Source organism: Panicum virgatum, chromosome 3N, assembly GCF_016808335.1.
Source record: "Panicum virgatum strain AP13 chromosome 3N, P.virgatum_v5, whole genome shotgun sequence".
Taxonomy (NCBI): Eukaryota; Viridiplantae; Streptophyta; class Magnoliopsida; order Poales; family Poaceae; genus Panicum; species Panicum virgatum.
Genome location: NC_053147.1, coordinates 26,645,060 through 26,714,712, shown reverse-complemented (window position 1 = coordinate 26,714,712; position 69,653 = coordinate 26,645,060). Strand labels below are relative to the sequence as shown.

The following is a 69,653-nucleotide window of genomic DNA, read 5'->3' as shown; positions in this document are numbered from 1 at the left end:
AGTAACTCATGAAAAAGACAAGTCATTGGTATTCACGGGGTTTAGGCATGGCAACATTTACTTGGTGGATTTCTCTTCAAAGCAAACAAGTACCATGACATGCCTCTTCACCAAGTCTTCTCTTGGGTGGCTTTGGCATAGAAGAATTGCTCATATTGGCATGAGCAACCTCAAGAAAGCCCACAAGAGAGGGATGATCACCGGCTTGAAGGACGTCACCTTTGACAAGAACAAGCTATGTAAAGCATGTCAAGCCGGGAAGCAAGTTGCAACACATCATCCCATCAAGACGATGTTGTCTACCTCCAAGCCGCTCGAGCTACTACACATGGATCTCTTTGGTCCAACTACATACAAGAGCATTGGTGGTAACCTCTATTGCCTAGTAATCGTTGATGATTTTTCACGTTACACTTGGGTTATGTTTCTAAGTGATAAGGGTGAAACTCCGGAACTCTTCAAGACATTTGCAAGAAGAGCTCAAAGGGAGTACAACTCCCCAATTGTGAAGATCCGGAGTGACAACGGCACCGAGTTCAAGAACATGAAGATTGAAGAATGGTGCGATGAAGAGGGCATCAAGCATGAGTTTTCCGCCACCTACACGCCTCAACAAAATGGAGTGGTGGAAAGAAAGAACAAGACACTCATCACCCTAGCTAGAGCAATGTTGGATGATTATGGCACGTCCGAGAAGTTTTGGGCGGAAGCAATCAACACGGCGTGTCATGCATCCAACCGAGTATATCCTCACCGACTCCTCAAGAAAACTCCATATGAGCTCATCACCGGGAAGAAACCAAATATATCATACTTTCGAGTCTTTGGTTGTAAATGCTTCATCTATAAGAAGAAAAGGCTCGGTAAGTTTGAAAGTAGATGTGATGAAGGTTTCTTTCTTGGTTATGCATCAAACTCCAAAGCATATAGAGTATTCAATCAAACCTCCGGGTTAGTTGAAGAAACATGTGATGTGGAGTTTGATGAATCTAATGGCTCCCAAGAGGAGGTTGTTGGCTATGAGAATGTAGGTGATGAGGAGATTGATGAAGCTTTGAAAAATATGTCCATTGGGGATATCAAGCCGGAAGAGGTGCATGAAGACAATGATCAAGGGGGAGGACCTTCCTCATCTACACCAAGCACCTCCACGGCGCCCCAAGTGGATAAAGATCAAGAAAAGGATGATACACAACCTCAAGAAGATGTGCCAACACCAACAACCCAAGTTCAAGAACAAGAAGAGCAAAGTGTTCCACCACAAGCACAAGTCACTCATGAAACACCCCAACAAGCATCAACGCAAGTACCGCTAGTGAAGCATGGTCGCATCTCCAAGGATCATCCAATTGGTCAAATCATTGGTAGTCCTTCCAAGGGAGTAAGAACTCGCTCTAAACATGCTTCATTTTGCGAACATCACTCGTTTGTTTCTTGTATTGAACCCACTAGCATAGAGGAAGCGCTTGAGGACTCGGATTGGGTGATGGCCATGCAAGATGAGTTGAACAACTTCACCCGCAATGAAGTTTGGGTCCTCGAAGCTCCTCCAAAAGACAAGAACATCATCGGCACCAAGTGGGTCTTCCGGAACAAGCAAGATGAACATGGGGTGGTGGTACGCAACAAAGCAAGACTTGTGGCAAAAGGGTTTTCTCAAGTCGAAGGTTTGGATTTTGGTGAAACTTTTGCTCCGGTCGCAAGACTTGAAGCTATCCGTATCCTTCTTGCTTACTCTTCACATCATAACATTAAGTTGTATCAAATGGATGTGAAAAGTGCATTCTTAAATGGCGTTATTAACGAACTTGTTTATGTTGAGCAACCTCCCGGGTTTGAAGATCCGAGGAATCCTAACCATGTTTATAGGTTGCACAAGGCACTCTATGGGCTCAAACAAGCTCCAAGGGCTTGGTATGAGAGGCTTCGTGACTTCCTAATCATGCAAGGCTTCAAGATCGGGAGGGTGGACACCACGTTGTTCACAAAAGACGTCAACGGGGATCTTTTTATTTGTCAAATTTATGTTGACGATATTATCTTTGGCTCAACTAATGATTTGCTAAGCCATGAGTTTGCTACCATGATGTCTAGGGAATTCGAGATGTCCATGATTGGCGAATTGACCTTCTTCCTTGGTTTTCAAGTCAAACAAATGAAGGAAGGGACATTCATCCATCAAGAAAAGTATACCAAAGATATCTTGAAGAAGTTCAAGATGGATGAGTGCAAGCCAATCAAGACACCCATGGCAACAAATGGGCATCTCGACTTGGATGTGGACGGTAAACCAATTGATCAATCCCTCTATCGTTCCATGATAGGGTCTTTGCTTTACCTTACCGCATCTAGGCCCGATATAATGTTTAGTGTGTGCTTGTGTGCCCGCTTTCAAGCTAACCCAAAGGAGTCACACCTTTCGGCTGTGAATAGGATCCTTCGGTATCTCAAGCACACTCCTAGCATAGGCTTGTGGTACCCCAAAGGCGCTAGTTTAGATCTCTTGGGATACTCGGATTCGGATTTTGCCGGAAGCCGTGTGGATCGCAAGAGTACCTCCGGGGGTTGCCACTTGCTTGGGCGTTCTCTAGTTTCTTGGTCAAGTAAGAAGCAAAATTCCGTGGCTTTGTCCACCGCGGAAGCGGAATATATAGCGGCCGGTGCATGTTGTGCCCAAATCCTATATATGAAGCAAACCCTTTTGGACTTTGGTGTGAAACTAGATAGGATCCCACTCCTTTGTGACAATGAAAGTGCCGTAAAAATTGCCAAGAATCCAGTTCAACACTCTCGCACAAAGCACATTGATATTCGCCATCACTTCTTGCGTGATCACGAAGCCAAGGGGGACATTTCCCTTCAAGGTGTGAGATCCGAGGAGCAATTGGCGGATATATTCACAAAACCTTTAGACGAGAGTACCTTTGTTAGGCTAAGGAATGAGCTTAATGTGTTAGATGCGGCAAACGTCATGTAAGTTGCCATGTCATATAGAAAAATGCATACATATAGGACACTTGTCTAACCATGGTAAGATAGTGATGAGCAAGGGTTTAGCTAGAGGTGGTGGTCCACTTGTTTTCCTCTAGGCTTGTAGAAAGGCTCATCATGAAGAAGCTTCCCGTGGGTTCAAACTTGACAAGTAGATCTTAATTTCTTGTTATGCATTTCTTGTCATATAGATGTGCACTTCATGTTTACTTTACTTTCGCATGTGGTTGTAGTTTGCATCATCATTGCATGCGTAAGGGTCACAAAGGAGATCACTTGATGAAAATGAGACTTGTTTTCATATACAAGATCTTAATTCATGAAAAGTGAAAAGAGCAAAGTGTTAGGTGCGTTATTGCCTAGTGAGCAATGTCATGATGAGTTTGAAGCTTTCTATCTTCAATATTCCTATGACATGGCTCATACATTTTATTTGGCGCTTTGTCTCTCTTGCGGCTTTTCCTTGTGTTTGAAAAAATTTATTTAAGCAAGTGTGCTATCCTAGTTATTTTGAGGGGTAAAGTCGCCTATGCAAGTCCATTGACTTGAGTTTATTTGAATCTTATAAGTTTATTGGACTTAGCATAGAAGAGTGAGCTGAGAGTGGGGTTTTTGCCTTCACCGGTTAAACCGACGTTCAAAGGATTTTTACCCATCGGATTAACCGGCGTTACTAAGTTTCAGCCTCAGCTCAGTCAAACCAGGCGTTCAACCGGCGTATACAATTTTCCGAGCATCGGATCAACCGGTGAACGTAACACAGATCTAACCTATCAATCAACCGGTGTTACCAGCGTTCAACCGGCGAGTTCAATTTACATATCGTCGGATCAACCGGCGTTCAGAAGGATTTTGTGCTGAGTGTCGGGTGAACTGCACCGATGAAATCGACCGGTGTTCTAAACCTAGTCATCGGATTAACCGGTGTTAAGGAAATTCGTGGGGCCCGTCTGTCATATATGAGTCTTGCTCGAGCCGCCGCCTCTCTTCCTTCTCTGTTTCACCCGCGTCCCTCCATCTCGAACCGCCGCCGCGCCCTAACACGATCCCGCGCCGCTGCTCGCCTGCAAGACCACCGTCGCCGCTCCGCCACAGCCCACGCGCCGCCGTGCGCCATCCGCGCCGCCGCTCTGCGTTCGCCCACAGCCGCTGCGCGCAGCCTGCAACTGCTCGCGCTCCACCCGCGCGCAACCGTGCCGCTCGTGCGCCTCCGCCAACGCCGTCAGCGCTGTCCGCGCCGCCCGTGAGCCGCCACCACTACTACTCCGCAACGCCGCCGCTCCTCACCCGCGCCCGCGTCGCCATCACGCCATCACGCCTTGCCAAGCGCCGCCGTGCTCCACGCCTCCACGCCGCAGCCGCAGCCCCACGCCGCAGCCGCAGTCCCACGCCGCAGCAGCACCCGATCAGCGCTCACCAGGTGCTCGACAATTTGCTTGTTCGAGATGGGTCGCGAAAAGAGAAAGGGAAAAGAAGTTGTGGTTGAGAAGCCCGCTCGCAAGCAGACTCGTGCAGAGAAGGAGGCCGAGAGGGCCGAGATGGTAGCCAAGGCCGTCGAGGAGCAGGCATCAGGCCGCGCTCGTCCGTTCCAGATCAGGGAGGACCCCAGAGGCAGAGGCAGAGGCAGAGGCAGGGGCATGGGTAGAATCAGAGGTGCCAGGGCCACCAGAGCCGCGACGGCAGCAGCAGCAGAGTCAGATCAGTCAGATACAGCTGCAGATTCAGATACAGAGGCAGAGCAGTCCGAGCAGTCTCAGGGGCGGAGCACACAGGAGTCACCGACTCTACGACGGTCTGGCCGCACTCGGCAGACATCCCCAGCAGCAGAGACTTCACCAGCGACCGAGCGTCGCACTGGACCGAGGACGCGAGGAGGTCACCAGCCACAGGAGCCCCGCAGGTCAGCAGCAGCAGCAGCAGCTCACAGAGCCGAGGCCCTAGAGGCCGAGCGCGCAGTGTTCCGTATGGACACTGTTGTGCGTCTGGAGCCAGGTGTGATGCTCCAGAACTTGACCCGAGCCAATGCGGCCAAGGTCAAGAGGCTCAGGTGGAGTGTTGACGAGGAGGTCTGGTTCCCAGTGACCCGAGACAGCAGAGTCGACAGGAGGTTCTGGACTTTGCTACAGGCCAGCTTCTACGAGACTTTCCAGCGGAGGGGCCACCGGATCTTTCAGCACAGGGTGCTTGACTGGGTCTCACTGAGGACAGCCGCAGGGGGAGCAGATGTGAGAGCACACTTTGCTCACTTCAGAGGTCTGCCCAGACTACTAGAGATGGAGCAGAACCGTTATATCGAGGACTGGGTCAGAGTGTTCTATGCTACAGCTTGGATAGCCCCCGAGCGCAGAGCCGTGCACTTCATGTTTGGAGGGCAGGACTTTGGTTTATCGAGGGCGACCATTGCTGGTATACTTGGAGTTGACCTGGTCGACGTCTCGCTGCACGAGAGGGTTTACGGGGACTCAGATCCACCCCGCAGGGCGATGGTTGGCGGGATTGCTCCTTCTCACGAGGCGATCACTCAGTGCTTCCGCCAGCCGTTCCCAGCCTCTTACGCCAGAGTGCCGAGCTTGCTGACCCCAGAGGCTTACGCAGTACACATGGCCCTCCGGAGGACTTTGCTACCGAGGAGTGGCTACCCAGAGGGGTTCACAGGTTTGCAGCAGCTCTTGCTCCTACACATCCTCACTCATGAGCCATTTGATATAGTTGACTTTATTTTGGCTGAGATCGAGGATGTGATCACTGATGGGATGGGTGTGGTGCGACAGTTTCCCTATGCGCACTGGATCAGTTACATATGCTCTATGATAGTGCCAGCAGAGTCACCCATCAGTGCCCCTTACCGTCACGACGAGGCTCCCAGGTTCCCTGTCTACCGACCCACAGCCCCACAGGACAGGAGAAGGGGCAGACACGCAGATAGAGCAGCGATGGCTCGACTGTCACCGGAGGTTCAGGCACGAGTGGCAGAGGAGGATGAGGCACTCCTGACAGCAGAGGCACAGCTTCCCGGGGGAGATGATGAGATTCACTGGTCTGAGCTTGAGTCAGACTCCTCCGACGACGTTGAGTACTTTCCTTCAGCTGCCCCAGCCAGTCACGATCACGAGGCAGGAGGTTCAGGACAGCCAGCACCTCCGACTTCAGCAGCTGCTACAGTCTCTGAGTCTCAGGTGACTCAGCCGTCCGAGCTCACTTCACTGCTACAGCAGCTCGTGACCCAGCAGAGAGAGGACAGGCTTGCTCAGGAGGAGGCCAGGAGAGCCCATGAGGCCCAGATTGCTGCTATACAGAGAGAGGCCGCCCGAGAGCGGGCTGCGACCGAGGAGCGTTTTGTCGGCCTCATTGACAGAGTTTCACAGAGGACAGACGCTCAGTTCCAGCAGATGCAGCAGGGCATGATGGCGATGTTCGGGATGATCTCACAGCTTTACTCTCACACCGGACTCGCCCCGCAGCAGCCAGGACAGCCAGGCCTTCAGGGTGTTGGAGCACCTCAGCTTGCCGTTACACCAGCTCCAGCCCCTACTGCAGCTCCAGCTACCTCAGCGACACCGGAGACCACATTCTCGATGTCCGCATTACTTAGGTCTGCTGGTCGTCCACTGTTCTCTCCACTGCCAGCGACCACACTCTTTCAGGACTCACCGTCAGCGGTTCAGTCGGTCGCCCTCCCTTCCTCACTTCAGGCAGCACCTTCAGGGGGAGGAGCAGTAGAGGAGTCCCTGCTTCCACAGTCGACGCAGCCGGCAGCCTCAGCAGTCACCTCTTCAGATATTGGTACTTCTTCTGCTGACCCGGTTACGACTTCTACGGATCATCTACCAGGCAGTGCCAGCACGAGAGCCTCCACGACAGTTACTCCCCCAGTGAGCTCAGACCCAGACCAGCAGCTTCCGTCTGTCACCGAGGGTGAGAGTTCTCCGTCCGATGACGACGACCCGGACCGCTTCGTCGCCGTACCACGACAGCACGACCCGTAGCTCGCCTTTTGGTGCTTTGATGCCAAAGGGGGAGAGGTGTTAGGGTGAGCACCAGAGTTAGGGGGAGGGTAGAGCTAGAGAGAGCTCGTAGTTATCAGGACTTTGATTCTTTGTATCTCTTTTGGTGTTAGTTCATGGATATGTACATTTGTCGCTTGAGTATGCCGTGCTTTGAGACATATCTATGAATTTCGTTTGAGCCGTTGAGCTCTTTGGTCCTTCTTTTCGAGTTTGCTTGTGTTTATCCTGCTTTATCTTTCTCGCTCTCTCGTTATTTATGTTTGTGTTGTCATCAATCACCAAAAAGGGGGAGATTGTAAGCATCTAGGCCCTCAAGGTATGTTTTGGTGATTAATGACAACCATTATTGTGACTAATGAGTTTGTGCAGCTTAATAGATCATTATCGCTCATTTGGTCATATGTCAAAAGAGAGACCCCTCAATTTCGGTTATTCTAAAAGGCGATCTCGGTTTTCAACTTATATATGTCAAGGCTAAGGATCTTTCTAGTCCTAAGTGTCACAAGGTTGAGAAGGACACTTAGGTTAGTATAGGTTTTATAGTTTTGTAGTGATCGCACTATTAAGAGGGGCTAAGGCTTAGTAACTTGAGCATGGACATGGTCATTTGAAAATGGATGCACACTATGGTCACTCAGGTTTCTAGAAGTTCAAATAAGTGGTTCTCAAACTATATCTCAAGAATATTTGGATTTCATTCAAGACTCAAAACAGAAAAGACAAAATCAGAAAAAGTCTATACACCGGTTTAACCGACGCTCTCAATTTTCTATACGTCGGTTAAACGAAGTCAGCAGAGTCTGGACAAATTCAATACACCGGTTAAACCGACGTGTTTGAAGTTAACGTCGGTGTATTGGTCCAGAGTTGGTTTTTCCAGGGAAATTCAAGTTCTATTCACCGGATTAACCGACGCTGTTTGAATCAAGACGTCGGTGCAATTGACCAGTGAGATGGTTTTTTCAAAGGAATTTAAAAGTTGTACTCACCGGTTAAACCGACGATAGGTTTGAGTTAACGTCGGTGCAGTTGTCCAGAGACTTGGTTTTTCAGTGGTTCAGTGGACAACTACACTCACCGGTTAAACCGATGCTACGTCGGTTAATCTGCCCCAGTTGTAACGGCTAGTTTTCAGAAGAGGCAGTTTACATTCACCGGTTAAACCGACGATGACAATGGGGGATACGTCGGATTAACCGGCGCTACGCAGTTTTCTGGCAGCTTTTCTCCAACGGCTCTATTTGTGTGAGCTGCCTATATATACCCCTCCAATGGGTCATTTCGACTACTCTTGACACCAGGCAACATCCCAACACTCATACCATAGTCAAGAGCCACCTTGAGCTTCATCATTCACATACTTGTGCATTCAATCAATCAAGAAGCAAGATTAAGGACTTGAGTAGAGAGAAGCTAGTGTGCATCCGTTCTTGGTGATCGGTTCTTGCTCAAGTGAAGGCCTTAGCTTGTTACTCTTGGTGATTGGCATCACCTAGGCGATCTTGGTGATCGAGGTGTTTCTCGCGGAGCTTGCCAAGGATTGTGGGAGCCCGGAGAAGAAGATTGTACGTGGCTTGATCTCCACCACGCCGGGATGGTGAACGGAGACTCTTAGTGAGCGCCCTCGTCTCGGTGACTTGGGAGGTGACAATACTCTTTGTGAGTGTCACAACGTGGATTAGGGGTGTGTGCCAACACATCGATACCACGAAAAAAAATCCGGTTGTCTCTTGTCCATTCCTTTTATTCAAGCATTTTCTTTCATGCAATTTACTCATGTGCTTGACTTAGAGATCATAACTTAGCTCTACCTTGCTAGGCTTTACTTTGTTTTAGCTCTCTCAGCTTGTGTTAGAGCTTAGTTATCCGGTTGGTGAATTGGTGCCCTACTAGCATTGCATAGGTTAAGGTTGCTTTACTTTGTTTTAGAATTTGAAAAAGGCCCAATTCACCCCCCCCCCTCTTGGTCCATCGATCCTTACATACGCAGGACGCGATCATCTGCGACTTTGTCTGCGTATTCGTCGTGTTTTCTTCTTATTCCGGGTATGGGTGCCTGCAATCCAAGAATCACCAAAACTTGTGGAATTGGTTAGAGTTAAGTCCTACAGCTACGTTTGGTGGTTGAATATTATGAAAAGATGCAGGAGATGATAGTCTTATTTCTGACTTAAGGACCATCAACAGCAGGCTGTCCCGCAGGTGCTCGATTTCGACCGAGGCGGCCGAGAAGCGACCGCGCGCCAGGTCGCACTCCCGCTGCAGAGCCAGTATGTCCGGGTTGACTTCCCCAAAACTAGACTCCGAGGAGGCAGCGGACATAGCTGGCGAACCCGGTGCAGGCACGCCTGGCGCGAGCAAACCCGGCGCTCCAACGGCCGCGACCGACGGCGCCGCAACGATCGGCGGCGGCGGCGCGACGGAGGACGACACCGAGCCACCGGCGGCAGCAACAGACATTCTAGTGCCACCCCGCGCCAGAAGCCCACCGGACAAATAGGACTCGGATGCGTCGGGGCCGCCCGACGGCCCAACGCCCCCCTGACCGGCAATCCATGCTCCGGGACCCGACGACGGCACCCTAACCATCGCACAGGTATCACCATGAATGCAGCAAGACAAAATGCAGGGACAGAAGAATGAGGACGATGCCAAAAGATACCTCCCCCGAAAGAGCTCGCGGCATACCCGCGGCAAACCACGCGGCTCGGCGCTGGACTCCTCGTCGCGGGGACGCTTGCCATCGGCCATCGGAGGAAGATCAACGACGACGACGAACGTGGTTAGCGCTCCTCCTTCTTCTCCTTCTCCTTGCGTCTTCGCCTCGCCTTCCTCTCTGTGTCCTTTCTCAAAGAAAATGGCAGGGAGCAACGTCGACAAAGACGAGACGACGGGAGCCAGAGGGTTAAATAGGCGATCATCGTCATCACTCCGCAGCGGTTCCCAAGTGAAGCGACGCCTCAAGATGCGAGCCGCCATAGGCGGGCCTCTCCACAACAACTGGCACAATGCATCGACTCCAGGGGGTGCGTATTCCACAGTTCCAATTAAATCCCCGTCGTCAATTCATTTCCAATTGCAGGGAAGACGACGAACCGTTTCCATGTCTCAAACGATTCACAACCGCACGATTCGATCTCAAGGTTCGAAGGCTAGTCCGCTAAGGGCCCCGCGCTGCCTTGACTCAAAGAGCCAGAGAAGAAAAACCGAGACGAGCAACAAGCGGCCCAAGACCGACCTGCCCCGGCAGCAGTCGGGTCGTCTCAAATTTTCTTGTCCGATCCGGCCTCTAGCGTTCCACGAAATCCCCTCCAGGGGGGAGGCCAACTAGGCCCCCCGAGCTGGCTGATGGCTCGGGTATCTGACTGGGATGCGGTCTGTAGAGCAGTGGAGTGCTCCCAATGGGGCTCCGTTGACCCGGTCGTCCGCGGCAGGGTCCGGATTGTCCTTAAATGGGCGTACCCACTATCGAGCTCACCGAACCCGCCATTCCAGGCCATCTAGGTCAAGTGGTAGGGTTCACCTCCTCCGATCGCCACAGATCGCAGTGGAGCCATTCATCGTTGAGGCATGAAAATGAAAAAACAGTGCGGAAAACAAACAGAAGAAAATGCCCCAAGGCAAAACTTTATTTCATCAATCATCTCCTTACAACAATCGACTGAAAGCCGTTACATCAAGCAAAAGCTAGCTGTCCTCGACTCGGGGAAACGGCAGATACAATGGATCAAATCCATTTACTCCCACCAAGGGAGCAACAAAAAGGGGCTAAGGCAACGGCTGCTACCTGGCAAGCTGGAGGACATGGCCAAAGAACGTCGCAAGACTTCTTGTAGCACCTCGCAAGCCTTCTCCTAGCATCAGCCGTGCCGAAAAATCCCTGGCGGAGGTGGAGGCAGACGACATCGACGAGGGGAGTTTAATGGGGTTGAGGTTAGCCCAAAACTCCCCACCGGTGCCTGCTTCTAGGTATTTCCTCGGGCGCTGGAAGACGGGCCATGATCTCCTTCTGTTGGCCACGACATCTTCCAGGCACACCACTCTAATCGCCCACCTCCGGAGAGAGGCGCGGAGACCCATCCTAGCTGCAGGACCACCCTGCATGATAAGCAAGAAGCCCGTGACCGTCCCCTACTACCGCAAAGCACAGCACTGAGCTGTGCAACCTTCCAGCTATAGCTGGAAGGTGAAGCAGCGGACCCGCGGCTCCGCGTCAATGACGCGTGAGGTGCCCACCCGAGATCTCGGGGGTGCGGCAGCCGCAAGAACGACGCAGAGGGGCAACCCCCATGGCAGGGAGGGTCCACACCAACACCAAGTCTCCGAGCCAGCGCCGAGAGGAGTCCAAGGAGGCCACCAGAAGCCAAGAGCCCCCCTTGCCAATTGGCAAGGGAGCCGGCAGACCACTGGCCTGGCTTGCCTAACTCCAGCGGCAAGCCCTCGAACTCCTCGGCGTCGGGCAGCGGTCGGCGGCATGAGCTCGTTGGCGAGTTCATGCCTGAGGAAGATCCCCCGCCGTTCGCAAGCATTCTTCTAGCACCAGAAAAACAAGCCACGCCCACTCTCATCTGGAGGACGGGTGTGGGGTGTGAGGAAGAGAACTACCAAAGGGATTTTCATGATCCGTTTACTTGTGTGGAACCATGTACCCACAATACCCCTATTTATAGGCAAACGTGGGCACTAACGGTCCCAGCAGTCAGTGGGCCGGTCAAACGGGGCACACCAAAGGCCCTTACCTAACCGAACCCCCTCTTAAATGCCGACGGAATGGCGCCAGCACGCCGAGCAACCGCCGCGCCACTCAGGGCACGATCGTTGCATGACCCACCAATGGGAGGCGACCCCGAGCGGGAGAAAATGAGGCGTCCGCAGCCCAGCGATAAGACGCGACGACCGGCCTCGAGATTCCACGACCCATCAGCCGGCCATCAAGACGAGCCAGATCCCGTCACGCTACCACTGGCGCACGCCGAAAGCTGAGGGCGCGGGCAGTTGGATGGGACACCCCGGTCATGGGTCATCAAGACCAAGTCTAGCGGCTCCACGATTATTTAAAATCGCAGAGCCGCTCGGGGGCCTCTGACGGGGATACAAACCCAGGACCCCTAACGGGCCCGACTCATGTAAAAGAAGGCCCAGCAAACCTATTGGGCCAAGAACAAGATGGCCCGCTAACTCGCGCGGGGAGCTGCCTTCGCTGCTAAGCCAACGGGTCCGAGAGCCTCCTCGTGCGCCCGCGGCTTCATGTGTGCCTACCTTGTCTTCGGCAACCTCGACATAGCTACGTCGACCACGGCTACTCTACATACGGCATCATCGACCATGGCTACTCGTCCTCACCTCGGCTACCTCCACATCGGCACAAAGGGCTATCATCTGCTTGAGCAACCTTGTGGTTTTCCACTCCAGCCACAGCCTCTGCGGCGCACTGACCGTTGTGACTGCGGGGGGATGTTAGTTTATCGACTTCTCTCCAGTCTCACCGTCTGCGACGCTCCTGCTGTGACTGTGGGGGGATGTTAGAGTATATTAGGGATATCTCTATATTAGGTAGATTAGGATTGTATCCGTATCCTACCAGATCTGTAGGAGAGGCTTCTTGCCCTCCAAGTCATGTACCCCTATATATTCAGCCCCAAGGCTCAGGCTAATACAATCCACCAATTCTATTCTCCTACAGAGTAGTTTTGTAGTCACCCATTTCCCGCAGCGACAAGTATTGTACCACCACTCAGCAAGTGACAGCCAGTAGTACCATTTCTTCGGTGTAGTAAAACACATACATCTCATATAGTTTTCTAGGCATTGATTGACTCTTTCTGTTTGCCCATCTGTCTCTGGGTGATAAGCAGTACTAAAATGTAAATTGACTCCCACTGATTTGAATAAGGATTGCCATAACATGCTTGTGAAGATCCTGTCTCTATCAGAGACAATGACAGAAGGAATTCCATGCAATTTGAATATGTTGTCCTAGAAGAGAGTGATAACATCTTGAACAGTGAATGGGTGACTTAATGGAAGGAAATGGGCATACTTTGTGAATCTATCAACAATAACCAGAATGACATCCTTGTTGTTGGATTTAGGGAGGCCCTCCACAAAATCCATAGATATATGAGTCCAAGCCATTTCAGGAACTGGGAGTTGTTCTAGTAAGCCAGGATAGGGATTATGTTCAGATTTGTTTTTCTGGCAAACAGGGCTCACTTTCACATATTCTTTGACTTGCTTGTGCATTTGTGGCCAATAAAAGAGGGATTTCAATCTTTGATAGGTGGCTTTCTCACCTGAATGTCCTCCCAGTGCTGATTTATGAAAATTGTCTAACAGTTGCAATTTAAGCTGGCCTGTTGTGCCTATGACTATTCTGCCTTTATATCTGAGAATTCCACTTTGTAACGTGAAGGACTGAACTGAAGTCTTGTCAATGCTGAGCTTAACAATTAATTCCTGACATTTTGAATCATCAGTGTAAGATGTTATCACTTGTTCAATCCACACTGGAACTACACATGACAAAGCAAGTGATACAGCATGAGCAGCTCTGGATAGAGCATCTGTAGCTCTATTTTCCTTGCCTTTCTTGTATTCCACCACATAACTGAATCCCAATAACTTGATCAGGAGTTTATGTTGTATTCCATCCACAAGTCGTTGTTCATGAATGTACTTAAGGCTCTGTTGATCAGTCCTGATAACGATAGAAGAGCTGGCAAAATAATGCTTCCATTTCTTCAGTGCTTCCAAAATGGCAATTGCTTCTTTGTCATAGGTAGAGAAAGTTGTTGCTTTTGGGCCTAAAGTTTTGCTAAAGAAAGCTATTGGCCGACCTTGCTGCATCAGAACAGCCCCAATGCCATGACCACTGGCATCTACCTCCAATATAAATGGTAAAGTGAAGTCAGGTAAGGCTAAAACTGGGGTGTAGACATTACTGATTTCAATTGTTGAAATGCAGCTTCTTGTGTTGCAACCCAGTGAAAAGCATCTTTCTTAAGAACATCATACAGTGGTCTGCAGATAATGCCATAACCTTGAACAAATCTTCTGTAATAGCCAGTTAAACCCAAAAATGCTCTCAGCTCAGTAATAGTGGTGGGAGATGGCCACTTTTGGATGATACTCAATTTAATGGGATCAGTGGCTACCCCATCTTTACTAATGCTATGGCCAAGATACTCAATTTCACTCTGGGCAAAAGAACACTTGCTGAGTTTGACAAAAAGGCTGTTACTTCTCAAAATTTACAGAACTGATCTCAAATGATCAACATGATCGTGCAATGTGGAGCTGTATATTAGGATGTCATCAAAGAAAACCAGAGCAAACTTCCTCAAATATTGTGCCAAGACAGAGTTCATTAATGATTGAAAAGTGGCTGGAGCATTAGTTAAGCCAAAGGGCATCACAACATATTCAAAATGACCCAAATGTGTAGAGAAGACAGTTTTCTGAATATCTTTTTCCTTCATCCTGATCTGATGATATCCAGATCTGAGGTCAATTTTAGAGAAAAGCTTAGCTCCATGTAATTCATCCAACAAATCCTCTATGATTGGAATAGGATATTTGTTTTTCACAGTATTAGAGTTGAGTTGCCTGTAATCCACACAAAGCCTCCAGGTGCCATCCTTTTTCTTTACTAAAATTACTGGAGAAGAGTATGGGCTCAAGCTAGGTCTAATCATCTGAGATGCCAACATATGTTTAATCAGTTCATCCAATGCATTTTTCTGATGGAAAGGTAGTCTGTAGGGCATTTGGTTCACCACTTTTGTATTGTCCAGTAGTACAATAGGGTGATCAACTTCTCTCTGTGGTGGCAATTCTTTAGGCTCTTGAAAGACATCTGCAAAGTCTTGCAGTACCTTGGAAATCTCAGGTGGTAAATCTTGTGAAGGCTCAATAGTTTGGTTGAGAGCTGAGTTGTTAAGCACAATGACAGTGGAACATGCTTGTTTTTGTAAAAGGTGATATAACTTTCTGTGCCCAATGAGCAAATGTTTGAGTGGAAGAGACTCATCATGGAAAGTGATAGGTTGAGCACCATTCTTAGTGATAGAAAACTCTATGGTTTTCAAGTTGAATCCCACTGGACTATGTACAAAGATCCAGTCAACTCCGAGGATGGCATCATACCCTTGTAGTTCTTACAATCTGAAATCAGATTTGAAGTCCTGGCCTTGGATGGAGTAAGGGCATGCAAGACAACCAGTTTCTCTCAATATAGTAGTTCCATTTGCTGCATCAACTTGCAGAGGTGATGTAGGAGAAATCATAAATTTGTGCCTGGTTGCAAATTTAGCATCAATAAATAAGATATCACTACCAGTGTCAACCAAAGCAACAGTTGAATGCTTGCCAAATTGCAATTTCAAAGTGAACACAGTGGCAGATGGAGTAGAACCACATAAAGCATGCATTGAAACTTGGGCTATAGGAATGGTATTTGCATCAAAGTATTCCCCATCATCTGATTGGGCTGTGTCATCCACAAATGCAATTTCCTCTTTACCCTCAGGAGTTTCCACTAGAATCATGGAAAATGTTTGCTTGCCTTTGCAAACTTTGGCATGATCAGAAACCCATGGTTCCCTACATTTGAAACATTTACCAGCTGCCCTAAGGTCTGCAATGGTAGGATTGACAACATGTTTTGTTTCTGGAGGTTTCTGCTCCTTGGTCCACTGTTTCCCTGGTTTCTGCATTTGTGGAAACACAGTATATCTTCTCTACTACTGATTAGCTTGTTCCAACCTTCTTGCAAACCAGAATGCTTGAGTTAAAGTAGAAGGTTTGTGGCACTGTAGGTGGTGTTGTATAAAATCTTTCAAGCCTGCAATGAAACTCGAGACAAAGTAGTCTTCAGGTTGGGATGGGTTGTTTCTTTTGACTAACCCCATGAACTCTTCAAATTTATCAATGTATTCTGGCACAATGGAGGTTTGCTTGAGGTTGTGAAATTGGCCAATAATCTCTATTGAGGAGATTTCCAAGAATCTATCCTCCAGCATCCTGCAGAAATGGTGCCATGGTAATGCAACAGGGTTACATCCAGTACCCCTCCACCAATAATCAGCATTTCCTTTCAAATACATGACGGCTATTTTGACCTTATCTTCAGAAGGGACAGCCACCAATTCAAAAAACTTCTCAATTTTTCTGATCCATCCATCAGGGTCAGTACCCTCAAATTCTGGAAATGCCAATTTAGGCCCATTTGCTACAACCTTATGCTGAAACTGCATTTGGTTTTGGAAATGCTGTTGAACAGGGTTGAAATGTGGTGGTGGGTTTGTGTGGAGCTGTGGTCTGAGTAGGTAACACTTGATATTGGTGCCTTTGTGAAAAAGGAGCAGGATGAGTCTGCACAAGAGGTACATCTCTGTTGGCTAGCTCATAAAATGCCTCTAATTTCAATTCTGTCCAGGGACAATCATGTAGATCATAATCAACTAGAAACATCTCTGGTGCTGTTGTTGAGATCCCTTGATCAGTAGCATGGATAAATTGAGCTCTAGTAGAATCAGGTGGAGTATAAAAATGAGTGGTATTTGGGGGGGTGTGGTGGACCAAAGTGCAGAGATCTATTGGTGAGAATAGCTGACGAGCTGAATGGCAATGTTGTGCCTGACACACGCACGAACCGGTACGATGCATGATCGATCGAATCCAAGGGGCCCGGCCCGGCCCGGGCGCAGGACAATGGAGGCCGCGTGCTGTCACGCTTCGCGCCCTCGTCTCGTCTCGATCGGCTGGCCGTCGGCGCCGGGTCAGGTTCAGGTCACAGCCCGGCTCACAGCAGAATCCCCGCGAATCATGAGTCGCAGGCAGGCAGGCAGACCTAATTTTCGCCATGCCCGGCGCTTATCACCTTATTATCCATCAGATCCCGCAAAGGCAAAGCGCATGCAGGCCGACCGCGACGGCTCGATCAGCGGCGCGGCGGCAGAGGGAGATAAGATAAGCCACTGCTGCTATACACGACGATTGATACTGCACCTGATGATGATGAGTGCGTGGCTGGCTAGGGTTCATTCGCTTGATAGCCGTGCCGACATACGTGGCTAGTGTGGAGCTATACGGCTCTGCTGTAGTAGTAGCTGGTAGCACGATGTGCTAGCTCCGGAGTACTGTAGGATTAGTAGCTAGGAGCACCAGCGATGGCGAGGACAAAAAGAAGAGATCCCCGGCGCGGAGGGACCGGCACGGCAGGCAGCTACTTTTCGTCGGGCCGAAAAGCCGCCGTCCGGACGGCGGCCGAGCCAAAAGCATAGCGATGGCGATCGTGCGGAGCAGGCAGGGGATCGACTGGAAGAAAGCGCCGGAGCATGAGCCGAGATTGATCGTGTGGCGCAGCTAGTGGCAGATCGGAGAATTAATAAACAAAAACGAAACGGATCGGTTATTACTAGCAGGTGTGGCCACAAAGATCCACCACTCAGGATGCGATTCAAAAGAAGAAAAAGGAGAAAGATCCACTCAGGATCGATCAACCAGGGGGTTCTTGCCTGGCAGAGTGTGTAGTGGCAGCCGGTCGCCGCCGCACTCGAGCCATCCCAGCTGCTCGCTCGCTCGCGCTCTCACGTACAGATCGATACCACCTTGGCTCCCACAACTGTGTCATTCGCGCAGCAGCGGGCTAGCTGCTCCATGATCAGATCAGATGGTCGTCGTAAACACACGCACGCATGCTGCGGCCACACGTTAGCATGGTGATGGCGAAGGCGAAATCACCAGATTTGCCCAGCCTGCTTGTTGCCTTTGTTTCCTCTGGAGTGCATTGTTGCTCAGCTGATAGTGGGGAATTTAGGTACAGTACTAGGCTAACAGCCAACAACAGTGCAGTGCTCGCAGGTGCATGGGCCTTTCGTGGCACCTTTTCGCTTCGGATCGTGGTGGGCACGTGCACACGGGCCCCGTCCGACCTTTCCAGCCAAAATGGGCCCGCCCAGGACTAGCTCCTGCATGCAATGCACTCTCTGCTTGGGCCGTGTTTAGATCTAAAATTCTAAAATCCAAAATTTTTATAAATCACCTGCATGGTGTATTAAATATAGTCGAAAAATAAATTGTATTACACAAATAGACTGTAAATCGCGAGACGAATCTAATTAGCTTAATTAGGACGTGATTAGACACTAAATTGCTACAGTAAAGCTACAATAAACATATGCTAATGATGAATTAATTATGCTCATTAGATTCGTCTCGTAGTTTACAGACGAGATCTATAATTAGTTTTGTGATTAGTCTACACTTAATACTTCAAATGTTGAAAGATTTCCTTCCAAAATCCCAAAATCCAAAGTGAAATAAACACATCCTTAATGGAGTAGTTATTTTCCCAAATAAAATGGCACTCTGCGAGTCTGCTTGCTTAATTAGCCGCCATCAGCACGCCACCGCTGACTCCCAAACTCCACTCGCAGCCTTAATTTGCTCTCTAATTTCTTAGCAAGCTACTAGAACCGTAGGATGGCGTTAGCCGACAGCGCATCGAATGTCCCGTGTTCGTCCACGTCTTCGCTCACTACTCAAGTACTCTCCTGCGGAATCTAATGCCATGCTCAACTGGAATGACAACCATACGCTAGTTGTTGTTAATGATATCCTGGGCAATCACACTGGTGTACAGAAAAAAAAATAAAATTAGGTGTTCAAACCGAGCCCTGTAAAAAGTGGCCATCATCCTCTGGCCAGGAAGGAGTGCTGCCTCCTTGCCGTTGCTTTTTCCTCTCCCTTTTCCATAGGATTTGGGCAGGTCAAAGAGGAAAAAGAGAGGGATTACTTTACTTAACCGGACGGAACCTGCTTGACAGTCCCCAAAAAGTAACCCGATATATTTTAGCTCGAAAGTTGCTAAAGGGCAGAATGTTGCCGTTCCTGTGTAAAATAAAGGGATTGTTTGGTACTACGTATACTATGATTAGTGCTGTGTGTAAGCAATGATGAATTGATGATGTAGCCATGGCACAGAATAAAGGATGTTTTGTGTCGCTTGATTTGTGCTTACTTTTCGGTAAATATATAGTATCGCCAGGAATAATGTTATTTTTAAGCCCCGGGGACATAATTAGAGAATCCTGAAGTGTTAACTTGTAGATTCTAGCTCACTCCATACAGTAGACTGCACCTGGGTCTTAAGAATATAGGATAATAATAATAATAATAATAATAATAATAATAATAATAATAATAATAATATGTATTCTACTTTCAAACAAATTTCCCTGACTACAGTCTAAATATTTCAGACATTTATGCATTGACAACTAATGCTCACCGGTTCTCATGCTCTTCTGTGCCCGGCTGCCCGCCATGACACCCAAATCAAACAATCAAATCAAATCCAGTTCTATCTTGCGCAAGAGTTACTAGGGCCAGAAATGAGCAAAACCAATGTGGCCAAGCCTTTCCGTTTCCTGCGATGCAAGGGGAATGATCACCACTGGGAGCAAGATCATGCATGATACGATCCCTCCTAGTGGGTTCTCAGCTTAATGCCCTGCCTTAATCAATCTCGCGGCCGAGGAGACCAGCCCGCACCGAACCTTATTCCGAGGGGAACCAAAAGGGTGGTCGAGAGCCCGTGGGGCGCAAACGCCCCAGCACCCTCCGTCGTCCTCCCTTCTCTTTTCCTACTACAATGCAGAAAGAAACTAAGCCATGGTTACTGACTGTCTGACTGGCAGGCTTTGCCACAACGCCCCTATAAAAGCCTGGCCAGCCTGCATACATGACACACCACACCAAACTTGATCAGCCCTATCTATCTATCACCCCCGGCCCCCCTGAACCTTTTTGCGGCAGTTCTTCACTAGCTTCAAGCTCTTGTTGCAAAGAGCAAGCTAGGAGAAGGGGAGCTGCAGCCGGAGGAGGTCACTTTCTGCAAAGGTAAGAAAATGCATGGCAGGGTGCTTGTTGTAGTACGCTGTTGCGAGATCTTATCCTATCTCTCTGGGGTCTGGTGTGAGTGTGGTGCCTCTTCCTGACCTCCAAGGTTTTGCTGGTCTTCGCTTAGCTTTGCGTTAGTCAGTGGACACTGTCCGATCACCAGTGAGATATATAGTAGATCTCAGCTCACAGGATCTTGTGTGCTGGGGGCACGCAGGGAGGTCAACCAGTAGGGTCCTGTGCTCCTGTACTATTTTTTAGGTAGCCGTGCTCTTTTCCATTGACGAATTATTGCTAGCATCGTAGTGGTGGGATCGATCGAGAAAGGGCCGAGAGGACGACCTTGGGGCCAGGCCAACCCTTGCATTTGAACCACGTTTTGGTTTTGGGCGCCACTGGAATCCTCACTGCGTTGTGTGAGGCCCGCCCTTTTCAGAAAACCTTGTGCCAATGCAAGTTGCCAGCCCGAAACCTTGTGAAACGACCACGGCCCACGGCCCACGGGCCACCCGTGTGTCCACCCGCGCCTTCCAGGCAACCCCGGCTATAAATTGCCGCGGCCACCCTCCATTCCTCCTCAGTCCTCAGTCACTTCACCAGCCAACCACGAGCCGGTGGAGTGGCAGGCAGGCAGGCAGGCTGAGTGCCCGAGTCGTAGCCGCCTTTGAATTCCACGCGGAGTCGTCGTCGTACGTGTGTCGCTCACCACCTGAGTATCAGCAGCAGCTCGTCTTGTCGACCGCCGGCGGCTATATAAACTGCTGCGTAAGTCACCGTGCTGAGCACTCCAGCAAGAACCAGTGTCTGTCTGTCTGTCTTCTACAGTTCTGTGTTATTGAGCTCTGCTGTGCTCTACTAGCTGCCAAGTCTCACTGTTCGGGGGGTGTTGTGCACCTGGTCTGCAGAGATGGGGGAGAACGGTGTGCCCAAGCACTGCTACCCGGCGGCGGCCATGGAGGTGACCTCCGTGGAGCTCGGCCACACGGCGGCCTCCAAGTGCTACGACGACGACGGCCGCCTCAAGCGCACCGGTAAGGGGCTAGCAAGCTAGCTAGCTCGCTCGCTCTACGGAGCGACCGCCCGAATTGAAACTGATGGTGGCATGCCCTGTTTGTGCTGTTATGTATGTGCAGGGACGATGTGGACGGCGAGCGCGCACATCATCACGGCGGTGATCGGGTCCGGGGTGCTGTCGCTGGCGTGGGCCATCGCGCAGCTCGGCTGGGTGGCCGGCCCCGCCGTCATGCTGCTCTTCTCCTTCGTCACCTACTACACCTCCGCGCTGCTCGCCGACTGCTACCGCTCCGGCGACCCGTGCACCGGCAAGCGAAACTACACCTACATGGACGCCGTCAACGCCAACCTCAGTACGTGCAGTGCGCGCGCCTTCAATTCATTCTCGTGGCTAGCTGTCTGCCGCTGCTGAGCAAGAAAAGGCCACCAGGACCTGACTCTGTTTCTCTCTCCCCATCCATGTCGACGTTCCGTCGAGCAGGTGGCGTCAAGGTCCAGATCTGCGGCTTCCTGCAGTACGCCAACATCGTCGGCGTCGCCATCGGCTACACCATCGCCGCCTCCATTAGCATGCTGTGAGTAGAACGCGCGCGTGTCTCTTGCATTGGCACGTGTGTGTTATCCAGCTGCTGAAGATGAGCTCAGCTTAATAACTCGATTGCTCAATGGCGGGTGATCTGCAGGGCGATCAAGAAGGCCAACTGCTTCCACGTGGAGGGGCACGGCGTCCCGTGCAGTATCTCCAGCACGCCGTACATGATCATCTTCGGCGTGGCGGAGATCTTCTTCTCGCAGATCCCGGACTTCGACCAGATATCGTGGCTCTCCATCCTGGCCGCCGTCATGTCCTTCACCTACTCCACCATCGGCCTGGGCCTCGGCATCGTCCAGGTGGTCGCCAACAAGGGCGTCCAGGGCAGCCTCACGGGCATCAGCGTCGGCGTGGTCGCCCCCGTCGACAAGGTGTGGCGCAGCCTGCAGGCGTTCGGCGACATCGCCTTCGCCTACTCCTACTCCCTCATCCTCATCGAGATCCAGGACACCATCCGGGCGCCGCCGCCGTCCGAGTCCAAGGTCATGCGCCGCGCCACCATCGTCAGCGTCGCCGTCACCACGCTCTTCTACATGCTCTGCGGCTGCATGGGCTACGCCGCGTTCGGCGACGCCGCCCCCGGGAACCTTCTCACGGGCTTCGGGTTCTACGAGCCCTTCTGGCTCCTCGACGTCGCCAACGCCGCCATCGTCGTGCACCTCGTCGGCGCCTACCAGGTCTACTGCCAGCCGCTGTTCGCCTTCGTCGAGAAGTGGGCGCAGCAGAGGTGGCCCAAGTCCAGGTACATCACCGGCGAGGTCGACGTGCCGCTCTCCCTCGCCGGCTCCGCCGGCCGGTGCTACAAGATGAACCTGTTCCGCCTGACGTGGCGGACGGCGTTCGTGGTGGCGACGACGGTGGTCTCCATGCTCCTGCCCTTCTTCAACGACGTGGTCGGGCTCCTCGGCGCGCTGGGGTTCTGGCCGCTCACCGTCTACTTCCCCGTCGAGATGTACATCGTGCAGAAGAAGGTGCCCCGGTGGAGCACGCGGTGGGTGTGCCTGCAGCTGCTCAGCCTCGCCTGCCTCATCATCACCGTGGCCTCCGCCGCCGGCTCCGTCGCCGGGATCATCTCCGACCTCAAGGTGTACAGGCCGTTCGTCACCACCTACTGACCGATCGTTCGTCGCACTGAACATATGCACAGATTGATGGACAGACAGATGATTGGCGCCTAGTATATATGTGCAGTCTTTAATTAAGTTAGTCATTAATTAATTACCACACGGTAAAAAGAAAAAGGAAAAAAAGAAGAAAATTGGTGTCCTTGTGACGATGCATAGCTTGCATCGCCGATGTACCGTGTCCTTGCTAATTTCCATTGTTTGTGATCTGGTTGACTGAAAAAGGTAGTGAATTTTAAGAGAAATCAAATAGTGTGTTTCCAAGTCAAATGCTTGTTGTGTAGGCTCTGTTGTGTTCAGCAGAGCAATGTTGAAATTATTCCGTACATAAGTCCTGTAAAATGAATATGTAGACCGAGTGGTCAAGGGGTTCCGGCGGCATCCCCACAGCCCCTCGCGTGGCGCACCCGGGCGGAGTTTTCGGGAATTTTCCGTGCGAGGTTAAAAAAAACCCTCTCGCTGTGCTCGCCGCAAGGCATGGCTCCTCGTGGGCATGGGCCAGGATTCGGGGGGTTTCTCGGCCGGGAAGAGCCGAGCAGTCGCTCCTCTTAATGAAATACGGGTGGGGTCCATTTCATCCCCCGGTTGAGTTTTTTTTTGAACTTGCGATCAAGAATTGTGTCCATAAGAAATTAGATGCATGTACCTAGCTATGGCAAGTTTGCTGAATTTGAGATATTTTTTCTCTTATTATAGGAGACTAATATGCACAAATGTTAATGCGAAGGGAATCATGAAAGAGAACATATCTTTTAAGAGCAGAACCTCTGCATCAATAATTCCTGATGCTAGAGGTTGAAAAGAGAAATTTTAGAGAAACTCCAAAAGACTCTCCTTGTTAGGAATAGAGATATTGATGGAAAAATACCCTCCAACAACTTCTCAAAGTGGTTATCCAAATATAGCCATCCTCCATTCTGCATTTCTCGCTAGCCAAAAATAGATAACAAAAATTGCTTTCTGGAGTGTACACAAGATATAGAAAAACTGTTGAAGAGTGAAAACATATAGAAAATGATTTTTATGCAGAAGGCTCACCAAATGATAATTTAGAGAGTGAAATCTAGAAAGATTTGTTTAGAAGAAGGATATTTCGTTCCGAAAAAAAGAAAAGGGATATTTCAATATTTCACATTTACTTGAAATATAAAATAGACAAGCATGCATATAAGACTGTTCAGCCCTTTCTTCTGATTAGAAGCGCCGAATTTTTGTTGGACATCCATCGTTCTTGCAACTTGCAGAGTAGATGGAGCATCTGCACTGGCACTGCACTGAGTGAACGAAGCACAAGGTTGCCTCACACAGTGACACTAGTATTTACTAGTCCGCATGTATACGCCGACTTTACCGAGGCTAAACGTGCAGGGGGCGTTTAGTTCTCAAAAATTTTCACCTCGAAATTTGTGACTTCCCTTTTGGATACATGCATAAAACACTAAATATAGTTAAACAACAAAACTAATTGTACAGTTTGGATATACACAACGAGACGAATCTTTTGAGCCTAATTAGTGCATGATTAGCCATAAGTTATACAGTAACCCACATGTGCTAATGATGCGGTCAAAGGCCTCAAAAGATTCGTCTCGCGGTTTCCAGGTGAGTTCTGAAATTAGTTTTTTAATTAGTGTCAGAAAAACCTCTCCCGACATCTGATCCGCACCCAAAAAATTTTGGTTTGGGAACTAAACGGCACCTAAGTCCTCCAAAATAACTGTTTGTGACCAAACAAGATAAGGCGAGACGGCGGCACGACGGAGGCACCGGTACGTTCCGCGGTGGCGCACCCACACGCGTCGCTCGCGGAGAGGTCAACGTCGTGTTTAGTTTTAAAATTCAAAGTTCCAAAAAAAAATTCGACAGCTGCATAAAGATTTAAATATAGACGAAATAAAAAAACAGATTGCACAGTTTGCCTGTAAATCGCGAGACGAATCTAATGAACCTAATTAGACTGTAATTAGACACAAAATTGTTACAGTAATGCTACAGTAACAACTTCTAATGACAAATTAATTAGGCTCATTAGATTCGTATCGCGATTTACAGACGAGTTGTGTAATTAATTTTGTGATTAGCCTATATTTAGTAATTCAAATGTAAAAAAATACTCTTTCAAAAATTTTACGGGAGGCAACTAAACAGTATCCAAGCCAAGCCAAGGAGGAGGAGGCTGTCACCTGACGGCCCTTCCATTGAACCATGTCTGTGAGCACGTGCCATGGAAACTGGGGAGACCCGGAGACAGCCACGATTCCAGGAAGGCGAGCAGGCAGAAGGGGGGCCGTGGAATCAGTGGAAATCCGCCATGTCGGCGTCGGAGGGATCTCCTGGGAGGGTCGCGACGTGGCCTCAACAACCAACCGCACTCCATGCCCATGGCATGGGATTATTAGTAAAGTGTGCGTGAGAGACAGGGAGAGCGCCTCGCTCTCCAGCCCCGGCGCCCCCACGGCCGGTCAGACCAGCGGATCAGGCGGCCTCCGCCGCTGCTTTTTTGCTGTGGTGATTGGACAAAGTAAAGTACGGACTTCGCATTAGAGCAAAACTAATGATTTAGCCTGCTGCTGGTTGTAAGAATTTTTACAGCCCATCTCTCAACCCATTTGTATAATGGTTTAGCTCTCAACTATAAATATATGGCCCACTTGTCTATCTCACAAAATATATTGATTCTTGTGTCGAAACTGGGTGTAAACTAACAGCCCACTTTCTCTCTCTTCTTTTCTTTCTCCTCCACCTCAACATTTAGCCTATCATAATACTTTCTCTTACGGCCGGTCATGCTTCTCCGCGGCTGCTAATGGCGGCGGCGGCCGGCAAAAGGAAGGAAGGATCCCGGATGATAATTTCAATCGAGACAAGACGACGCTCCAAAGATCCCTCTCGGCTCCACCGCCGATCCACCACGCACTTGCCCTTGCCCGTACAGGGGTGAGCCTTTTCATCAGTGCGGTGGCGCACCAGCGCGTGGCCCCCGCGGCCCCGCTCCGCTCCGCTGCCGTCGCGCGGCAACTGGGGCGAGGAAGGGAGCAGGCGAGCAGCCGGAATACCCTCGCCGACTCGCCGTCGTCTCCAGCCTGTCCGCTCACCGGAAAGAGCGGCCGTGGAGCGCAGCCGCCGTGCGCTCCACCGGTGGAATGTTCGCGCGCGTGCGGTTCCGTGCACGAGAGGTCTCGCACTCCTGCTTAGCGGGTGCTGTTTCAAGTTGGTCGCTGGAAAGGCGCGTACATATTCGGCAAAATAGTCATTTTCATCCCTCAATTATCGCCCAATGCTCAATTTCATTACAGAACTATCAACATGGCCATATTAGTTCCTCAAGTTTATTTTTAGGCTCAATTCCATCCCGGAACTATAAAAATGGTCATTTTAGTCCTAAAATTTTACTTTTGGGTTCACTTTCATTCTTGAACTATCGAAGTGGCTATTTTAGTCCTCGAACTTTTCTTTTTGGCTCATCCTCTCTTCTCATTAGCATGTGTTTTTCACCATAGCACCACCGTGAACCAAGGTGGACAATCACCATTCGCTGTGTTCGCTTGGCTGTGGCTGGTGCTGATTTGTTATAAGAGAATAGTACTGCTGACTGGCTGGTAGTTGGTGGCTGGTGCTGATTTAGTATAAGAGAACAATACTGCTGGTTGGTTGGCTGACAAGCCAAACGAACAGAGCGAATGAGAGAACTATATGCCTTGTTTCACCAGAGAGGCTAGATATACTTGGGTGACATAGCTAGGTTTGATAACCACATGTGGCGCACACAATCAATTAATGTTCGTATATGGATGCCAACAACATCAAAAGCAGCATGAGTGCATGGCAACGATGGATGATAGATTTTCCCGAAAGGTGGATCGTTATGGTGTACGCATAAGTGCGTGACTTAGTCTCAAATCGAAGTATGTGTGCTGCGCAATGAGCGGCACCATAGCTAACGAGATATGAAAATGCTACACCAATTACCTCATAGGAGGTAAGAGTTCAAATAAATCTGAACCGTTGATTATTAGGAGAGATAAAAATAATTAACTAACGAAAAAATAGAAACAAACCGGATATTCTAATTAACACCATCCTTGTCTATGGATTTAGCACGAACCTGCATGCATGTGTGCATGTATACATGCATGATAAAATCTAACTCCCCCATTTATAGTTAGGATTGCTAGTTTGTTACATGTTGATAGCTGCGTAGTATGAGTAGGAAAATTAGTCACTCCTCGATCGTGCATGGGACAAGCCAACGTTGGTATGCATGCAGCCGCGCGCCATGGAAATTTAGCCGAGATTTTTTTTTTGCAAGTTTACACATGTCACGTTAGATCATGTTACGGAAATTATAGCAGGTTAGGGTTACATATATATTTTTTCAAAGATATCACGTGTATAGAAGGTTAGGAAAATTTCCATGGCACATTGATCACGTCTTAATATAATCCCTCCCATATGCATGTTACGTCTGGTATGTATTCATGTCATATTTCAAAAATAAAACGTTGCACATGTGAATTGCAAAATATTTTGGCTAATTGCAAAAATAAAACGTTGCACATGTGAATCCTACACGTGTGCATGTAAGGATCTATCAGTTAGGCATTATTAATGTACGCATCCACATTTTGGCTAATTGCAAAATATTTTGACTAGCTAATAGATCTAATTGCAAGATATTTTGACTCAGGTGAGAATTATTTGTTGTATGAATCATTCCTAGGATAATGAATTCAAAAATTACGAAATAAATGTTACAGCTCATATATGTCACGTTATGAAAAACATGTTACAACTCGCCCATGTCATATTAGAAAAAAAATGTTACAACTGACCCATCTCATATGTATTATAAGATCTACTAGATATTTAGATGACAAGCCATGTCATTTTTTTCTAACAAATCCATGTCACAAGATATGACTGGCAAATGCCCCGTGACGAGATGGCAAAAGAATTGCATGCAATCTTCTATGGGTATGTGACGTGCATAGAGGGATATATATATAAAAGTCTTTCTTGTCTCAATTTAATGGCATGCACATCATGCAGAAAAAAACAGAAATCTGATTGGCAAATGTCACCTAATGGCGGAAAAAAAACGTTACATGCAATCTGCTGGGTATGTCACATGTATGGAGCGGATAAATAATGTTTCTTGGCTCAATTTAATGGCCGGTACATTACATGGAAAAAACATAAATTTAAGATCTCATCTAATCATGCATGCAACTTAGATTTAATCCTTTATTTTGTGATCTAAAATATATAAAATAAACATTAAAACTATTACCTCCTAAGAGGTAATATGTCATTAGATCAACGGTGCACAGTTATTTCGGAGTACCGTAGCAAAGCCCAAATGTAGCATGTCACATAGGATGATGAGCTAGGATGAGCCTAAAAGAGAAGTTGAAGGACTGAATTAGACGCTTCAACAGTTCAGAAACGAAAGTGAACCCCAAAAGTAAACTTTGAGGACTAAAATGACTATTTTCATAATTTAGGGATGAAATTGAGCTTGAAAGTAATTTTTAACGACTAAATTGGCCATTTTAATAGTTCGAGGATGAAACTGAGCATGACATGATAATTGAGGGATGAAAATGGCTATTCCACCTATATATATTCCATTCCGTGGGTCAGTGGGAGGAGGACGACGGCGATATCGAGCTGCAGCGATCTCGCATCTCGCTGCAGCGCAGGGATGAGGAGATCTCCGGATTCCGGCCCCAGGTACTGCAATAATCGATGTAAGCCGCGTCGGCACTCGGACAGGAGCTACAGGCTACAGCCAGCACAGGGCACGCGAGCAGAGTACAGATAAAGCATCGTCTTTGCTGCACCATGTTGGCACTTTTAAAGCATGTGTTAGTGCCTTTCCTTTCACCCCTAGGAGGGGCCACGCCAGCGTTCGGTGCTCTTGATTTCAAACCTTAAACACCCACGTCCAGAGAATGTGCGCTCGCATGGAAATAAAATCAGAAGAAGAAAAGAAAGAGATCGGCCGGTATTAGCACACAGACACAGCATTAGACAACTGCTGAAAAGGTCAAAAGGGATATATGCTATGGATTGGCTGGGAAAGCGAGAGACGGGCCAGCCCATGTACGTGGGGGCAGCATCGTATATATGCAAGCATCAATCCGTTGTAGGAGTAGTATCAGTCAACCGGATGGTGGGGATCCGGAGGAGTTGGGATTGATCGGGGAGGGATATATCGATCGATTGGCTAGCTGCTTGCGCTTGTGTTCTTATCCCATCAGTACAGGATGCCGGCACGCGGCGTTGCCCGTCAGCTTGCTGCTTGCTTTTGATTGACGGGTGGTGTTTACACGCTACCGGGAACACTGTTTTCTACTGTGAGATGCGATGAGATGAGGATCGCAGCAGGGCCTGCATTATTGCCTGCACTACTAGTAGAGTACTAGAACAGCTGAAAGAGATCGGGAGAACATTGCATTGCAGATTTTTTTTTCCTTTCCAAAAGATCTGTAATAATGCACCGTGGGATGATGGATCGTTGCTGCCGACGACGGACAGGTAGGTACTAGGTAGATGCTGCAGTGTGCTGAAAGTGGGTGGCTTCAGTCGGTCAGTGTGCTACATTGAGGACCGAAATTGTGGTGTTTCTTTACTTCAAAAAAAAACTGTGGAGTTTCTGTTAACTCCTCAAACCACTTGTTTTCTGTTGGCTGTTTCTTTGGAGTCTTCGATTGTAGAGTGGTTTTTGAGCTGTACGCTGGATTGGAGATTCTGTGACGCTGTGTGCTCTGAATTTATTACTCCATCCGTTCCAAATTGTAGGTCTTTTTGCCAAATCTAGATACATAATTTTTGTCATGTATCTAGATATAGTGTTTATCTAGATGCATAGCAAAAATTACACATCTAGATTTGCCAAAACGAACTACAATTTGGAACGGAGGGAGTATATTGCAAATATGTCGCGTTACCATGATAGAGTAGACCATGTACGTTAAATATTGTATATCGCAACCCAAGCCGGACATCCTGGCTGATTTGCTCTAGTAGAGCAACTGAAGATGTTGATCATGACTAATATTTCATAATATTAAGACATCCATTTATTGAAATTTTTATTTTGTCCATTTTAATAATTCGTTGGATCACAATATTAATTTTGGATCCACACGGTGAGCAATTTGCTTGTGGGCTTGCGGCCTATTTGTACAGGGATGTAGCATGCCATGCTTCCCAGGGGCCAGGGCCCTCTCGTTTTACTGATGTCAAAAAGAAAAAAACAGCTATGGGCTGCCGATGCCAACGCCAAAGGATGGGCTGGGCTGAAGACAGGGATGGAACAGAAGCACGACGAACCAGCTTCGTCGACTCGGCCTCCATTGCCGCTGGTGGGCTCGTGGTCATGGCTGCAGCCCAGCCCAGCCGTGCCCACGCCACGCCAACTTCCATGCCATCGCCGTCTCTCTCCCCAGGCGAAGCTCGATTGGTCACAGATGCGAACATGGATGCTTAATCAAACGGAAAACGAGTTAGCTAGCACTAGGGCAGCGATGGGCTTCGGCTTAGGACCTGTTTGTTTCAAGGGACTTTTGCATAAGTCTCAGGGACTTATGGGTCTAAAGAAACACACAGGTGGGATTTTTTGGGGGCAAAAAGTCCCTTAGAGTCTAAAAAAAGACTCTCAAGAGGAGCTTATTGGGACTTTTTGCCTACAATTCCAGCCTACCCTTGCAGGCCCCACCCCCTCACCCGTGACTCCCACCCCCTCAATCGTGACGGCGGCGGGTCCGTGACGGCGGCGGGTCCATGGCGGCGCCGCCGCCTCCCGCGGCTCTGCGGCCGGCGCCCCGCCCCCTTCGCTGGTGCCTCCAGCGAGGAGGAGGGGGCTCGCCCGCCGCCGGGGCCGGCAGCCACTCCAGCCAGCGCCTTGCCGGACGGCCTTGCCGGGACAGGCGGCTTCCGCTACGCGGGCTCGGCGGGGCTGGCGGCGCGGGCGCGGCGCCGCGGGCGACGACGAACGCCGCACGGAGTGGTCCCGGGGCACATGCCGCGGCTGCGGCGGGGACGGCGAGACCCGCGCCCTGCGTGAGCGGACGCCATAGGAGGCCGCGGCGGCGACGTCCCGCCGCGTGGGGCCAGATCGGCGGACATCGGGCGCCTCCTGGCCGATGGCTTCCTCCCCGGCGACCGCTCCGGCCCGGCCACCGAGCTGGTCGCAGCCGACGACTCCGACGCCGTCTCGGACAGCTCGTCGGTGGCAAGCGAGAGCGTGGAGAGGAAGGTGGAGGAGCAGAGTTGGCGAGGCGGAAGGAGAGGAGTATTTGGGTCCTTTCACCACTGCAAATAATGATCTCTAGTCCCTTAAGTCCCTCAAAACAAACAGGGAGGGACTTTTTATTTTAGAGAAGGACTAAAACTAGTCCAGGGACTTTTAGGAACAAAAAGGGTCTTACAGTGCTCGGCAGCAAGATCTGCTGTGGATGGCCGTGACACACAGCAGAAAAGTAGCCACACGCGCTGCGGACCCTATCGACGCGGAGCACAGGCAGCGCCGACGGCTGATGCTTGCAGCAGAGATCACATCCCATGGATACACACGGACACGGCACAACAACTGACTACGCCTGCTGCTCCTCCCAACGGACCGGCTTGGCGACGAGCCGGAGCGGCACCCGCCTGGGCGTGGTCAGCCCGGGCGCGTCCGACATGTCGAGCTCCCCCGGCGCCGCGCCGCCGGGCACCTCCCAGTCAAACAGGCGCGCCAGGTTGGCCAGCGCAAGCTCCACGGTGGCCAGCCCGAACTGGATCCCGGGGCAGGCCCGCCGGCCGGCCCCGAACGGGATGAGCTGGAAGTGCGCGCCCCGGAAGTCCACCTCGCGGTCCTCCGCCAGGAACCTCTCGGGCCGGAACTCGTCGGCCGCGGCGCCCCACGACGCCGGGTCGCGGCCGACGGCCCAGGCGTTGACGAACACGCGCGTGCCCCGCGCGACGTGGAACCCCAGCACGGCCGCGTCGCGCATGCACTCGCGCGGGAGGAGCAGCGGCACCGGCGGGTGGAGGCGGAGCGTCTCCTTGACCACGGCGCGCAGGTACGGCGTCGCGTCGGCGGGCCCGGCGCGGCGGACCTCGCGCTGGAGCTCCTGCATGGCCGCGGGGTTCCTGACCAGCTCCGACATGGCCCACTCCAGCGCGATGAAGGACGTCTCCGTCCCGGCCGCGAACATGTCCTCCAGGAGCGACTTGATGGCGTCCCTGGTCAGCTCGAACCCGTCGTCCTGCTTCTCCGCCTGCAGCGCGAGCAGCACGTCCACGAAGTCCTCCTCCTCGTCGCCGCCGCCGTTGTGCCGCGCCTCGTGCTCCTGGACCACCTTCTCCAGCAGCTCGTCCCACCGCTTGAAGTTCCTCCGCGCCCTCGCGCCGGCGCCGGACAGGGCGTCCGCCCACACCAGCGACGGGAAGTAGTCCCCCACGCAGAACCCTCCCAGCAGCGCCGTGTTCTCCTCGATCAGCTCCCGGAACAGCTCGCTCCTCCGCCCCTCCTCCTCCCGGGACAGCCTCCCGGTCCCGGACACCGCCCGGCAGATCACGCCGTTGGCGAAGCCGTACAGCGCCTTGCTCACGTCGACCACGCCGCCGGGCGAGGAGGCGGCGCGCTCCCTGATGGTCCGCACCAGCGCGGCGACCTCCCGCTCCCGCATGCCGCCGAATCCGTGGGACCGAGCGGCGCTGAGGACGTGCGCGGAGCAGAGCCGGCGGACATGGCGCCAGTGCTCGCCGTGGGGCGCGAAGACCAGGTCCTGGAAGCCGTAGGTGAGGATCTCGGCGGTGCGGAAGTACGGGCGCGTGGCGAAGGCGCCGTCATGCTCGCGCATGAGCGCCGCCGCGGCGGCCGGGGAGGAGGCGACCAGCGCGGGGACCTGGCCGAGGCGGAGGCGCAAGAGGTCGGGCGCGCCGTGCGCCGCGGCGAGCGCGCGGAGGGCGCGGTGCGGGAGCGCGCCCACCTGGTGCAGGTTGCCGATCAGAGGCAGGCCCCGAGGCGCTGGAGGCAGGCGCCGCGCGTTCCGGCCGGCGGCGCGGGCCTTGCTGAGGCAGAAGAAGCCAACGAGGAGGAGAGGGAGGAGGAGAAGCAGGGGAGAGAGCTCCATCAATGTCTGACGACGACCTCTTGCAAGAGCGCTTCGCTGACCTCTCTCCGTGCACGAGGCACTAGCTGAATTCTGTATTCTGATAGACTAGTGAGCTAAAAAGAAATCCTAGTACCTTTTTTTTTACCTTGCATATTCATTGAACCGCAGCATAGTTATCTTAAAGAAAACGAAAATGTTACTGACCTAAGGTGGATCAACGAAGACTTTTGAGTATGAAAATCAGACGTCGCTTTCATTTTGGTCAACAGCTATCTATCTATAATATAAAAGTTGAAATAATTAAAAATAATTTTTTATCAAAGTTAGGTCCACCTTACCTCTCACGGAGGACCCCACTTGTCAGATCCAGAGTTTTGACTAAAGGGAGTGGAGACCCATTTTTTTAAAGAAGCAAAATATTTCTACTAAAATTCTAATACTTTTTACACCAAGCACTTTCATCTACCCACCCTTGTACCCACTTATTACTTTCCATTATTTGTATACCAGACAACAATAATATTTTAGTAAGACTTATTACTTTCCATTGTTTGTATACCAGGAGACAATGATATTTTGGTAAAACTTGTTCGACATCCTAAAATCTCTCTATTTCTTTCCTTTTGGTTGTGAGGTGATTATCCTTCCTTTTTATGTTTGACATCCTTTCAATATTTGCCTCATCAATTAAGGAAACATGTTAGCAAGAGATTGGCCGGCTATGTAGGGATAGGAGGTCGGATTTGTGTTAACCTTCCAATATTTGTCCCATCAATTAAGGAAACAGATTAGCCAACCATATTTTCTATCCATATATATATATATATATATATATATATATATATATATATATATATATATATATATATATATATATACACACACACAGAGGTAATAGCATTCATGTGTCACACATAGTGTCGGTGTCCTGACCCTGTATTCCGGGCCCAACCAGTGATGATGTTGCGTGTTCCTCATCCCAAATATTGATACAAGAGGCAACACAGTAACGCACGGATTTATCCTAGTTCCGGCCGTGGGGCCGTACATCCAGTAAAGGGGTGTGCGAGAGCACTGTACTGTCTTGCACCGGAGGTGCCTGTAGTAGGGGGTACAAGCGAGGCGAGAGAGGGAGGAAAACTCTCAAGTCTCTACTAGAGGGGGAGTTGATTGAGGCGAGTGCCAATATCAGGGCTCAGAAGAGCGTATGTGCTCTGTGAGTAGTGCTAAGCGTTGTGTTCTACCGAATGGGCCGACCCCCCCTTAAGGGAAAGCCCGCCTCCTCCTTTTATAGACATAAGGAGGGACGGTGTACATGCACAGGGGATCGTGGAAGTCGTCGTCTTCTCCCCGAATCGCGGGCGTGCAGTGGTCGAGCACTGTAGGAAGTACACTGTGGGGTATGGTGCCAGGCGTGGTAGTCGTCCTGGGCATCGTCCTTGGTTTTGCGGAGATCGCGGCGACGTCCTGGCGGCTCCAGCGGGCAGTATGGTCGTTGCTGTGGGGGGTACCGTCCTCCAGGCGTGGCGTGCCAGCGTTCTGAGGGTCCTACAGGCCAGGGTCTTGTCCTGGTCGAGGCTGGAGCCGCTTCCGAGGGTCGTGCCCATGCCGTTTGAGGGCTCCGCAGAAGGGAAAGTACGAAGGAGGTATAGGGAGTTGGCAGTATAGTAGCTGGAGCAGTGCTAAGTGCGTCTTGCACTGCATCGCAGGTTCCCACAGTGTCGTCACAGCGTCCGGAATGGCGGAATAGTGACCGGAGTTGGCGGACGAGACTCCGGTCCTAGCCACTGTGGGGAATGACGGCCTGACGCCGTCTGACCCTGGTGCTGTGGAGGAGTGGTTGGCATTAATGCCTCCGTACGGCGGGCGGGTGAGTGGAAGGGCAGTTTGTCCCTTCCGTCGAGGGGTGGCCTCGAGCGAGGCAGAGACGTTCTGCTTTCTCGACGGCAGGCTTGCTACCCTCGAGCGAGGCGGAGGCGATCCGCCTCCCCGAGGGTGGGCTCACTACCCTCGAGCGAGGCAGAGGCGCGGGGCGCGGTCTAGGGCTTCGGCGGGGAGCCCTCGAGCGAGGCGGAGATCACCCCGCGGGTCCGAGGGAGGCGCGGATGGGCCGCACTGCGTACGTGGGCCGCGTGTTGGGCTTCTTTGAGTCCTTTCCTTTCTTCCAGATTGGAAGGAAGATGTAGGCCTTCGTGGGCCCGGTTGCCCAGCATGTGTTCGCGTTTTTAGGGAAATTTTAGTCCCCTGATTAGGGTGCCCCTAATCATGGTACCTGACAGTAGCCCCCGAGCCTTTGATCGAGTCAAGGGATTCAGCCAGAGGGTATTTTGGCGATTTTACCCCTTGATGTGATCGATCGGCGTTGCGCTCCCGCCAGGCGCATCCGGGTGCTGGCCTGGCGGACGCGACAACTCGTCGGTCGGGGCAGTGCACCTGCGAAAAAAGTATTCCGAGGTGCGCGCCCCTTCTTGTTTTGTTCCGGAGACGAGACGCGTCATCGTGCTGAGCAGGCCGGGGCCATGATGGCGCTTGCTGCTCTGCAGCTGGTGCTATTGCCGCGCTGTCCCGCGTTCAGGGTCTCAACCCTGCTTTCGCTGGTTGCCTTGCGGCGCGCCGTTCGAGGGCAGTCGGCCAGCGCCGATGCTGCATTGCTCAGCGTCTAGGGGCTCGGCTTTGCCCTGTCCTGTCACATCTCGGCACGGTAACCGAGGGCATCTTTCGCTCGCGGAGTGCCGCACCGTCTCGGGCGGTCCAAGCCTTCCCCTTGTGATAGGCTTAAACTTTGGCGCCCGAGGCAGCTATAAATAGGGGTCGTGGGGCTCCTTTTCCTCTCCAACTTCCCTGCTCTTACTTCTAGCATCGCCTAAGTCTAGTAATGTTTCCCTTTGCCTTTCACGGTCGTCACCCGGACGGGGTGGCCTGGCTTCTTTAAGCTTTGATGCTAGAAGAATGCTTGCGAGCGGTGGGGGAAAGCTGGAAAGGGCGTGCTCACCGTCCCTCGGCTTCAGTGGGATTAGCATAAGAACATTGGACATGTGGGGCCCTGCCTCTGCGATGTCCCTCAGCCTGAATGGGCATTGAGACGCCAGACCATGGCGTTGGCGCCAGGTTTGGTGGCCGTTCTTCGCATCATCCCTTTTGGCGACAATGTCGCTCTCGGGGAAATGGTGCAGAGGGTGCTATCCGCCAGCTTGACCCCCCGCAAGGTCTTCGGTGGAGGAGACGCTAGAAGAAAGCTTGCGAGGAGGGCATCCCGCCGGACCCGTGCGGTCTGGGGGCTGCTCCTTGCAATCCCGAGCAGCCTGGTCGTGATGTCGGCCAAGGACTCAGTGCTCTTCATCGGCGCTCGCTTCTCCCCAAGACAGGGAAAATTGCCACGCAGGTGGCAATGCATTTGTACCTTTCGACGGCTTCGTGCCAGCGACCCTTTGTAATCTTTACTTGCAAAGAGCAATGAAGTCTCCTTCTTTCTCGCGGAGAGGATGACCGAGGGTGTAAAGGTGAGCATCAGCCCTGCAGAGGCTTAACCCTTCGAGGGCGTGCCTCGGGCACTGACCGCGGTGGCCTTGGTTTGCCCGGTGGGGGCGCAACGGCGCTTCGGGGAGCATTGTTGGAGGAGTTTGATTCAGAGTCGGGATTTGTTGCTGGAGAAGTAGTGAGGTGGCCACTCCGAGTTGCCCATGTAGATCATAGTCTCCTGGAGTACCATGGTGCCGCCGCTGGGCATGTCAACGTCATGCTGCTGAGGGCGTTCGAGCAAGCCTGCAGAGGATTTTGGTCCTCGAATGTGTGAAGTTTCCTCCGTGGGGGCGCACCAGCGCACCCGCGGGTGTAGCCCCCGAGGCATTGGAGGAGTGTTTGCACTCGTCCAAGGGCTATAAACATCGCCCTGCTTGGTTGCTTTACTGGGGTGGCCGTCCAGCGTCTTTTTCAGCCGGCATCGGCATTCCTTTCAGCCGGCCTCGGTGTTTTTCGTGCTGGCGCAGCAACTCGGGGTCCTGCTGAACCATCTGGCAGGCGCGCGTTAAGAGTGGGGGTTTTGGTTAAACACGTGGAACTTTATAATCGACGGTTGTCGATCCATTCGAGGGTGTGGCCTGAGCCGCGGTGTGCGAGGAGCCCCCAAGCCCTGGGCCGCGTGAAGCCGTTCAGGGGACCATCGACTTTTTATTACGACCCTCGTCGCCCTTCCGCAGGGAGGAGGGGTGAAGCGCACTATGCTACCCATGCTCGGGCTGCGAGCTATGGCTGCTTCAGTGAGCTGTTATCGGGTGGTTCAAGTGGACGTCCGTGCCCCGTTCGATAAGGGTTGGCTCGTGGTCCGTGGACACATCACATAAAGTGCTCGCAAAGGATCGGTAGGCGGGTCTCGGACCCGTTCGATAGGATCCGAGGGCTCGATGCTTTCCCTCGATGGGATCCCCCTACTAGGCACCCTCGACTGGCCTTGAACACTGCGTAGGATGTCTCGAATTCCGTGTTCGAGGGTAGCTTGTACGGCACATCCATGCAGCCCCTGACTCTGGTGATCTGGGGCGCCTGTCGAACCCTCGACGGGCTAGGCTTTGAACCCCTGATCAGTAAGGCCTTGGAATAAGGTTCCTTTGAGGGTGAAGAGCCCCTGAAGGGAATATTCCGTCACGGTTTGCAGACGGCGCGGAGTGGTAGGTCGTGCGAGCGGGTCTTCCGCTGGTCGTGGGCGACGTGGCCCAGTACGTGCGGTGCAATGCGGGCGCGCCTTTTCATGCGGCTGCCTCGGGTAGGCGAAGAGGCGTGGGCGGCGGCTGACTGCTGGACCCCACGACCGCCGAGTCTCCCACGTGCGCACTTGGTAATAATTACGGCGCGGTAACCGACGGGCGCGGCGCAACCGTCGCCATGCTCTCCAGGACCCTCGAGGAAAAGGGCAAAGCACTCGAGGAAAAGGAGGTGGCCATCCGGAACGCGGAGGCCGCCCTCAAGGAGAAAGAGGACTCCTTGTCCTCGCTCGAAGAGGCCACCCGAGTCCAGCAAGAGGAAGCGCAGAAGAACATCGCGGGTGAGTGCTCAAGATTTCGCTGTTGTTGGATTCTAATTTATCGCAGCTTATCTTGATTCCTTTGATCAGAGCTGAGGCAGAGAGTGACAGACGAGACTGCGGCGAAGGAGGCGGTCAACACCACGCTCATGGCGGCGCAGGCTGAATACACTGACCTGGAGCGGACCGCTGTGAGCGTGTGCCAAGAGCTCGAGGGGGAGGGCGCCGTGTCTGGTAGCTCGGTGATCAGCCGCCTGCGAGTGCTAGGTGGCCAGATCTCCGAGCACGACAAGAGCACCTTCCGCCTTGGTGTCCTGCGAGCCCTCGCCGTGGCCTCGACGCACTATATCATGGACCTCCAGAGAGTGTCGTCGGGGTATGTGGTCCCCAAATATGCCAGCTCGGACACTGCGTCAGCCATCGTGGACGATGCCGACGCCACCGTCGAGGGGTTCGCCACCGTCCTGGCGGCGAAGCTGGAAGCCGACATCCAACCATAGCCGAATTCGATGCTGTAGAAGACCCGCAAGGGGGGATGATAACCTGTAGGTAGTCTGGGCCTCAGAGCCCATGTAATAAGTTAGTACTTTATCATAATAGTACTTGTGGATGTAAGAAATTGGTTGTTGTAAATCGACAGTGTGGCCCATCGAGGCCTTGTGCGTTCGAGCCCTCGTTTTCTTTACTCTATTTTCGTGTTCTTGTATACGACTTTGGTAAACTTCTGCAAGGAATTTCGCGTTCATAAGCGACTTAGGCGTGAGGTAGTGAGGGGGTGCCGTATCCCGGAGGCGTAGGCGGCCCCACGGCTCGGCCGGCCCCGTACCGTAGTTGCTCATGCCTCGCGTCCGTTTTTTTCAAGTATACGAGAAACTTAGATACGGAAATTTTTCGAAAAAACATTGGCGATTTTTTGGGGACGTTCGGGGGTTCCCCCCGTAGTAGCCCCCGAAGGAGGCTTGGCTTTGCCGAGGGTAAAGCCAGGCATACCTCAGTGTTCGTGCGCCTCCGAGCCCCCGAGGGTCCGGAAAGTTCCCAAAAAATAAACAAGTAAAGCATACTCCTTTGTTGTTTCGAGAAATCGTAAATGCGAATACAAATGATGTGCAAACAGCTTGGAACTCTAAGGATAGAAGCGGCATAGCTGCTGTATGTTCCAAGCATTGGTGAGGACTTCGCCGTTTTCATTCGCCAGCTTGTACGTGCCGGGCTTGGCCACCTCGGCGATGATGTATGGGTCTTCCCACGGTGGTGAGAGCTTGTGGCGGCCCCTGTTGTCCTGTTGAAGCCTCAGCACCAAGTCCCCTTTGTTGAGGTCTCGGCGCCGAACTCTCTACGCTTGTTCGGCTTGTCGTCGAAAATGGCACCAACAGTCTCCTCGCCGGCGGCGTAGTTGGTGGCAGCGTCGAACAACTCATTGGTGTTGGCGGGACGGCTTCGCGTAAGCTCGTGCACCAGGTTCATGCACGTCATGCCCTCAAGGAAGGCGTTGATGACCTCGACGTGGGTGACGCTGGGGAGCTCGGTGCATTGCTTGGAGAAGCGCCGCACGTAGTCGCGCAGGGAATCATTGGGCTTCTGCTAGCACCCTTTGAGGTTCCAGGAGTTCCCAGGGCGCACGTACGTGCCCTGGAAGTTGCCCACGAAGATCTGGACTAAGTCGGCCCAGTTGTGGATCTGGTCCGCGGGCAACTGCTCGAGCCACGTTCTTGTGGCGTCAGCAAGGTGAAGGGGAAGGTTGCGGATGATGACCACGTCGTCCGTCGCACCGCCCAGCTGGCATGCTAGGCGGTAGTCGTTGAGCCAGACTGCGTTATCGGTCTCGCCCGAGTACTTGACGAGGGTGGTAGGCTGTCGAAAGCATGGGGGAAAAGGAGCGGTACGAATCTCCCGGCTGAACACACGGGTGCCCGGAGGCTCCGGTGACTCGCCCCTGTCATGTTCGTGGTCAAAACGTCCACCCCGTCGAGGGGTGTACTTCCTGCCATTGATGATGTTGCAGGCGTCGCCGTCCCCGGTATGTCCGCGCATGTCGTGGAGTCGCTCCCTTGCGATAGTCTTTCCGATGCGGTCATGCACCGAGGGTGCCTTCGCACCGTGCGCTGCGGCTGCCTTTCCCTTCCCTCCTGGTGGAGTGTGCACCGAAACCTCGTGGTCCTGCCGTGCAGTCCCACCGGGCTGCTTCGGAACTATCGAGCGCATGCGAGACGCAGAGCTCTCGGCCTGCTGCACAGCAGCTTGCTCGATGAGAGCCTGTGCCTCGTGGCGCAGGTTGCGACCCGAAGTCGTTGACGGCTCGGGCATTGCTTGGAGTAGGTAGGCCGCAGCAACAAGTTTTTCGCCAGCCGTTTTTAGTTCCGGAGGTTTGTCGACGTTGTCATCGGCTAGGATCCGCTCCCGGGCAACACGTGCCGCCGCCTGGGCATGTGCGCCACGCGCGGTGCGCTGCTGCTCGAGTGCGGTGCGCAGCTCCTGTGTCTGCCGACGCTGCTCGTCGAGCTTGGCTTGAAGCTCCTTGAGCTGCGCCAGCTGTGCCTGCTGCGCCGCCGAGCTTGACGAAGAAGAAGGGGTCGCGGCCGGCACCACTGGTTGATTTGCCTGCGCGTCTGCCCCGCCGTTCCCATCATTGCCCGGAGCGTTGTCGTTTTGCCTGTCTGCGAGCTCGGCCATGAAGCACTCCCGAGTGGGATCGTAATCCCCCTCGCTGGAGTCCTCGGAGCAGGTGAGGTAGTAAGCCGCCGCGAGCTGGAACGAGCGGAAAGCGTCGGGGTCGCGGACCCCGGAGTAGTCCTCGGCCTCCTCGGCCGTGAAGTTATCCATGAAGAAGCTGATGTCGTCGGCGATCGAGCTCGCCGTCTCAGGGTAGGAGTCGTCAGGAGACGATGCGATGAGGTTGTGGATCGACAGGAGGAGATGACCCGGCAGATCCTCGTACTCGGCAAAGTTGGTGCTGGACGAAGAGGCGTAGGTGGCAGCGTTGCGCATCCCGAAGGGAAAGGGCGACGGCGCAGTCGCACCCCCCCCCCCCCCCCGGGAGGCACTGGGGCTGCAGTCGATGATGGTACCGGCGTAGATGACGCCGAGGCACGTGATGATGAAGCGGTGGCCCCGTCGGCCGCAACGCTGAGCTGCGACATGGCAACCTCAACCCACGTGGGGGAGCTGAGGCGTGCCGCCCGGCGCCGCTCCATGCGCGCTTGTCGCGAGTGCTGGCCCGAGCGCCTGTTGCGCCAGGTTGGTGAAGTCGGAGTGTCAGGGTTGCGTCTGGGCGAGAGGAGCTCCATGAGGTAACCGTTGCCGGTTGCTCTGAACTCAAGACTCCCGAACCAAATCACGTATCCCGCTGGGAGCGGATCCGAGGCGTCCATGGGGAATGGGTTGGATCTGCTCGCCATCCCTGGAGATCAAATGGGAACAAAAGTGAAATGTCACGCAGCCAACCCTACCTGGCGCACCAACTATCGGTGTCCTGACCCGGCGGTCCGGACCCAACCAGTGATGATGCTGCGTGTTCCTCGTCCCAGATGTTGATGCAAGAGGCAACACAGTAACACACGGGTTTATCCTGGTTCCGGCCATGGGGCCGTATGTCCAGCAAAGAGGTGTGCGAGAGCACTGTACTGTCTTGCACCGGGAGTGCCTGTAGTAGGGGGTACAAGCGAGGCGAGAGAGGGAGGGAAACTCCCAAGTCTCTGCTAGAGGGGGAGTTGATTGAGGCGAGTGCCAATATCGGGGCTAAGAAAAGCGTATGTGCTCTGTGAGTAGTGCTAAGTGTTGTGTTCTACCGAATGGGCCGACCCACCTTAAGGGAAAGCCCGCCTCCTCCTTTTATAGACATAAGGAGGGACGGTGTACATGCACAGGGGATCGTGGAAGTCGTCGTCTTCTTCCCGAATCGCGGGGGTGCAGTGGTCGAGCACTGTGGGAAGTATACTGTGGGGTATGGCGCCGGGCGTGGCAGTCGTCCTGGGCATCATCCTTGGTCTTGCAGAGATCGCGCCGGCGTCCTGGCGGCTCCAGCGGGCGGTGTGGTCGTTGCTGTGGGGGGTACCATCCTCCAGGAGTGGCGTGGTGGCGTTCCGAGGGTCCTACAAGCTAGGGTCTTGTCCTGGTCGAGGCCGGAGACGCTTCTGAGGGTCGTGACCATGCCGTTTGAGGGCTCCGCAGAAGGGAAAGTACGAAGGAGGTATTGGGAGTTGGCAGTATAGTAGCTGGAGCAGTGCCAAGTACGTCTTGCACTGCGTCGCAGGTTCCCACAGTGTCGTCACAGGGTCCGGAATGGCGGAGCAGTGACCGGAGTTGGCGGACGAGACTCTGGTCCCAGTCACGGTGGGGAATGGCGGCCTGACGCCGTCTGACCCGGGCGCTGTGGAGGAGTGGTTGGCATTAATGCCTCTGTACGGTGGGCGGGTGAGTGGAAGGGCCATTTGTCCCTTCCGTCGAGGGGTGGCCTCGAGCGAGACGGAGACGTTCTGCTTTCTCGAGGGCAGGCTCTCTACCCTCGAGCTAGGCGGAGGCGATCCGCCTCCCCGAGGGTGGACTCGCTACCGTCGAGCGAGGTAGAGGCGCGGGGCGCGGTCGAGGGCTTCGGCGAGGAGCCCTCGAGCGAGGCGGAGATCACCCCACGGGTCCGAGGGGGGCACAGATAGGCCGCACTGCGTACGTGGGCTTCTTTGAGTCCTTTCCTTTCTTCCAGATTAGAAGGAGGCTGTAGGCCTTCGTGGGCCCGGTTGCCCAGCATGTGTTTGCGTTTTTAGAGCGATTTTAGTCCCCTGATTAGGGTGCCCCTAATTATGGTACCCGACACATAGTGCAGGTGCATTCCTTTCAACTCCAAAAATTCTTGGTAGTAGTAGTAGAACATGGTTGATGCCCTTGAGGTGCCACATGGTTCACGAGTCGGCTTGATCGTGGTTGTTGCTTCTATCGGCCCTGCGATCCCGAGGTGTTCGTTTGATCCATTCTTCACAAGGGAGATATATCTTATGGATTTCTAAGTTTGAATTTTAAATTTTTCTATGAATTATTATTGATTTGGGTATTATGTATGTAAGTAGTACTAGATTAGTGCCCGTGCGTTGCTACGGACAAAATAAATTCTCTAGAAATATTTATAAAACATAGAAATTGAGCTATAGTTTTTTCCTTAACAAAGAAGCGCAAATCATTGTCCTGAAAAGATATCATTTTCAGAACAATATATAGGAGGATAGTACCCAACCAACGGCATACTACCACCTGGTCATTCTGATCATGATCCGCATAGCCACTGCCAGAAGGTCAACCTGATGGTTCGACCTCTCGTTAACCAGAGAACCACAGTGAATCCCCAACCTTTGAAACACAAACATGGGTCATCAACTCGCGGGGCTCGAGAAAGATGGATTTAAGCAAACTCTTTTAAGAAATTACAGTACAAATTACTATTGAATAGAGCTCAGGTAAACTAACCTACATCTAGGGATGAAAACGGATCGGATACGGATGGATATTGCTGATATCGTATTTGTTTTCATATTTGTGTTCGAATACAGAGTCGGATACGGGTAGTGTTAGTTTTTGTCGGAAAAGATTGTAATGGATATCGACATCATAAAAATGTAACTTTTGAGCATTCGGATACGGATCAGTTATGGATATTGGATATTCGGAGTCGGATACGGACGGATAAAAACTCTTTCAGACCGGATCGAATTCGAATACGATCGGGAAATATCCGTACCATTTACATCCCTACCTAGATCGGCCTCCACAATTCTAATATATGCACTCACAAATCAATAAAGAAAGGAAACCTCCTTACTATATTAGAGTGCTCCTAAGGCAGCTCCTTTTGTGAAAGACAAGAGAACATCCGTCCTATTTACAGGAAAACCTCCTCCACCTCATTGGCCACTTGTCATCTATAGATCCTGAATTAGACACCAGATTTAATATAACCACTAATTTGTCAAAGAAGAAAGCAAGTCCCAGTTACAAACCATTTAAGAAAACAATTGATAACATCATCACTACCGGAAACGCGAAGGGTCCTGACGGTATAGGCCGTCCATCAGGAGCCCGATCGGCAGAGCCCGCAGCCCGCAGCCCGCACCAAATCGCCACGAAGGAACCTGCTTCTCAAATCTTATCCTCTCTGCTCCACCCCCGGCTCCTTAGAAACGTAGGCCACCGCTGCCGCCATCGCCGCTCATGCTCCTCCGTCCGCCTCCGCCTCCCCCTGCCCACGAGGTCCCCTTCGCGCCGCCGCCGCCTGCCTCCAGGCCCACGCCGCCTCACTCGAGCTCCTCTGCCTCCGCCTCTCTCGAGATCCTCACGACCCTAACCCTAGGCGCCACCTCCGCACCGGCGCCGTGCTTGCCGGCCGGATCCACGCCGGAGCCGCCTTCTCCGACCTCGGTACTGGGTGGATCTGCCCCGACGCCGCCGCATCCTCCTCCATGACCTCAGGCCGACGCTGCTCCTCCCCGACCTCGGCGCCAGTGATGCTCATCCCCGACCTCGGGCCGGCGCTCTCCTCCCCGAGCTCAGGCCAGTGGTGCAGATATGTGTGCTTCTCCACCCCGTGCACTTCCTTCTTTGCATCATTAGTTGGAATTTTAATTTCATCTGTGATTTTTCAGTTAATCTCACCAACTACATCTTAGATTCTATACTTTACACTTTGATAGACTATATGGGACTACCTGCCACTGCAATTGGAGTCATTCTTTTCACAAGAGTTGCCAATTTGTTTTCCCTTGCCAAGATGCTTTCAACTAGGATGAGTTTTGATTATTAGTTCCAAAATTATTCATTTCATTATAAATCTGTACACAAGCTTGCAGGAGAATAATCATGCTTCAACCTATAGGTGCCATGATGATTTTTGTTTTAATGAATTTGAAGTACCAGACATTTGGAGGCAACTAGCTCGAGTGTACTTGCAGGTTGGCAGAATGAAATTTATTTGCTAGTCATCTATATATATGAAGCATCACTATTGTACTTTGCTGGAATCTGGAAGTTGAGTGCCTCTGTTATATCCTAGTTCTTGTGTAGATCTTGATTCATGAGCTAGCTTTTTCTTTCTCTTGCACTAATGTATGGTTAGTTTGTTCTGTAAAACATTGATCCTGAGTATGGTTCCACATGCTGTAAAGCATTGGTTCAACTGAAAATTGAAATGTGGGGGGCTGTGAGCATATCTTAAGTGACACTACAAGGCATTCTAGCTTGTAAAGTCTTACAAAATTAGATGTCACAATATCAGCTATTTAAACCATGTAGATTGGTGGAAGGGAGCACAATCCAAGAATTTATTTTTCTTCTATTCAGTATGCTCTAGAGACTACACTATTGCTTTTTTTTTGTCACAAATATGTGCTGACATCTTTCTGCAATCTCAGTTAGGGAAAAGTTACAAGTTAACAAAGATGTGCTGACATGTAGATTGATAGAATATATACTTTCATGGATATATGACCTGTTTCCTTTGATTGTCAGTACCTTTCTAATTACTTGTCCTCTGCAAGTAAAAGTTGCAGTGAATATCAGTTTCAGAGAATGTTAGCCCTCTGAACAGGTTTACAAAGGGATTATGGATTGTGTCAAAACAATATACAGACAAAATGGATTGAAAGGTATATACCGTGGCATGTGTATGCATATATTGTATTTCACTATCTTCTAAAGGCCAGTTTCTAATACACTCGCATTTTAGATTACATACACACTATCTTCTAACACACTCTCATTCACAGGTGCTGCAATGCTCCTTTCTGCTTTAACATTCTTAAGGCATTGTAGTATATATCATTCTTTTTTGGAGCTGCATCACCTTATAGCTATCATGAGATCTTACACTCTTTTCATGTATAACTACAAAGACCATTATCTTTTCCACCCTATTACAGTATATTAGTCATATTAGGATTGATACTAAAGTCTGAACATTATCTCTTTTTCATTATCTTACATTCTGCTATTGTAATGTCTGCACATTATTGTCAAATCCTATCTTCTACTACTAATCATTTTGTTGCTCTTGGTCAATGTAGGAGTGCTGCATTTGCCTCAGCCTATGATATGCAGAGTTCCATGACTTCTGTCTGTTATTCAATTATCAAGGTGAAGACCTTCACTATATATACTCGACTTAGCGTTATATTGAGCTGTCTACAGTTTTTTAAAACTAGCTGCCGGTCATGTATCCAAGTTAATTTCATAATTACTAGTTCTTTTCAGTTTTGAAAACTTGAACGTACATGGCTGCAATCTGATTGAGTTAATTTGGTTCTTCATTAGGTACAAAAATACAATAGGATGGAGTTAGCACAAACTGTCATCCTTTATATCACAGCAGTTGAACTTCAAGGTTAACTTCAGTTACCTATTGTTTGAGTTAAGAATTATTTGAGCTATTTACAAGTTCATAAAACTAGCTGGGAGTCAGAGATACAATGAGTTGTATATAGAATTTTAAGCACTATGATATATTATAAGTTCTCTTAGATCTGCAAAGATGTATATGTACTGTAGTAGTCATTTTTATGGAAATAACTTGATGGATGGCAATGTGATCAGTATGTACAAATTGTAGGCAATGTGAACTGAGAAATCTTGTATGCAGTTCTGGATGTGTGTATATTATTTTTTTTGCTCTTTTTAGCTACTTTCCTGACGGTTTTACCGTCAGGAATTAGTCTGTAAGGCACCCCCAAGGAGACCGTCAGGAACTACCGACAGGATTACTTTCCTAGTGCACCTTTTCTGACAACGGGCTCCTGTCGGCAAGTTCCTGACGGTGAGCCGTCAGGGATCATATTCCTGACGGTATTCCAGTTTTTCCTGACGGTTTTTAGCCGTCAGGAATTTCCCATTTTCTGGTAGTGCATGTGAAGAGAAGTATTTCGCATACATCATCTCTGAACAATGTGCATACGTGAACCAGTTCTTTGAAACTGAACACAGCACACAAGTCACGCTAGCAGAAAGCATCGCAGTTGGTTAATGCTGTCGGAAATAACTTCACAAGTCATGGATAATTGTACCTACAGAACTTAAATAGTTAAGCTATGATATTGCGAGCTGTACATACTTTGTTGTAGACTGAACTCAGATATAGATATCCTGTGAACTTTGATACAAAGATCAGCTGCAACTTAAATTGAATTCACGGCAGAAACAACTAATAGACATATTAGGCTATTGCAACACTGCACCAACAAAAAATATGACACAATATTATTGTAATAAGCTGTGTTTATAATGCAAGCATTAACATACACATATTATGCTTCTACATATTCTTTTCTGTATTGGCAAGGAAATAACATGCATGATGACATACAATTTCCTGGTTATTAATAAAGAAAATGAAACTGTTGTGCATGTAGCACCATTAATCAGTATGTACAATGGTTATTAATGGTGCAGTTATAGGACCATCCGGGCCATAGCCTCAGGGATGGTGAGTTTATCAGATAATCAAGATACAGACAGCATGGATAGTTATAAATTGACTGACTGAGTACGGTTCCCATCAACTCAAGAAATCCCACTCCATGTAAAGGAGTAAGGTGCAAGAGACCTGCTTTTGTTGTGTTCAACCAATGGAGAACTATGTCATCAGACAAAGGCATCCAATATCCAGAAGAAATTCATTGACTTAATTCTATGCTTATTTCAGTGAAAAGTACAAGGCATTTTATTTCAAAAAAGAAAAATACAAGACATCATCTGCACTTAGAAAAAGAAGAAGAAGAAGAAGCAAAATCACCTTATTATCCATGTCGCGGTCAGGAAGATCATTCAGTCCACCTAAAAAGAACCACTCCACATCCAAAGGGTGCCATCATTTTCATGTCATGCAAATGCCCTGCCATCGCTGCTATCCTGATCAACCTGCGAAGCAAAGGTCCGGGTATCTCTTCAACGAAGAAAGAAAAACATACTATTAACTTAATAATATACAAGAAATCAAGAAATGCACAGCAGGGAGAATAAATTTTCATGCTGAGAACAAAGCTCTCGTACGCCAAACAAGACAGCAACCTGATGGCCCAAAAACCATCTGCGCAATATATCATTTAGATAAATCTGTAGCTCGTGTAGTGATCGAGTGTTGCCAATGTAGTGAATGTAGGACTAATATATGATTGACTTAGGCGTATAATAAAGTAGAAATAAACAACAATGTCACAGGTAGCACAATTGAACTGGAGGGACAGTTTACCAACTTAATTTGACATATTTGCAAGACTGCTACATTAGTCAGAGTACTTTAAGGATAAGTACTTCTTCAAAGGACAACAATAACCATTTGACATGGATCAATAGGAATAATGAACTATGAACCACAGAGTTGTTTAGCCAATGCTCCTATTTTTGCATAAAAAATCTTAATTAAATTATTTTGTGTTATTGTCGATTAGGAATGGTAGAGGAAACATCAAGATTAGGAGAAGAGAGGAAAAAACCTATCTGCGAAAAAAAAAGACTTATAGAAACCTGGAGATTCATCACAAATTACAGAAGATGGAGCATTGCCTATATATAGATTCTATTTTTCTCCCTGGACCGATTCTATTTTTCTCCTGGGGCATCAGGATGACAGGATCAGGTGTCAGCAACGGACCTGGTACATGGGGTTGGAGAATGTCGTGGATGAAGCAAGACGACGGGCCAGCCATCACTCCGCGCGGCAGCTCGCGAAGGGAGGACACCGGTTCTGCGCGATGGGATGGCGCCGTGCAAACGGCGCTTGCTCTGCACGACGGGATGGCGGGTGGCGGGCTAGCAGACGCTCCGTGCGGCACCAAGCAGCGGGGCTGCCGACGATGGGACGGCGCCAGGCGTCGATGTGGCCGCGGGGGGGGGGGGGGGGGGGGGGGGTTCGATTGGATGGAGGGTGGGTGACGCTCCGCACGGATGGGCGGCTCACGGAGACGGAGCGGATCGGCGGCGATGCCGGGGACGGGGGACCCTCCCGTCGCGGATCGGGGCAGCGGCGACGGAGTTGCCGAGACAGAGCAGCAGCGACGCCGATGCCGGGGACGGAGCGGATCGGCAGCGAAGCTGAAGCCGGGGATGGGCCCCTCCGATCGCGGACCGGTGCAGCTGCGACGGAGCGGACCGGCGACGCCAACGCCGGGGACGGAGCGGACCGGAGACGTCGAGGACAGGGGCCGGGGACGGAGTGGATCGGCGGCGATGCCGGGGACGGGGCCGCGAGGCGACATACAGGACGGACGAAGAGGATGGAAATTCCCGTCACCTTGGCGAGGATGGCGGCGGCCGCACGGGGGAGGGTGGGAGGAGGGGCACGGAGGAGATTGTGTGCATGCGGGAGCGCGACGTGCGGTAGGGTAGATCGGACGGGGACGCTAGTTGATCAGGTGATCCGCAGCCGTCCGAGGCTTAACCAAGGGGTGACCAAAGGATCCACCAGATGTGTAGACGAAAAAACGTCACCCTTAGCCTTTTTTAGTAGAGATAGAGATTTTTTTTTAAAGTCGTATTAGATTCCTACGCATTGTAACGGATTTTGACCAAACAATAGGTGACAAACTCAATGATGTTGAACTCCGCAATAACTTCATTATGGTCATCGGAGTACTTGCCAATCGTGATAAAGATGAATCAAATCATCACATTGCTGACTTTCAGTTCGTGAAATTTATATTTTATGAAATTTCCTTTAGCACACATATATTTTCCTTTACACATAAATTGGCACATAATTCACGTCATTTTCTCTTCTGGAAGGATAATAATTGACATCATTGTTTATGAAAGGAAAATAAAAACGTGTATTAACGTATTACTTTTCTTTATTATACACATACTTTTCTTTGCACATGTGTTTACCCATAATTCACGATATTTTTTCTTTTAGAAATAAAATAATTGTCATCATTGTTTACGGAAGGAAAAGAAAGATGTGTTATTTTTAGAAGAAAAATAAATGGCATTATTGCTTGATGATTTTGGAAGAATATTAATTGACATCATTGTTTTATAGAAGAAAAAAATGTGTATTATTTTTAAAAAGAAAATAAATAATATCATTGCTTGATGGAAGAAAAATTAAATACGTGCCACATCTTTCCTACTCGTTTTTTTAAAGAACAATCTGAAACGAACATAATGGTGACCCGCGCCGGCAGCCAAACCTTTGTCTTTGCCTTTGGCGCTGCATGAATTTGCTGAAACTAAGACGCAAACCCAACAAATACATGTCACTCATTTGTTGGACGTCAGGATGCGTCACCTGACATCGATAGTATGTCTAATTTTGCTCATGGACACCAATTTACAGGGCAGTTTAAAGATGATTTCACGTTTGTATGTGCTACGTCACTCCATGCGTATCATATATGACGAAGCAACGAAGGATGAAGCAGCATTCATTAAGTGCACGGATTCACAAGCGCAGCATGGGGAGTGTTTGGTTTTGGGTCACATCAAAATTTCACAAAAAGACGAATTTTCACATGGAGTACTAAATATAATCTATTTGCAAAACTTTTTCAGGGACGGATATAACTTTTTGAGATGAATCTAATAACGGTAATTAATTAATGATTTGCTACAGTGATACTACAGTACCATCCTCTAATCACGCAGTCAAAGGCCTCATTAAATTCGTTTCGCGATTTACACGGGGGTTGTGGAGGTGGTTTGGTAATTAGACTTCATTTAATACTCTAAATTAGTGGTCAAAGGGCCAAAAAAAAATTTCGCTTTCAGCCTTAACCAAACACGGCCATGGTGTGCTTCTTCCACTCTTCCTGTATTCCGAGAGTCGTGTTGAAACAAGACAACAGTTCAACAAAGTGACCTATATGGCCCACCGCCCCACCCCGATTTACATATAACCCAAAACTAGGATTCTTGGCCAGCCTGGCTATTACCCAGAGAAGTATACCTGATATAATCCTCAAAATTCTGTACCAAAGCCTCAGAAATTACAGAGGGGGAACCGAGCTGTTACCTTTTGATCTCCTACAGTCAAAACCTATCTTCTGTATCCGTCGAGTGATGAATGGAGGGGCATTCTTCCCTTCCTATGTCTAAGACCGATGGTTGCTGAGTATAATCCTTGAAGCATCATGATTTGAGCACGCTTGCAAATCTCAGAAGGACATCATGATGACCGAAATGAATCTGTGGCCCTTGGCGACCTCAGTGGGAGGCCATCAGCAGCAGACCTTAGAGGAATTCCTTCAGTGGCGTAGCCATCCTCATCCGCATGTTTAGGAAGTCGGATGGGTAAATTTGGTGGGAGACCTGTGATGCGGACCAATAAGCATATATGGATAGAAGCCATTACATGTCATAAGGAGAGTGAATGTCAACATACCATCCACCATATCCTTTGTCTTGTGAAGAAGAGAAGTCCCAGAAAGGATTGTAACAAAGCCACACATCTCCGTGACAATTTGTGTCGGACTTTGACGATCCCAGTCCTGCATGCAATCAGAACTGACATTAATAAATAGTTTCAAAATTCACAAGAACAGGGAGTTCCCTGTGCACCCGTTTTGGCAATCCAGCCTAGCTATCAGTCTTTCCTACTATGCTTTCTCCAGAATGTTTCATACCATCCTGACCGAAATTGTGTTGCCATTTGGCAGGTTTGCCAGTATTAGTTTTAGATATTTATTTACTCATTCTTTCCAATACAACCCCTAGTCCTGTTTACAGCAGAGTGGTCCTCAGACTGGACAACTATGATTCTTTGAGCATCTTTCGTATAGTGAATACTGTGATGAAACCTTAACAAATTTGAGAAACTATGTCCCAAAAAATTGATCCCTGAAGGTTCGAATCTCATTTAACCAGTGGAATTTGGAATATTGGATTTCAATCAGCAAGATAAGTGGGGCAACTGCAAAACTTGAAGCCATCAACCAAAAAGGGGAGCAAATAAATTTAAGTGATCATCCGAAAGATGGATGGTTCAAAACAGAAATTTGAATCTCTCATAAAAAAGGATTGAGATTTGTACCTTTTGTGTTACAAAAAGATCGCATACTTATAAGGAGAAAAAAATACAAAAATTAACTATCAGTTAAGTTAATTGGATGTTTGTAGTTATACCATAATTCCATCAACGAACAATGTAAAAAAAATGCCTGCTAGTAATTTCAGCACCTGACCCATTCAATGTAAAGTCTGCTATCCAGTGTACTTTTTTATATTTCAGGCAAAACAAGGTAGTAAATCAAATTACTACGCCTAAGTCACTGTTTAAGACATAAGTCAAAGATTGGTTAAAATCATGCAAAAAATATAGGTCAGAATCTGTTACCTTGAACATTATAACACTAGCCAAAATGGTCAAGGATGTAAACATCGTGTAATATATGGGCGAAACAACTGCAGTGTTGAATGTGTCAAGGGCCTGCAATATATAATTTTGGCAAGTTGAAAATAATGTAGAACAGAAGACAATATCCACAAGGCAAATATTTTTTAGTCCACTTAAGCGTAAGACAAATTTTCAATTCATATGACTCCAGGTTACTGTACATGACAACAGTATTGAGCATACCTTGTTCAGATAGTTCATCTGTGTTACTATGCATGAGACCACAACAAATAAGAACACCCATGTTTGTGGATAGACTAGCTGGTTCATCCCTGAAAACGTCAGCTTCAATGCTATCCCAAGAGCTTTGACACTCATGACCTGCCAAACCAAGCCAAAATGAACAGATGGAAAACATTTATATCCTAGCTTCTTGAGAAGAGTTACGCGTATTCACATGAAAACAACTGTTAATCAGTGAGGTGCATACTGATAAAGATCCCACAAGAGAACAGATGCCGATATAAACCATGATGTGTGTCTGACCATACTGAGGAGCAAAACGGAATATGAGTACAAAAGCTGCTGCAAGCACAATTGCTGCATAGAGTAGAAATGCTGCACGACAAAATTTAAACCTTAGTACCTGATAAATTACTACGTTGATATTCATGACAATGACATAACACCTAATAAAATAGTATGATCTGATTCATGAGTTAAGAAATGCACGAAAAAATCAGAGTACCTGATTCAGTAGCAAGATCCCACACTTCTGCCACAGACTCGATTTGACGCTCGGGAGGGGCATGAAGCACAATAGTTGTCGAACCCACAACACAAAGAATACATCCAAGTATACCAAATATGTGAAGCTTCTCCCGCAACATAATATGGGCAAGAACAGCACTGTATGAGACACACCAAAACTATCAGAATTACTGAAAATATAAGCAGTGGAAGAATATGTTAATGTACCAATTGGAGATCACGTCGAAGCTTAGTCCTTACCTAATAATTATGCTAAGTGCACCAAGTGGAGTGACCAAGATAGCAGGAGCAAATGCGTAGGCTGCAAAGTTAGCGATCTCACCAACAATCACTGAAATAGAGTACAGTATATCATTGGTACCACATAATGGAACAAAGATACAATATCAGAACTATATTTCACCAGAAGGAAACACACACTTGTTATCATTCCCGCCCACCATAGTGGCTCAAGCAAGTACGAGTAGCCACCAACACCTGTCGCAAATCGGCAAAGTAAATCTAATCAATAGAAAAACATGAATATTGGAACTCATCTAGAAAGATAGAAGCAGAATAGGCTAGGCGTAAGTTGCATAACACCAATTGTTGATCACTGGTCAACTGTACGTAGTTCACTGAGCATCAATGGAAGTATTAACTCTTCGGTGGCATAATCTGACAAAAAGTATGTTTACATATCTATTGCCACTGAAACATTTCAATAAGCAGCATGCATTTTTTTTCTCTGCTACTCTAGTAATGTTTGTAAATTTGTTCGAACCATACATATGCACTAACTACATTTCAAATTTGCAAACGGGGGGAGACCTAGAAGTTTGGATTGCAAGGCAGCAGCATTAGACCAGTGCATCACCCCGCCGCCACCGTGCCAGCAATCAACTATGCTGCTAGTGATCTTCCAGGATCAACCGCAAGTGTAAGCAACTCCTGGTTGAACTACATTTCAACAGACCAGCTCCAAATAAAACCCCAATTCATGCTTCGCACGACCTAACCGGTCTCCAATGTGCCCAGCGCTTACCGTTCCAAGTCCTAACCGCGCTCCACTACCACAAGACACCGAGACCCACCGACACTGCAGCCGAGATCCAACCCGCGCACAGCTCACGGATCTAATTAAGCAGCAAACCAAGCACGCCGGCAGCGAAACAGCAGGGAACTCGCGGCCTGCTGGACTGGTTCGCAGGAGGGAAGCGACCTGGTCCCAGGCAGAGGCAGAGCCAGAGGTGCCGAACGGAGCCTCACCTGCTCGGACGCCTGACGCGCCGGCCTTCTTGAGCCCCTTCTTCTTGACGATGAAGCTGGCGCCGATGAAGAGGCTGGAGGAGAGCGCGAGCAGCAGGCCCTTGATGTTGTCCGCCGACATCCCCGTGTACGACTCCACCCACCTCCCCACCAGCTGCGCTCCCCCCATCGCTACTCAGGGGCAGGGGCCCACCTCCCCCTTAACCCCTCGTCGCCCTCCCCCGTCCCGCGCGGCGGCGGCCACCGCGCATGCGAGATCCAGAGGCGGAGGGAGCGCGAGCGAGGAGGGGCCGGCTCGGTCGCTCGCCCTCCTCCACTCTCTGCTGGTGGCTCGGCTTTTCGTCCCGCCCCCCAGTGGGCTCCGCGGTTGCAGCGCCGCGGGAGCTGTGGCGGAGAAGCTAGGCCAGCTAGCCAGCTACTACCGTATGGAGCGGGCGCGCGCGCGGCTGCGTGGGGAAGGAAAGACGCGGGGGGGGGAAGACGGAAGACGGCGACGGCGTCGTCGACAAGGATGCGGGCGGGGGGCGTGGCGTGGCGAGGGGGCCGCGTCCGGGAGCGCGATGCCGCGATGCGTGGGTGTTTCCGGGCTCTCGGCCGCGGCGCGCGGCTCGGGCTCGGGCTCGTGCCGTGTGTTGGGCCGGTCGCGTGCGGGCGTGGCCGGTCGCGTGCGCCGTGGCCGGATGGTATGGTTGCGACTTGCCGTGCCGCGCGCCGTGCGTTTTTTTGGGTGTTTTTGAGGCCGGGGCGCGGGGTTTGGGAAGGGTTTCTTTCCGGCACTTTTTTGTCCCGCGACCGCGCCCCCCGTCTGTCTGACGGCCGCGATGGGTGGGGGTTTCTATTCATCGCTTCAAGCGAAATTCGCTGGATCAATCGCAGAGAGTTCCGCGCGTCGTCCCGATGCCCAGGTCCCACGTGGGTTATAGTGGGCCGTCCCCCCTGATGCCCAATTTCACGTTTCGTTTCAGCCATTCAAATTCCACAAGCTAAATGTTTCACCGTTTCATCGTTTCAGCCATTCCACATCGAATTCAATAGAAACAGAAATCATGTTTTATTCGATCAAAACATATTAGAGGAACGTGAAATCGGAAAAGTAAACTAGGAACAGGCGAACAGGTTTAAACGTCTTCAGAGAAACATTTGTACTATTAAAAACTTCGAACAATTTGGAATGTTCCGAAACTTTCAATTTATTCCAAAACATTCAAATTTGTTTTCGGGACATTTCAAAAGTGTTCCGGAAAACATTCATATTGTTCCGAAACATTCAGATTTGTTTTCGGAACATTTCAAAAAGTGTTCCGGAATATTAAGACATTTTTTTCAAATGTCTTCCGAAACATTCCAACTTGTTTAGTATATTGTTCCCAAACATCCAAACATTCGGATGTTTTGGAGAACTTTCATATTTGTTTTGTGAACATTTAAAAAATGTTCTGGAAAACTTTCAAATTATTCTGAAACATTTAGATTTATTTTCGGGATATTTCAAAAGTGTTCGGAACATTAAGACGTTTTCAAAAGTTTTATAATGGAAATCAAAGTGTTGTAATGGAAACAAAAATGTTCCCTAAACAAATTTGTTTGGGAACAATTCAAATTCAAAAAGTTTTGTAGAAATGTTCGCCAACCAATTCAAATTGTTTAAAAAGGTTCCAAAAAATTCAAATTTGTTTGTGAACAATTCAAAGTGTTCCGAGTAAATGGAGAATTCAGAAGCGTTTAGAAAAATTCACAGTGGTCCATAGAAATGATTACCCAAAAAATTCCAAAAAAATGTTTGTCAAACAATTCAAATTGTTTAAAAAAGGATTAAACGTAAATGTCTCAAACAAGGGAAACTTCTTTCTAAACTTTTGTAGAAGTTTAGAACATTTCTATAAGTTCCAAACTATTTGGAATGTTTTTCAAAAAACAATCGGAAAAGTTGTGAATTTAAGAAACAAGGAGAAATGTTTTGAACTAAGCGAAACAAAATTCCATGTTTGCAAAATAAAAATTAATGTTCAAAAAAATTTCATGAATTGTTTTAGATTCTACAGTTTGAACATGCCTAGCTAATCAATCAAATTGAAAGGCATGTAGCCTAGTGGTTACAAGAGTCTCGGTAGCACCTGAGGTCCTGGGTTCGACTCCTCATAGGAGCGAATATTATGGGATTTAATGGCGTTGTTCATTTAGTGGTAGGTGACGTTCCCGTCGACAGCGAGGCGCATGTGGTGACTTCGTTAATCTCGAGGATTTGCCGGCTCAGTCTTTTTAGATGCTCATAGGGGTAGAGTTTGCGTACGTGTGTTCATAGGGGTATAAATTTATGCGTGTGTTGTGAGTGTATGAGTTGTACTGTGTAATATAAAAAAAAATTAAATTAAAACTAAGCGACAAGATAGAATGGGCTCATAAAACGAAACGAAAAGGATATGCCGAAACCATCAGTGGACAGTGGACTCGCGTCCGGGAAGGATAATTGCCAATTGGGCTTCCAAAGAAAAAAAATAAAAGAATGAAACGGGCGGGCCACCTCGTGCGCAGCTGCTTCTGCGATGGAATCGCGCCTGGCAGCGCGCGCGATGAATAGCCTTGCCCGCGATGGGTGGCAGCGGCTGCGTGGAGCCGTATGCGATGCGGTCTCCCTCCCTAAAAGGCTTGCTCCAACCATTTCCCCCATCCAACTCCCCCTATATGTACTTTCTACTATATTTTACTACCTCACTCTAAAAGATTTCTCCCCCTATAACTCCTTCTCTCCAACCATTCTCCACATATCTATTCCCCCTATATACTATCACTCATTAACTAACTATTTATTTAACGTTTTTGAGTTTAAAAAAATCATACAGTATTTATACTGTCATAATACGCATTATCATCATGTTACGGGGATTAAACAGGATTAATATCGCGAAGAAACTGTGTGATTAGAGATATAGGGGGAGTTGGAACTCACCCTACATATAGGGAGAGTTTCAACTCCCCCCGTATATAGGGGAGCTTTGGGGGGAACCATTGGATCGGATTTCCCCCCAAACCTCCCCCTACGTGGGGTGGGGGGACGCATAGGGGGCTCCGTTGGAGCTAGCCTAAGCTTTGAGAGTGCGCCGTGCGGGACGTGTAAGGGGGTGTTTTGGTGAAAAATTTTGGGCTGGGGTACTGTAGTATTTTGTTTGTATTTGGTAAATATTATCCCACTATGAATTAATTAGACTCATAAGATTCTTCTCGCAATTTTCAGCTAAATTGTGTAATTAGTTATTTTGTTTAACTACATTTAATGTTCCATACATCGAGAAAAAATTTGATGTGACAAGCTACGCTCATGTTTGGCCCAAGCGCCAAGCCCAACCAACACATGCGCGCGCGCCACTTGCTTTCTGGCTGCTGACGCCGCGGCCATCCCGCTGCCCGTACGGCGGCCCGGCGCCGCTGCCAGGGCAGGGCAGCACAGCTGCTCAGCTGCAGCCGGGGCCGTAGCTGCCAGGGGCTCAGGGGTTCCCGCGGTAGCTGGGGGCAGCTGCCCCACTCTGCGGTATGGGAAGCTCCGCCCCTAGTAGTAGGAGTATCTACTAACCATTTAATCAGCTCCAAGCCCTTCTTTATATAAATTTTTACTTAGCATTTAATATTGCTTTGATTAGACAGATCTCACTGGATGCTACAAAAAAATCTTATTTGTGTGATAAAATTTGAATGCTAAACGAATACTTATTTTTAGAAGTAAAGTGCATGGCCGGTCCTCGAACTTGTGGGGGTGTGTCATCCTGGTCCCCGAACTCAAAAAGTGTGTTATTCCGGTTCTTAAACTCTGTTCAGGTCTCATGTTCATCCAAACGGGTATGGATCTCTACCCGCGAACCGAGAATAGACATGATTGCTTAAAATAGAAAATTAGTAGGAGGTTAAATGCAAAATCATCCGGACACAAAAAATTACGCAAATATTTATAACTTTATAAGGGTTCTTTTGAAGAAAAACATCTTCTTCCTCGTGACTGCGCGTGCGTCACTGCCGCGCCAGCGTAGGCACGCAGGCGAGCCACCAGCACTGCCACACAGGCACTCGCCGCGGCCGCGTGGGCGTGCGTGTGAGCGGCCCTGACGACGCGCTGCTCTTCTGCGGAGTCCAGACGTCCCGTTACCGTACCACGTACGACGGCGACAAAGCAGCTGCAGGAGGCGATCGGGTTGGAATGCCGCCGGCTCTGCGGGCGTGCGACGGCGCGCGCGCAGCTGGGCGCGTAGGAGCGGTGGGTCGTGTTCGTGGGGGTCTACGAGCATTACTCCAATCTGTTGTCGTGGTGGCAGAGCCTGGCCGAGGCGCCGACGGGCTCGTCGACCTCGCCGCGCTGGGGTCGCCCGAGTACGCCAACCACCCCATGCTGGGACCCTTCTCGGCGTGCAGCCATGTAACCGGCGCGCTCACCTACACCCACACCATCGCACGCCTCCTGCTCCAGCACAGCACCGCCACGCCGCTGCCCCTAGCTGCACGGGACGAACAGCGGCACGCCGACTAGCTAGCCATGGCCATGAGAGAGGTGGGAGATGAGGATAGAGCTGACATGTGGAACTATACCCATATAGATTAATATGATACTCAAATAGAGTTTAAGGACCGAAATGACACACTTTATGAGTTTGAGGACTGGAATGACACAGGTCCACAAGTTTGAGGACCGGCTATGAACTTTACTTTTTTTTTAGAATGGAAGGAGTACCATTTTCTGTTCATATAACTACCTAGTGCACCATCCCTCTAACGTTGGCCACATGTTTGTCCCTACTGCTGAAGTGCTAAACCTTGTTGGCGGCCGTTCAGTTTGGCGTGAACTGAAAATCCAATCTAATTTAAGTCAGACTAGAATTTAGAAGGGTGCTGAGTGTAAAGGAGACTCCCCTAGAAGGTAAAAAGAAGGTATTGGGAAGACTCGTCCAAAAATCAGTAAAATCCTAGTTAGTTGGATCGTGAAAAAAAAATTGAAACAAACACGCTGGAGACTGGAGTGTTGTGCTCGTGCTGCCCCGAATACTGTTTGGTTTGAGAGCCTTTTTTTCTCTTTTGTCTTCTATAAGCACAGAGCGGCCCACTTCTCTGCACGTGAGCTTCGTACCTTCCATGGCTTCGAGATTGGCATCACCTGCTTGGTGCCTGATGCTGCTTTTGACGTTCTACTACTGGAATCCAAACTGCAGCCTGAAATACTCTATTGTCAATTTGTCATCAATATATACTTCACGTGGTGGTATTCAGAGAAGCTACGTTGGATACCTTGCCCCGGATCAGATCCGATCTGGCATCCTTCGAATCAATGTGCACGGTGTGTACATGATGTACAGATCATCTAAGCAACCGATAAAGCTAAGCTGCGCATTGATTGAAATTGAAGACTGTTGCTTTTATAAAGAGGGTTTGCACGTTCGATCGGATGCAGCTACATCACATGTGAGCCGTTGCTGCTTTACGCGAGTGCCGGGATCTTCAGTTCGGAGGAGGCTGTGATTTGCTCACTGATGGCAAGCTAGAGACCTCATTAGAACAAAATGAAGGACGAGTTGGTACTTGATAGCACCTGTGGGTTAATCGGTTTGAAAGGAAGACAAGAGCGCAGAGTGCTACTGCTTTTCATTCAGAAAAAAAAAAAGAGAGAAGAGAGAGAGAAAAGTTAATGACAGCGATATTCACCAACTTCAGAGACCGTCGCATTTAGCTCCTGTATGCTCTTCAGAAGACTAACACCATCGAACAATGGAGCATAATTGCATAAATACAGCTTTTACAATGTACAGATAAAATCTACTTAAACAACGAGCTAGCCTGCGACTGCGAATTCACTAACTTAGCTAATATGTACACAAGATGAGAATGGCTACAAAATTGTCTTCCCCTCCTTTGAGGGCTCTCCAACTCGACGGAGCTCTAGAGTACTTGGCAGCTCCCTGTGAGTAGCTCCAGCTACTGGCTAGTAAGAACTGAAGGAAGCTCCACCTGAATTTGCTACCTCAGAAATCAGAATCATCCCAAAGCATCTGCCCGCAACGTTGCTTGCTTCGCGCACAATCATACAGGAAATAACAGGCCGTCCTTTCTTGTACATTGGATGGATTCAACATTACCCCAAGTACAATGGTGTTGTACTTGTGAATAGCTGGGAAATGGAAGGCAGTTTCTGATTGTTAATAGCTCATTGAACGAATTAAACATTACCCACTGCTCCAGCGATTATTGTGTGCTTTAGGTATCAGGAGCTGCCAAAAGAAAATTTGAATCAAGCTCAATCACTTCCAACTGTAATCCTGACATTTTCATAACTTCTCAGTGTTTCCTGAGTGAAAGATTCCAGTGCTTCAAATATTGGAGCCAGGCCTGATTTCAGATCGGCTGCACTTGCCTCTCGGGTTTGTTTCACAGTTTCCTCATGTCTAGCTCTTTGCTCGTCCAACCTTTTATGCAATGTATCCAATGCAACCATGCGGTTATCAACCGCCCTACCATTGTCGGCAATGGGCAACACTATCTTATCTGCTTCAAATTGTCCTTGCAAGCCATGTTCCTTCTGAAGAGATTTCAGCCGCTTTGCGAAATCTCTAGACAGATAATCGGCTTTTAACTTCTGTTGCTGCTCTTCATCCTGCCGTTCCCACAATACATGCACATTAACTGCAAAAGCCTCCATTGTATCTATGACGCTACCTTCTGGTATCCTTTTCATGGCTTGGCACCAATCATTAGCTGTGATGAACACAGCAGGTGCTCCAAGCCTACCAGGAGAGAACGGTGCGATGCCATCCGGAGTTTCTTCCTTTTCCTGAGGGAGCCATTTCACAAGCCAGCCATTGAGGGTTTCGATATAAGCTTTTTGGGATAGGATCCAATTCCTGAAACAGGAACACCAGTTCAAAAGCTCCATTTCTAGTTCTAGTGTAACCTTGGATGAGCTTCTTTCGGGTCCATTCTTAGGGATGAGGATATGAGATTTAGTTTCAAGTATGGTATGAAATTGCTTCCGATGGCACTCAAGAATAAACTTCCACATCCTAACAAGCCTACACCAGAATCACAACTATATTATGTTACAAGTAAAAAAAAAGAACTATTGTAAACACTACTACTAAAACTAGCTGAACTTAGATGTTGTGTCAGTAAGGCATATTTTTAGTGATTGTTCATCAAAGAAGTGCATCTTTTGTTACATGTCCTTTAAAATCGATTAAAATTTTTAACTGAAATCACTGCATGATTTCTGAAAGACGCAAATAAGAACAGCTAATTCAGTAATTCTATAATTAGCCATTCTAAGAAATATATTCCATAAGAATAATTGATTATACCGGTATGAAACCCATACACACTTTGTAAGATGAAACAGAACTCTATTGAACTACCAAAGTAGATAACAAATACAAACAGGCAAAATGACTTTCAAGACTGATCGTTTGCAGATTGAACCCTTTGAGATCAACACAAGTGAATGACAGAGTAGCAGTAGGGCTACATTTGGCATACCCTTGGATAAGTGTGACAAGGTGTGGATGCAACTCATCATCTCGTAGTATGTGAATCCTCCTGGAAATAACTTTAGCTGATCTAATGGAAATGTTGATTCTGGTGAGCAGTGTCCTAATTGAGGCCCGTGTTGTATCAATCTTATATGGCTCTGCGCCAGTAGCATCCAACTCTTTCAAGCGCTTCCATTCTTTGTCATATGTAATCCTCAATCTCTCTTCCTCCTAGCATAATTTTTTTTTTAAAATGTTAATAATAAGAATATAAGCGTCATTCTAAAGTTGACAAGAAAACTAATCTGAATGAGACCTTTCTTTAACTGATCCAGTCAGTTAAAGCATTCCCAAACATAAAGTTCTGATGTCTTGAAAATTATGCAAAAGTATGGATATCATAAGGCTCACTGTCAATTATCAAATCAACATTACGGTTATGTTTCCTTTTACCAAAAATACCATAATGTAAACTGCAAAAGAAATTGAGCCTCACAGTTCATATGATTGAAATAACGTACCATAATTTCCTTATGAAGTCTTTTCTCCCACACGTACAACCTATCCATTGTTGCGGAAAGAGTGTTAAGTTCAACATCGCTGGAGAAGTCGAATCTTTTACTCGAATTTTGACTCCTTTTGGATGAATTCATTGCTGATTGTTCCAAGTTCTTCACTGGTGGCTCTGATAAGGGAGAAAACAGCAAGGCAAAAGTCCCCATCATCCTTGAAAATATCACTGCACCAAGAGTAAGGAACAAATTATTTAACCGAGTCACAACTATCTATGGAAAACAGAAGGTTGGAGACGAATTCATGCCCGGAGATTGGTATAACAATAAGAAACCAGGTACACAGTACCTTTCAAATAGTCAAATATCATTCTTGCAATTGGTTTAGTAATTTACTGATACAAACAAAGTTGATTTGAGTTTGAAGCAGTCTTACGGCAACTGAACAAGCACACAATAGTCAATAAAAAAACGATGATACTTACATCTTAAGACTTTATTCCTTGATCTATACGGCATCCTCCCCACCTCAAGGATCCTTGCCACATCCTCTCCACAGGCAGCCACTGAGTTGAACTGTTCCTTTATCTCCTGAACAACCTCAGCAACATCTCTTGTCCCAATGTTGTCCGGTGGCCGTACATCCTCACCGACTACTATGGATGAGTGATCCTCCGAGCTCAGCTTCTTCACCTTCCCTTGATCAGCACCTGGTGGCACGGGCCCTCCTGTTCTAGCATTGGCATGGTCACAATCACAACTGCACACACTCTCCTCCCCTGACTCAAGTACAGAAGCACTATTCACACTCTCAATCTCAACCTCCTTGTGCTCCATGGACACCTTCACCTTGGCACTGACATCCACATTGTCAATCCGGTTGGACGCTGTGCTCTCTACCGCCTTCCTCGCCTTCACAGACTCCCTCATCGACTCCATCTCCGTCTCCTCCTCGAGCTCCGGGATCCCCTCCCTTGCCCTCACCTCGCTCGAGTTGGGGCTGCTCGTGAACGACCCATTGGAGTCGTACCCTTTCGCCTTATACTGCGGAAGCTCCTGCTCGTACGAATCGAACGGGTTAAAGAAGTCCCACGGTGATGTTTCCTGCATTGGCATCGGCGGCGGTGGCGCCGGAGGCTCCGGCTCCCTGCCACGATCCTCCACCGGCCGACCCCCCTCCGGCGGCAATGGGACGCCGTACATGGGGTTGTTGTACTCGTAGTTGTACGCCATGTAGGATGAACTGGCGGCGAAGTTACCGTAGCCGTACGGTTCTTGGTACACCGTGTTCGCCGGCGTCGAGCTGGCCTTCATGTAGTAGTAGCCCGGAAATGTGGCATTTTGGAACGCGGAGTTTGGGAACGAAGGGTAAGGGTTGTAGGAAGCATACTCCCACGGCATCTCCGGCACGGCCGGTCCTGGCTGATGGATTTGGCGTTCTTGGGGCTCGCCCTCGCCGTGGCCCGGCAGGGGAGCGCCAGGGCGAATGACAGGCGCCGGCTGCGGGATCTCGCCGTGTCCGGCGCCGCCGCCGCCGCAGCCCCCGGGGGCGGCGCAGGGGTCCGGGGAGGCCGCGTCGGGATTGGAGTCCGAGGTGTCGTCGGAGTGGAAGTGGATGTGGGAGTGGCCGGAGCAGGTGTGCGGGGTGGCGGAGCCGGACGCGGAGGCGCTCCGCTGCTTCTTGGGCTGGTCGTCGTCGTGGCCGCCGCGGTCCGATGGCGGCGGCAGCGTGAGCACGGGCGACCCCGGCGGCGTGGCGGCGTGGTGGTGGCTCGCGAACCGCGCGAGCGCGTCGGCGACGCGCGGGAGCGCGCAAAAGTAGGCGGCGTGCGCGGCCGCGAGGCGCGCGCGGTGGTCCGCCGCGGCGCGCAGCAGGTCCCGGCGCTCCCGGCAGTGCGCGGCCGCCGGGGACACCTCGGCCGCGTCCAGCCGCGAGCTCCGGCACCCCATCCCTCTCCGGCAGCGCCCCTACTCCACCGCCGGCGCCGGCATTGCCCTCGCCACCCACGACGCCGCGAGCGGGAGAGCAGAAACCAGAGACTAGAGGAGGGGCGAAAAAAACTATGGGCGGGAGCGGAGCGCGCAGGCGCCTGGAGCGAGGTGGCGTGGGGCGTGGCGTGGTGAGGTAAAAGAAAATGGTGGGCGAGCGCGGCGAGGCGAGGCGAGTGGCGACCGCCGAGGGGAGGAGGAGGACCGGCGTGCGCGCGCGCGCGGGAGCGTGACCCCGGGCACGTGGAAGCGCTGCGGGAAGGGTGCGTTTACTGCTGAGCAGGCGCTGCCCGATGGTTGCAGCTGGGACGGACGAAACAGTGAAGGCCCAAAGAAAGATGCAACCAACGTGTGCTTGGAGGGAGAAGGGAGCACCGGGGCAGCGGCAAAGTACGACAACTGCCACGGGTCTACGGCCGCGTTCCCCCGCCCGTTTCAGGATTTCAGGGCAGCACGGCACGCAGCCGAGCAGCAGGAAGGAACGGCTGCTCTTGGGTCGCTCACGGCTCCCATCAACTGCAAAACGGAAGACGTTTCAGTCGGGTGGTCTCCGGTGCAGGAGGGACCATGACCATGGCAATCGCGTTTAGTTCCCAAAATATTGTAGGCAAATTTCAGATGACATTGTCTAGTCATTGCATAATTATGTTCATTAGATTCATCTCGCGATTTCACCGAGGTTATGGAATGAATTTTGTCAGTTATCTATATTTAATACTCCTAATTAGTGATCAAATGTTTGTACCTCTGATTTTTTTTTGAATTAAACAGAACTCTCTGGTGAATGATGATGGTTACGAACGATACGACGAGAGGCTAGAGATTGGGGAAGGAGTGAACGATGAATGGTGAATGGTGTTGATTGATGACTGAACTGCCGGTAATAAGTCCTTGTTTAGTTGCAAAAACTTTTATAATTTTGACACTGTAGCACTTTTGTTTGTATTTGGTAATTATTATCCGATCATAGGTTAACTAGGCTCAAAAGATTTGTCTCGCAAATTACAGACAAACTATGTAATTAATTATTTTGTTTAGCTACATTTAATATTTCATGCATGCGTTCAAAGATTCGATGTAAAGATTCGATGTGATGGAAATCTTATAAAGTTTTGGAATTTTGGATGCAACTAAACAAAGGCAAAAAAAAATATTTGTTAGACTGAGTCCAACAAGGGCAAGCAAACACTTTTTGTCTTTCCAATCGGCTACTGTAGCGCAAGCATCCATCTCCAACAACATAGGCAAACGAGAGACGCAAAATGCATCAAAAGAGAGAGGCGATGGAAAAATACGCTCCATCTCTGCTCCGACGCATTTGCCTGCGCCGCAGAGCTCACGCACGGCCGCACCCAGGTGGCGCGACGCGGGGCCATCAGAGACGAGAAGCGCTGCCATCGGTGGCAGCCTGGCTCGGCGGGAGCCGGACGCGGGGCGGGGGCCGGATACCAGGACGCGGGCGCCGGAGCCGAACGCCGAGCGAGGGCGGGGAGCGGCCGGAACGGGGACTGGCAGCCTGAAGGGAGCCGGACGCCGGTACACCGGGCGGGGAGTGGCCGAAGCGGCGCGGCGTACCCGGCCTCCACGCCGGCGAAGGGAGGAGCAGCCCTGAAAGTGATCTAGGCCCCTAAGTGGGTTTTTGGTGGTTAATGACAAAACACATGTGCATTTAATCGTGTAATTGAGCATGTGTGCAGGTGGTGAACATATATAGGTGAATCAAGTGACGATATACGACCCTCAAAAAGGAAATGAAAAAGCGGAGTTCAAGTTTACTCAAGAAATTAGTTTTTGAATTTGAAATTTGAGTATAGGAACGCCGTACTATCAAGAGGGACTTGGTTCAAGGGTTTCGATTTAGATCTTGTGCTCAAGAGAACCTATACAAACTTTTGTGAGCCACAAAACAAATCAAAAGAACCATAAACTGAAAGTTTATCCCTGTCTTACCCGGATACTCCGAGTATAGGGCCGGATACTCCGGACCCATTGCTCGGAGTGTCCGGGTGCAGTTTCCGGGCTGAAAAATCAGGGTTGCCCGGAGTCTCCGGGCATATACTCGGAATCTCTGGGTACCCTTTCGCCCAACGGCTATTTTTGGGCTGAAGACTATAAATACCCCCTCTATACCCCTTCAGCCCTCTCTCTTGCCATTTTGGACGAACAAAACTCAAACTTAAGCAAAAAAGAGCTCCTTCACTCTCCCTTATCCATTCTTGAGTGATTCCCTTGAGGGATTTGAGTGAGAAGCAAGTAAGAGCAAGGATTAGTGCTAGTGAGCCTTATTTCCATCTCTTGAGCACTTGGTTTTGGTCAAGCCCGCGGATTCAAGTTTGTTACTCTTGGATCCTTGTGCTCCTAGACGGCTAGGCGTGCTTGTGATTGCTCAACCAAGATTGTGAGCTGCACAAGAAGTTTGTAATCTGCATTCCTCGCCGAGGAATCCATAGTAAGTAACCTTGGGCTTGAGAGGTGATCTCGCCCTTGGGAGAGGAGCATAGGGGTTCTTGAGCACCGTCTCTTGAATCTTTCCTCAACGGAGACGTAGCACCTTCAGGTGTGAACTTCGGGAAATAAATCCTTGTCTCCTTGTCTTAGTTTACTTGATTTCGTTGTCATTTGCTTGTGAGAATTCTTTTCTAGGGTTTGAGCTCGATCTACTCACTCACGAGTTTCTAGTGAACTTCATTTGTTGGATATCAACCTTAAGGAACCCCTGGTACTCATTATCTAGCTCGATCTACTTTTCTTACAGAGATACTTGCAGTTTCGTTTCAGGTTGTTCAAACCCGGAGACTCCGGATATAGCTCCGGATACTCCGGACCACCAAACCCGGAGTATCCGGGATAGTCTGTGTCTGACCACTTTTGTTAAGTGTTTTAAATTGCAGATTGCCTATTCACCCCCCTTTAGACATCTTAAGATCCTTTCAAGCCCGGGCCGCCTCTCCCGCGCGCTGGCCGGCGGATCGAGCTTCCCGCGCGCTGGCCGGGGGCTCCTCTCCAGGCCGACGGAGGAGCAGAGGCGGGGTGGCGGCGCGTCGATCCGAAGGCGGGCGGAGCTCCTGCGGCGGCGCGGGGCAGCACCGGCGGAGGGAGAAGCAGCCCGCGCCGCCTGTCCCGCGCGCTAGCTACTCCTCCGGGCTGGAATCGGACACCGGCTCCTCGTCGTCGTCGTCCTCCTCCTCCCGGTGGTCCACGTCGCTCTGGCCCTCGCGCTGGTGCTTGTGGGGCCCGGACCCCGGGTGCTGCTCCGAGTTGCTGGCAGAGGGAGCAGGCCGCCGTGCTGCCGCTCGCCGCTGGCTGTGCCCGGAGGAGGCGGTGCGAGCGCGAGGCTCAAAGGAGATGGGGGGCGGAAGAGAGAAATGCGATTGCTTGTTGGCTGTTGGAGCCGGTGGAATGGGAACGAAACACAAATCGCTGTACACACGGGGCAAACCACAATTTGCCTTAAAAAATGTTGTTGTTGGAGTCGGTCTTACTCACTGCATTCGGCTGGTGGCTCCAGCGCTACAGTATTTCCCTCTCACGTCGCTCCAGCTCCAACCTCCAGCCACCAGCCAGGTAACAGTGTTTTCCTCTCATAGCATTCCAGTTTCATTTTCCAGCTCCAGCCTGCCGAACGCAGTGACTGATGAGAGTGGCAGAGGCAACATTGACTGCCGGTGGTGGTTGCTCTACTGTCCGTCCAGGGCCTGCTGCTGAAAGGACTTGGCACTGCGTTCCGTGTCACTGGCCCTGAATGGCCTGCTGTCAAAGACAGTTACTGGTCGAGTTTGGTTCGAAGAATTTCAAATGCATAGAGTATTAAATAAAATCTATTTATAAAATATTTTTAAGGATGGACGTAATTTTTCGCGATAAATCTAATGACGGTAATTAATAATAATTGGCTACAGTAATGCTAAAGTAATCATTCTCAAATTACAAAGTCAAAGGTCCCATTAGATTCATCAGGGTTTCTAACACGGGGTTTTGGAGTTGGTTTTATAAACTGGTTTTGTTTGATACCGTAATTAGCGATCAAAATTTCCTAATTTTCCCTGGTACAGGAACCAAACAGGGCCACTGCCGGGCACTACGCGTCTGGCTTGCAAACAAAATAAATTACTGACACGCAGCCACGCACCTCCATTCTTTTAACAATTCTAGCACCAGCTGTGGATGTGGGTGAGTTGAGGCCAAGCCCGCCACGGATCGCGTGCACAATCTGAGTAAGGTCATGTTTGATTACCATGGCCCCTTTAGATCCACCAAAAACCTCCAAAAAACATCATTTTCATCACATCTCCATCACATCTCCATCACATCGAAATATTAAATGTAGCAAATGATCCATGCATGGAGTACTAAATGTAGGTAAATAAAAAAATTAAATGCATAGTTTTGATGTACGTTGCGAAACGAATCTTTTAAGCCTAGTTAGGTCATGGTAGGACAATATCTACCACAAATAAACGAAAAATGCTACATTGCGCTACAATGTTTTTTCCCTGGCGCTGCAGTAAATTTCAAAGGAACTAAACACAGCCCATAACTTACTCCTGACTTAGAGTATTGGTGATTTATTTAAGTCACCTTCTGTTTAGTTGTAGTGATAAAAAAAACTTTAATGTTGTGAAATAAAAATTATTGTACCTATATTAATGCTAGTCTGGTACCCCTAGCATAGGGGGTACGGGTGGAAATAGGCTAAATAGGACTTTTATTTTATAAAACGTAAATCGATTTAAAGGAGACAACTTGAAATAAGTCATGGTAACCAAACATGGTGTAAGTTCTCTCTCAAAAAAAATGATGTAAGTTACCGCATCCACAGTCATAATCGGGGTCAACACTGCGCGCGCCGCGGTAAACCCGTCGGGTCAGAACACCGCGCCGCGCCTCGAATTCCAGTTGGTCACAGCGGTAGCGGATCACATGGCGAGCGAGCTGCTCGTGTTCGTGTCTGGGCGATGGATTCTCGATCGGGCAGCGTCTGCGTGCGGTAAGGCCAGATTTTACAGGTAAATTCGTAAACGCAAAACAAAACATCATATTAAATGTTTTGACACATATATAGAATATTAAATGAAATCTATTTATAAATTTTTTTGTATGGATGGACTGTAAATCGCGAGACGAATATAATGAGCCTACTTAATCCATGATTTGCAAAAATGATGCTATAGTACTCATCCACTAATTATGGATTAATCATAAATTAATTAGCATCATTAGATTTATCTCGCGATTTACAACCTATTCGTGTAAAAAGTTTTGTAAATAAATTTTATTTAATACTTCAAATTAGCAAAATTTCATAGAAAAAAATTTTGCGGCGTAAATCCAGTGAAAGCCTGAAAGGGCAGCCCTGCACTGTTCTAGATTCTGACGGGACGCGTACCGCCAGTACTTCCAAACGCCCACCCTTGCGAATTTTTTTTTTCAAATCAACAGTTTGATCATATATTGGGAGAACTTTTCGAACATTAATTAAAAAATTAATTTCAAAACTCACTTGGAAACCGCGGGATGAATTTTTTGAGGTTTTTGACCGCATCATTAGCACAAGTGGATTACTGTAGCACTTATGGGCTAATCATGT

At 49.6% G+C, this 69,653-nt stretch overlaps 4 protein-coding genes and 2 long non-coding RNA genes across 8 annotated transcripts; 2 read left to right on the top strand and 4 right to left on the bottom strand.

The window, feature by feature from the left end:
- Positions 1 to 19,731: 19,731 nt before the first annotated feature.
- On the top strand, positions 19,732 to 22,901 carry LOC120665421 (amino acid permease 3-like). 2 transcript variants are annotated; one of them, XM_039944984.1, is made up of 5 exons: positions 19,732 to 19,901; positions 20,807 to 20,932; positions 21,035 to 21,268; positions 21,397 to 21,490; positions 21,599 to 22,901. In XM_039944984.1, the coding sequence occupies exons 2-5, from the start codon at positions 20,809 to 20,811 to the stop codon at positions 22,620 to 22,622; spliced, it is 1,476 nt and encodes a 491-aa protein (XP_039800918.1). In that variant the 5' UTR covers positions 19,732 to 19,901; positions 20,807 to 20,808; the 3' UTR covers positions 22,623 to 22,901. The 2 variants fall into 2 exon arrangements, with proteins under 2 accessions (XP_039800918.1, XP_039800919.1); XM_039944985.1 differs by lacking the exon at positions 19,732 to 19,901 and adding an exon at positions 19,926 to 20,666.
- Positions 22,902 to 30,933: 8,032 nt separating this feature from the next.
- On the bottom strand, positions 30,934 to 32,828 carry LOC120665420 (cytochrome P450 71A1-like). The gene has a single exon (XM_039944982.1). It carries the CDS (start codon positions 32,756 to 32,758, stop codon positions 31,232 to 31,234), a length of 1,527 nt encoding a protein of 508 aa, XP_039800916.1. The 5' UTR covers positions 32,759 to 32,828; the 3' UTR covers positions 30,934 to 31,231.
- Positions 32,829 to 44,257: 11,429 nt separating this feature from the next.
- On the top strand, positions 44,258 to 46,377 carry LOC120665418. Of its 2 annotated transcripts, XR_005671161.1 has the most exons (3): positions 44,258 to 44,686; positions 45,797 to 45,866; positions 46,044 to 46,377. It is a non-coding gene; the product is annotated as an uncharacterized LOC120665418 (long non-coding RNA). The 2 variants fall into 2 exon arrangements; XR_005671160.1 differs by lacking the exon at positions 44,258 to 44,686 and having other exon boundaries at positions 45,488 to 45,866.
- A 1,007-nt stretch (positions 46,378 to 47,384) lies between these two features.
- Positions 47,385 to 50,174, bottom strand: LOC120665419. Its single transcript, XR_005671162.1, has 2 exons — positions 48,376 to 50,174; positions 47,385 to 47,642 (listed from the first exon to the last, which is right to left on the bottom strand). It is a non-coding gene; the product is annotated as an uncharacterized LOC120665419 (long non-coding RNA).
- Positions 50,175 to 50,523: 349 nt separating this feature from the next.
- On the bottom strand, positions 50,524 to 54,545 carry LOC120665417 (probable magnesium transporter NIPA4). Its single transcript, XM_039944981.1, has 9 exons — positions 54,073 to 54,545; positions 53,245 to 53,301; positions 53,065 to 53,155; positions 52,802 to 52,962; positions 52,544 to 52,671; positions 52,297 to 52,434; positions 52,054 to 52,146; positions 51,103 to 51,208; positions 50,524 to 51,029 (listed from the first exon to the last, which is right to left on the bottom strand). The coding sequence occupies exons 1-9, from the start codon at positions 54,239 to 54,241 to the stop codon at positions 50,887 to 50,889; spliced, it is 1,086 nt and encodes a 361-aa protein (XP_039800915.1). The 5' UTR covers positions 54,242 to 54,545; the 3' UTR covers positions 50,524 to 50,886.
- A 5,268-nt stretch (positions 54,546 to 59,813) lies between these two features.
- LOC120665416 (protein ROLLING AND ERECT LEAF 2-like) lies at positions 59,814 to 64,260 on the bottom strand. The gene is made up of 4 exons (XM_039944980.1): positions 62,563 to 64,260; positions 62,087 to 62,304; positions 61,573 to 61,796; positions 59,814 to 61,112 (listed from the first exon to the last, which is right to left on the bottom strand). The coding sequence occupies exons 1-4, from the start codon at positions 64,025 to 64,027 to the stop codon at positions 60,341 to 60,343; spliced, it is 2,679 nt and encodes an 892-aa protein (XP_039800914.1). The 5' UTR covers positions 64,028 to 64,260; the 3' UTR covers positions 59,814 to 60,340.
- Positions 64,261 to 69,653: the final 5,393 nt, after the last annotated feature.

What these genes read in the sequence shown, in the direction of transcription:
- LOC120665417 (XM_039944981.1), bottom strand. Translation starts at nt 54,241, where the DNA reads ATGGGGGGAGCGCAGCTGGTGGGGAGGTGGGTGGAGTCGTACACGGGG. An exon ending in GCACTTAGCATAATTATTAG is followed by an intron (nt 52,963 to 53,064) that starts GTAAGGACTAAG and finishes TGTCTCATACAG; the next exon opens with TGCTGTTCTTGCCCATATTA. An exon ending in CTCTTGTGGGATCTTTATCA is followed by an intron (nt 52,435 to 52,543) that starts GTATGCACCTCA and finishes TTGGTTTGGCAG; the next exon opens with GTCATGAGTGTCAAAGCTCT.
- LOC120665420 (XM_039944982.1), bottom strand. Translation starts at nt 32,758, where the DNA reads ATGGAGCTCTCTCCCCTGCTTCTCCTCCTCCCTCTCCTCCTCGTTGGC.
- LOC120665421 (XM_039944984.1), top strand. Translation starts at nt 20,809, where the DNA reads ATGGGGGAGAACGGTGTGCCCAAGCACTGCTACCCGGCGGCGGCCATG. An exon ending in CGCCGTCAACGCCAACCTCA is followed by an intron (nt 21,269 to 21,396) that starts GTACGTGCAGTG and finishes TCCGTCGAGCAG; the next exon opens with GTGGCGTCAAGGTCCAGATC. An exon ending in GCCGCCTCCATTAGCATGCT is followed by an intron (nt 21,491 to 21,598) that starts GTGAGTAGAACG and finishes GGTGATCTGCAG; the next exon opens with GGCGATCAAGAAGGCCAACT.
- LOC120665416 (XM_039944980.1), bottom strand. Translation starts at nt 64,027, where the DNA reads ATGGGGTGCCGGAGCTCGCGGCTGGACGCGGCCGAGGTGTCCCCGGCG. An exon ending in AAGGAATAAAGTCTTAAGAT is followed by an intron (nt 62,305 to 62,562) that starts GTAAGTATCATC and finishes CTCTTGGTGCAG; the next exon opens with TGATATTTTCAAGGATGATG. An exon ending in GACTTCATAAGGAAATTATG is followed by an intron (nt 61,797 to 62,086) that starts GTACGTTATTTC and finishes AAATTATGCTAG; the next exon opens with GAGGAAGAGAGATTGAGGAT.